The 72,089-nt window shown below is 32.0% G+C and overlaps 4 protein-coding genes, 2 long non-coding RNA genes, 1 other non-coding gene and 1 pseudogene across 8 annotated transcripts; 4 read left to right on the forward strand and 4 right to left on the reverse strand.

Annotated features, from left to right (window-relative positions):
• Positions 1–11,269: 11,269 nt before the first annotated feature.
• LOC108475033 ((R,S)-reticuline 7-O-methyltransferase-like) lies at positions 11,270–15,418 on the reverse strand (annotated as a pseudogene).
• A 17,387-nt stretch (positions 15,419–32,805) lies between these two features.
• LOC108475034 (NDR1/HIN1-like protein 6) lies at positions 32,806–33,709 on the forward strand. The gene has a single exon (XM_053026169.1). It carries the CDS (start codon positions 32,969–32,971, stop codon positions 33,689–33,691), a length of 723 nt encoding a protein of 240 aa, XP_052882129.1. The 5' UTR covers positions 32,806–32,968; the 3' UTR covers positions 33,692–33,709.
• A 1,481-nt stretch (positions 33,710–35,190) lies between these two features.
• On the reverse strand, positions 35,191–35,917 carry LOC128290108 (uncharacterized). The gene is made up of 2 exons (XR_008279751.1): positions 35,798–35,917; positions 35,191–35,486 (listed from the first exon to the last, which is right to left on the reverse strand). It is a non-coding gene; the product is annotated as an uncharacterized LOC128290108 (long non-coding RNA).
• Positions 35,918–50,953: 15,036 nt separating this feature from the next.
• LOC108475035 (ethylene-responsive transcription factor ERF054-like) lies at positions 50,954–52,684 on the forward strand. The gene has a single exon (XM_017777048.2). The coding sequence runs from the start codon at positions 51,130–51,132 to the stop codon at positions 52,345–52,347; it is 1,218 nt and encodes a 405-aa protein (XP_017632537.1). The 5' UTR covers positions 50,954–51,129; the 3' UTR covers positions 52,348–52,684.
• A 1,729-nt stretch (positions 52,685–54,413) lies between these two features.
• Positions 54,414–55,197, reverse strand: LOC128290245 (uncharacterized). The gene is made up of 2 exons (XR_008279919.1): positions 55,154–55,197; positions 54,414–55,000 (listed from the first exon to the last, which is right to left on the reverse strand). It is a non-coding gene; the product is annotated as an uncharacterized LOC128290245 (long non-coding RNA).
• A 293-nt stretch (positions 55,198–55,490) lies between these two features.
• LOC108476017 (protein STABILIZED1) lies at positions 55,491–59,183 on the reverse strand. Its single transcript, XM_017778061.2, has one exon. It carries the CDS (start codon positions 59,018–59,020, stop codon positions 55,919–55,921), a length of 3,102 nt encoding a protein of 1,033 aa, XP_017633550.1. The 5' UTR covers positions 59,021–59,183; the 3' UTR covers positions 55,491–55,918.
• Positions 59,184–68,447: 9,264 nt separating this feature from the next.
• Positions 68,448–68,520, forward strand: TRNAF-GAA (transfer RNA phenylalanine (anticodon GAA)). The gene has a single exon. It is a non-coding gene; the product is annotated as a tRNA-Phe (tRNA).
• A 558-nt stretch (positions 68,521–69,078) lies between these two features.
• LOC108474861 (probable polyol transporter 4) lies at positions 69,079–71,759 on the forward strand. 2 transcript variants are annotated; one of them, XM_053025485.1, is made up of 3 exons: positions 69,079–69,228; positions 69,549–69,823; positions 70,288–71,759. In XM_053025485.1, the coding sequence occupies exons 2-3, from the start codon at positions 69,607–69,609 to the stop codon at positions 71,649–71,651; spliced, it is 1,581 nt and encodes a 526-aa protein (XP_052881445.1). In that variant the 5' UTR covers positions 69,079–69,228; positions 69,549–69,606; the 3' UTR covers positions 71,652–71,759. The 2 variants fall into 2 exon arrangements, with proteins under 2 accessions (XP_052881445.1, XP_017632379.1); XM_017776890.2 differs by lacking the exon at positions 69,079–69,228 and having other exon boundaries at positions 69,277–69,823.
• The last annotated feature ends 330 nt before the right edge of the window (positions 71,760–72,089 follow it).

The following is a 72,089-nucleotide window of genomic DNA, read 5'->3' on the forward strand; positions in this document are numbered from 1 at the left end:
AGATGAACACAAAGCTTCTCTGGATTTCTTCTACCGGTTTAGCAATTATTGGGTCTTAGCTAGCTTCTTTAGTTTCCCATTATGGTGTTAGATGAACACAAAGCTTCTCTGGATTTCTTCTACCTTCCATTTTGATGGCTGCTTTTTCATTTTTTTTTCTATTGATTACGGTTGAATGTAATGGCTGCTTTTGAAAAAGAATCAATATTTAATTAATCAAGCTTTTAATTAATGACTGCTTTTTCACTTTTTATTCTATAGAGGGAAGGTTTTCTACTTAAGATTAAATGTTGAGATTTGTTAAAATTTTAGTTGGAAAATTACACGTCAATTTCTTTAACATAGTAAATGTTATGGAATGAAGTAAACAATTTGTATTACTCTTCTTCCACTGTATATACATTAAACTTCCTAGAGTTGTACATATATAGATGCATGAAAAAGAATAAAGGTAAAATTGTGAAAAACCATAGGCTTACTACTAGATAAAATATCTGATTTATTTGTAATTGCTATGAAGTTTTGGAGTCCTCCATCTAAATCACTCAACTCCTTACTTTTTATCAAGCAATGCATTTGGATTTTGGAAAATAAAAACATCAATAACTAATCAGTGCAAGTGATGATCATGCTTGTTATGAAACATAAGGCCTCAGACATATATTCCCATTTTTTAAATAAAAAAGTATGCGTGAATAAATTAATGCAATTTAATTTAGGACATGAATTGTTACCCTTACAGTGGCCCAATTAAAATGATAATCACAAACATTCGGATGTATTTTCCAAAAGTAAATAACTAATATGTGCTACCAACTAATAACAAAATGCTTACCTTATCTCTTTTGTATTTTTTTTTTTTTGACTAATTTCAAGCATTAAGTTCCTTCCAAAAAAGATATTTTATAATTACTAATTGGAAAATTAAACAATTACATTTTATATGCAAAGATGATAGTGGGTAAGAATTAATTTTTCCTCTCACCTATTTTGTATTCCAGCAATGTTTGCTTTCTTTCATTAATCCATTCTTTTAAGATTTTGTTCCTGATAAATTTCAGTTTTGTCCATCATTATGATTTTTTTCAAGCATTTTCATTGGAATAACGAGTAATGGACTAATAATACTTTCATAAAAGGAGTTCTGCATATTACTCTGGAAGCTTCTAAATAGTAAAAGAACCTGAAACAGGACTATTGTTTAGAACTCACTAAACCTAAGGGTTGGAAATATCTGAGAAATAATAGTCTAAATTGTGACTATTTCTTTGGGTTTTCTGTCAAAGACATCAGCTGAACAAGAAGGCAGGATTGCGTCAATGATAGAATCTTGATGAACAATGAGCAATGACAACCCAAACATTAAGAAGGGATCATTCTCATGACATTCTGCATTCATGCAAATATCATTCATACATATCTAGTTAGGAGCATTTGATTCATTCTTATCATGACATCCTAATCATTCGGCATAGGCATAGGCCCATAAAATTGATTTTACAGGTCATGTCCCCTAGAGGACGATGTAGCAAGATCGATGAATCCACAAATCTCATCTCTCTGAACTAGCAGTGGAGCAAATTGAAGTTGTCGATCTTATCTCCTTGAAGTTGCAGTGGAGTAGATCGAAGATGGCGAATATTTTTTTCCTGAAGTTGCAGTGGAGCAGATTGAAGCCACCAACCTTATCTCCTTGAAGTTGTAGCGGAGCAGATTGAAGACAACGAATCTTATTTCCCTGATGTTGCAGTGGAACAGATTAAAGCTACAAATTATGGCGAATCTTATCTTCCTGAAGTTGCAGTGGAGCAGATTGAAGCCACCAGCCTTATCTCCTTGAAGTTGCAGCGGAGTAGCCTGAAGACAGTGAATCTTATTTCCCTGATGTTGCAGTGGAATAGGTTAAAGCTACAAGTTATGGCGAATCTTATCTTCCTGAAGTTGCAGTGAAGCAGATTGAAGCAACCAGCCTTATCTCCCTGAAGTTGCAGCGGAGCAGACTGAAGATAGCGAATCTCATTTCCCTGAAGTTGCAGTGGAGCAAATTAAAGCTAAAAGTTACGAGTCTTATCTCCCTGAAGTTGTAGTAGGAGCAGACTAAAGATAGCGAATCTTATTTCTCTAAAGTTACAGTGAAGTAGAAGAAGCCACCAGCCTTATCTCTCTGAAGTTGCAGCGGAGTAGACTGAAGATAGTGAATCTCATTTCCCTGAAGTTGCAGTGGAGTAGATTGAAGCTAAAAGTTGCGAGTCTTATCTCCCTAAAGTTGCAGTAGGAGCAGACTAAAGATAGCGAATCTTATTTCCCTGAAGTTACAGTGGAGCAGATTGAAGTTACAAGTTACGGATCTTATATCTCTAAAGTAGCAGTAAAGCAGGTCAAACCATAAACCTTATCTCCTTGAAGTTGCAGCGAAGTAGATTGAAACCAAAAATCTCATTTCTCTAAAGTCGCGGTAGAGTGGATCGAAGCAACAAGATGCAATGGACTGGGATAAGGCTATCTGAAGAAGAGGAGCATTAAAGAAGTCAAGACTCGATGAGACCAAGCAAAATTGGTCTTTCTTAAAAGTTTTTACTCTATTCTTGTTACACGACAACGAGCAAAGAGGGGCAGCTGTGAAACCCAAATTTTGCCCAGGGCCTAGGAATCAAAAACAACAAAAACAGAAACAAACAAAATCCAAATAAACTAATGGCCTAGTCCAAAATTACATATCAGGCCCAAAATCTCGAATGGCCCAAATCTCAAAACCTAAACCCAATAGGCCCAAACCCAACTGACCCAATAGTCAAACTAGGGTTTCAGAAAAGTTGAACCTTTGCTAGCCTTCAGCCCCACAGCCGTCACTTCATCAGCGCAAAAAAGGCCCTCTACCCACCTGCTCCAACGCTACCTGCAAGATGAAAGAGAACACGTAACAACAGCGCAAAAAGAGGAAGCAGACAATAATGAACAGTAACATGTATTCGGCTATAAAAGTCACTTAATATTGATGTAATACAGGGATTTTTTTACGGAATAAAAAAAATAGATATTTTCAAACACATACAAACAAAGATTGAATATCAAAAAGATAGGATAACCAAAAAAAAAAATCAAATCAGAAAAAAAGAGTGATTTCATCTTTTTTATTTTTTATTTTTTTAATCTGTTTCTTTTCTTCTATTTATATATATATTAAAAGAGGGAGGAAGGTACCTACTCTTTGATTCGCCTGAAAAATGGGATTTTTGGAGCTCCGACCACCATATATGGTGGTCGCCAGCGACGGACTGGCAGCGGCCGATGACCAGGAATCAGGAAAGGGGGAAGAGTTTTTGAAGGTTTTCAATTTTTTTTTGTTTAGTGAGGAGGGGAAAATGAATTTTTTTTGTAAAATTTTGATTTTTATAGCACCCCCATACGGCGTCATTTTGGGGCAAGCATCAGACGCCCAAAACGGCGCTGTTTAGTCTTTCGACTTGAGATCCTACCCGCTCCAGGCCTAGGATCCACGTGTTTTTAATGGAAGGGCTAATTGCACTTTTAGCCCTTCGGCTTTTTTATTGTTTTGTAATCAAGTTTTTCTTATTTTAATTTTTACCCCATGATTTATTTCGATTTCAATATGGTCGTCCCTAATGCTGTGCGTTTTGGAAAAGAAGGGAAAATTTTCCTTTTGGTCCCTCCTTATTATTCACACATGCAAATTGGTCTTTTTCTTTTTTATCTATTTCTTATTTGCCCAATTTATGTTTTAAGTTCAATTTAGTCCTTTTCGTTATTTTTACTATTTTATTTTAAAATTAATTAGTTTAATATTATTATTATATCATTAAATTGATTGGTTTAGTATTAAATGTGTTTTGTTTATTTACTTCTTTTAAATAAATTTTACTTATTTTCATCATTATTCCTATTATTGCCATTTTGTTATTTATCTATTTATATATATATATATATATATATATATATATATATATATTTTATATACTTTCAAATTTTATATTATTATTATTATTTAATTATAATAATAATTATTATCATTATTTTTAAACTGTTTTACATAATATTCATTTATTTTTTTAGTATTTGGTTCTTTTATTTATTTTTTAGTATTTGGTTTTAACTTTATTTTCTTTAGCTTGTTTGTTGTATTTTTTTATTTTCATCTTTGTTATTGTCATTTATCTTTACGATTTATTATTATTCTATTATGCATATTAGCATCGTGATTTATTTTATATTTTTACAACAAATTTGTGTTACAATAATTGTGTTACAATAATTTTCACTCAATACATAAAATTGTGTTTTAAAATAAGTGATATTTAGTATTTTGAGATTCGAGAAACCGTGCCCTAACTTACGGGGTTTTGATTTTTCTCGTTCAACCTAAATAGCGGAATATCCTTTTAAAATCAAAATACACGAGTTTTAAATAAAAAAACTTATTCTCAAGAATTTGAGATGTTGTGTCCTAACTTATTGGATGTGACATTTTGTTACCTCGAGATAAGAGTTTTTTTTTTAAATAAAGGCAATATTCTGTATTTGGAAATTCGATAGATCGTGCCCTAACTTGCTGGGTTTCGATTTTTCTCTTTTAATCTAAATAATCGAATATCCTTCAAACATTAAAATACATGAGATTTAAACAAAAATCATGTGATGAGCAATTTTATTTCCGAGCATGCAGGACATCATGTCCTAACTTACAGAACATGATCTCTTCATTAACTCGAAATAAAAAAGCTCCTCATATACATTTGGACTTAACTAAATGATTTCGAATAAATTTGTCATCATGCAAAAAAGAGATCGTACTTTAAATTTCCTTCAAAATTTTAAATTTTGACACTAAAAACATCAAGTAATCAACTAGGTATCAATTTTGGCGTTACGAGGATGCTAATCTTTCCTCGTGCGTAACCGGCTCTCGAACCCACTTTTTGAATTTTTATAGACCGAAAAAATATTTTTTTAATAAATCAAACCGTTTATTAAGAATAATTATTTTACAAGGTGATCCAATCACATCTCATAAAAAAAAAGATTGGTGGCGACTCTCCTTTTTTTGTTTTCACTTTCAAAATAAAAGTCGACCTTTTCAAAAAAATGGTTTCGACAATATGAAATTATAGATAAAAATAAATTCAATTAAACAATGAAAAAAAAAAGAAAATCTCAAATGTATGTTTGTTTAATTGAAAACAACTTTTATGAAATATTTTTAAGAAATCTATCAAACAACAGAAAATATTTTACACAGATTCATCCAAACACTAGAAAATATTAGCTTTTCCAGAAAAGTAAATCATTTTCCAGAAATCATTTTCCGGAAGTCATTTTCAGTGAAATAAACAGAGCCTTAATAGTTGTTGCAATTCGCTTTGTTTGCACCATTCTCACTCATCATGTAAGTTAATTCACTCGTAATTTTGCTATTTATACTCTTTTATTTTTCATTTATTTTTTTATTTTCGCAATTATAGAGTTTCTTTTTATTCTTCTTGTAGCATCTCAAAAGTTTTGGGCGTGCTTTGCTCACCACAACACTAGTTGCTGGAATGGACTCTACCATCTAATTTACAATTTCTAAGAGATATGTATATTTAATTTGCTAAATCTAAATTGCAGATAACATCATTAAATTATTATCATTTGCTTCCTAGGGTTCAGCAATTATTGGGTCTTAGCTAGCTTCTTTAATTTCCCATTATGGTGTTAGATGAACACAAAGCTTCTCTGGATTTCTTCTACCTTCCATTTTGATGGCTGCTTTTTCATTTTTTTTTCTATTGATTACTGTTAAATGTAATGGCTGCTTTTGAAAATGAATCAATATTTAATTAATTAAACTTTTAATTAATGGCTGCTTTGAAAAAAGAATCAATATTTAATTAATCAAGCTTTTAATTAATGGCTGCTTTTTCATTTTTTATTCTAGAAGGAAGTTTTTCTACTTAAGATTAAATGTTGAGATTTGTTAAAATTTTAGTTGAAAAATTACACGTCAATTTCTTTAACATAGTAAATGTTATGGAATGAAGTAAACAATTTGTATTACTCTTCTTCCACTATATATACATTAAACTTCCTAGAGTTGCACATATATAGATGCATGAAGAAGAATAAAGGTAAAATTGTGAAAAATCATAAGCTTACTACTAGATAAAATATCTGATTTATTTGTAATTGCTATGAAGTTTTGGAGTCCTCCATCTAAATCACTCAACTCCTTACTTTTTATCTAACAATGCATTCGGATTTTGGAAAATAAAAACATCAGTAAGTGATGATCATGCTTGTTATGAAACATAAGGCCTCATATATATATATATATATATATATATATATTAAATAAAAAAATATGCGTGAATAAATTAATGCAATTTAATTTAGGACATGAATTGTGGCCAAATTAAAATGATAATCAAAACCATTCGATGTATTTTCCAAAAGTAAATAACTAATCTGTGCTACCAACTAATAACAAAATGCTTACCAATATCTCTTTTAGATTTTCTTTGACTAATTTCAAGCATTAAGTTTCTTCCGAAAAAGATATTTTATAATTACTAATTGGAAAATTAAACAATTACATTTTATATTCAAAGATGATAGTGGGTAAGAATTAATTTTTCAAAGAAAAAAACAGTTGTTTGATGTTGAAGTTAATTATGATGTCAGCGTGAGATCAGCCATTGCTATTTGAGACTCGTACCTCTTTTCTTAAGTCCTATCTACTTTAAGTTATGAGTTTTATTTTATACAATAAAATTCTCCAACTTCTTCATTCTCCGCTTTTGTTCTTACCCAAAATAAATGAAATTTTGTTTTCTTAATTCAATTATTAATAGATGAAAAATTAACAAATATTAATTTTATTAACATATAATTATTAATTTGTTAATTTTATCTTTTAAGTTTAGTAAACATAAAGGTGATAAAAACACAAATTTAAAAACTAGAAGAGTATAATTAAAGGCTTAAATTTTAAAGTAGTTTAAATATGATAATCATAACTTACATAAACATTTAAAGAATAATAAATAAAAAAACTTTGGATCATAACTTACATAATACATAAATATATATATCATATCATAACTTACATAAATATATAAAAATCACAGAAATTTTGGGCAATACTATTGTTTTTCCCTACTCTTAATTATACTTATAAATAAACAACTTATCTGAATTAGTTTATACTCATTAGATACTTGATACTTGATATGTATAATCTATTTTAGTACAATGATATGATTTAAATCAATTTAGAACACTTAAAGTAACTATAATTTATTGTCAACTTTAGACTTCAAGAACTACGCAATGGATAAGAATTGGATGAATTTGTTAAGGGTAAGCAACGACTATCAAAATGGAGTACAAACTTTTCTAAATTTTGCATTTCAAAATGCAAGCCAAGAGAATATGATTCTTTGCCCATGTAAGAAATGTGGCAACATCAATTGGCATATTTGTGAAGTTGTCTACGAACATCTAATTGTTGATGGCTTTATTCGGGGGTATAAAATATGGATTTTACATGGAGAGGGTACACCTCATAGAACCTCTTCAACGATTAACTCGACTTATCCTCATAATGCTTACCATCAGTCTGTTAAAGAAGATGACATGGAAGGTATGTTACAGGATGCATTTAATATGCGCAATCATGGTTTGCAATCGTTTCCACCTGAAATTATTGCATCCGATGATTGTGATATTGGTGGAAATGCTTTTACCAAAACGGGAAGAAGTCTACCTAATGAAGAGCCAAATGGAGAAGCAGCGAAGTTCTACAAGTTACTTAATGAAATGAATGAAGTTCTACAAGTTCTACAAGGCAATACCAATCATTCAAATCAAGCTAAAACCAGGTTTAATACATGTTATAACATCCCATATGTCTAAGTATTCAATTTCCCCTAATTGATCCAATTCACATACCTGCATATCTTACCAATTATACTAACTCAAATCAATTAATTATGAACCTATATAATATTCATCATAAAACCAATTCAAAGACTCATCAAACACATTATAACCATATATAAACACATCAAAATATGTCCATCACAAGTCATTCCAATGGCTAGTTACAACCAAACTTTTACATTGCCATTATTGGTCATGTTTAGCCTATACAAGCTATTATAACTAAAATTAGTTTATCATATATACCGAAAAGTCTAAGGGATTGTGTTATATGGCTCCGACCAGCTTCCAACCTTTACGAGCTTTCGAGTACCATAAAACAGAGGAAATAAGACATAGTAAGCATATAATGCTTAGTAAGTTCGTATAACATAGAAATTAACTTACTATTCATTTACATTTAAGGTAAGCATGCAAAATTCATCCAAAAAAATTTGGCTATTAGTCTAATCACATATAACTTCATCAAACATGTTAGTCATGTACTTCATGTAAATATCAAGAAACAAGGATGAGCTCATCATGTAACAATTTCCATGTATCTTTAGATAAACACAGATAATGATTCATTCAGAACTTATCTTAAATTATATTAGGACTTTGCCCGTTGAACCATATGAAATATCGATGGACATACGGGTAGTACACACGAGTACATAAACGGGAAGCTCTCTCTCAAGCCATATAACGGGAAGCTCATGTGAGCCATGTAACGGGAAGCTTATCTGAGCTGTATAACGGGAAGCTCATAAGAAACATAATCAAAGAGCTCATGCGAGCCAATAACATGTAGCTCCGAAGAGCTATTAATCGAGAAGCTTCGATATGGTTCTACCTAGGATAGGCTCTTAAGGCTCATTATATGCGGTTCAAGGCGGTTTAGTTCTAAAGTAAGGGTACTTGAACCAACAGATTCCTCGATCTTTACCCATTATAGGTTCATACAGACCGAGTTCGGTTTAGGGGAATAAATTTTCCTATGGCTATACGAAGATGAAAATCTTACGAAGACATAGGTACGGATGTATCCCAAAAGTGATCCACTATCCTATACGAAGGTGAATACCTCACGAAGGAATAGTTTCACACTCCCACTTAAGAAGGACAAAATCGAACGATTATGCAATGTAATATGCGAAAATATACCAAGAGACTCGAACCCATAGAGCAAACGTATCATCGTGAAACAAAATGATGAAGACCACATAAATAAAGGATGAAATGCAATGAAATGATTGTAAATTTAAATCAAATTATTAATTTTAGACAAAAAGACTAAAAGTAATCAACTCGTGGCTTGACTCCCTTATTTTTTCCCCAGTGGAGTCACCAAGCTGTCGAAGCCTTTTTTTTTTTAAATTGACTTTTTATTTTAAAATAAAAATGGGAGTCACCACCAATCTCTTTTAGGAGGTGTTATCGGGTCACCTCATAATTTGATCGTTTTAATAAGAGGTTTGATTTATTAAAACAATATTTTTAGGTCTACAAAAATCCAAAAAACAAGTTCGGGAGTCGGTTACGCATGAGGAAGGATTAGCACCCTCGTTATGCCCAAAATTGGTACCTAATTGATTACTTGATGTCTTTAGTGTCAAAAATTAAAAATTTAAAGAGATTTTAAAATACGATCCTTTATTAAGATATTACTTAACTAAATTAATTTTCATGAGAAGGGGCTTATTTCAAGTTAATCGAGAAGAAAGGATCACAATGCCTTAGATTATCGAGAACAAAAATGAATGTCATTTAATCATCACTTAAATCCCGTTTTAATTTTATTTTAAAGTAAATATTCTACTATCTTAGTTTTATAAAGAAGCTATATTCTGTAAGTTAAGAACACGACTTTTCTAATTCCAAAATATGAACATTACTTTGATTTAAAAAATTTCCTTTTTTGTGCCTCGTGCAAAGACTAATGCAATATTTAAAATAATGTATATTTAGCTTATTCGGGCATAGTATAAAAACGAGTAAGTACATTTAAACACAACTCGTGGCATTGTTATAACAAAATAAAATAAAAAGGGAAACGTATAAAAATGAAACGATGGTGTACAAAAAAATAAAAATACCATACTAATAAATGACGATGATATAATTATAATAATAAAACACCAATTAACAATGGCAATAATCATATTATAATTACTAATTAAATAATAATGAAAAATAAATAATAACAATAATAATAATGAGAATAATAATAATAATAACAAAATGTGCAAAATAAAAATATAAAGGACACTATAAACTTTAAATACAAAAAGAATAAATGAATCAATGAATAAATAAATACATAAATAAATAAATAAAACTTTCATGAAAAATTGAAATTAAATAAACCAAGGATTGAATCAGAATGAAAATGAAGTTAAAAGTATAAATTATGATAAAATAAGCAAATAAAGACTAAAATGAAAAGCACGAAAACACACAGGGACTAAATGCAAAATTATCCCAACCCCTAGGACACGCGTCCTTTCTCCAGGAGATCAGCAAACTGAGGACTTAACTGAAAACGGGATAAAATTGAATGATGAAATTTCTAAAAAGAAAGAATATCGAAATAAGGATTAAATTAAAACAACTCAAAAGGCGGAAGGACTAAAGTTGTAAATATCCCCTTTAAGCAAAAACACTTGAATCCTGCTAGGTCAAGTCGAGTCGAATCGGTTCGGGTCCAAAACGACTCCATTTTGGCGTCTGAGGCATAAGCCCCAAACGACGTCGTTTTGGGGCTTATATAAGAAAAAAAAAATTCATTTCAAACCTCAGTTTAAAAATTTCTGAAAACTTCTTTTCTTTTCTCTCCAAGTCTCCTCATCTTTGGCCCTGGCGCTGACGAGGCTCCGCCAAAAAAGGACTCCTTTTATAATCGATGTTTAGGCTTTTTTATAGCCAAATTACACTATTATTTTTATCTATTTTCTACTATTCTTGCCTCTATTGCGTGTTTGGTTTCTGTCCTTGCAGGTGGTGGTTGATGGTGGCAGACCTCGAGCGATGAGACCGCTGACGAGGTGGAGGCAGCGACGCGCAAGCTAAATTAGGATTTCTGTTTCTGAAAATATATTTAGGCTATTGAGTGGATTAGGATTTTTTTTTATTTGGGCCATATTGTAAATGGACTGTTATTTTTTATTGAACTTTAATATTTTATTTTATTTATTATTATTTTATTTTGGCCCGGATTAAATTCACCCATTACAACAGAGAATAAGAAAAGAGAAAATAACACAATCACATACATTTATTGACGCCTAAATGAAGAAAGAAAGATTCATAAAATAAGAAATTAAATCCCCACCACTGGCATTATGCTAAAAAGCTATTGAGCATCAGGATACGCCTCGATGATGGAAACCAATGCAGGAGTGTTAATGAGTTTGTGGTGAGAAAAGCCTCCACCTTCCAAGATTTTTTTCCATTCTGCCTCTGTTCTCTCCTTACCATTGGCATTTGCAATCATTACGAGGTCCACCACAAATCCAATATCATCAAACACTCGACTTCCATCTTCTTTCAAAATTATTTCAACAAGTATCACTTTTCCATTCTCTCTTGGTATTGCTTTCTAACAATTCCTTAATATTTTTATGCATTCCTTGTCAGTCCAATCATGCAATATCCACTGCAAATAAAAAACATACAAAAAAATTAATATTACTTAAAATATATTGTTAACCATTCTAAATAGTGCTGAAACTTAATTACAATTTCATGGCATGACATGATATTAATCTTCTATTACTATTAAGTTGTTCCTGGTAAACAATAAAAACATATGAGTTGCAACCTAAAAGTAATTATCTTAACATTTTCTCCGTTATTTAATTTTTTTAATTAAAAATCACCAAGAAAAAAAAACCCTTATGGATATAGCATTATATTTTTCCCATCTTTATGGAACTTACACCTTCTGGCCTCCTGTCTTGACTGGTTACTTTTTTATTAAAGAAAATTATTTTCTTTATTTAAATCTTTCAAGTAATCGAAATTTATCCCTATAAATTTATAATCTCTCACTGTAAACTCATTAGATATACTTTCTTTATAACGTTTTAATGTAACTACACGAGTATCATTAAAGCTCCTAATTTTATTATTTTAATAGTATATATATTTTATAATTTTTAAAAATTAAATTAAAATTTTATCATTTTAGAGGGTTAAAGTATAATTTTATCTTTACTAATTTAAAATTTTAAAATTTAAAGGGCCTAAATAAAAAAAATTTATTTTAGGTGGATCAGGGTCACTACCAGCCCCCTAGCTACAACCCTAATGATAGGGTACGATGGAATTTTACTCCTGGATAAATTATTTTTTGTATATTAGATCAAAGAGTAAATTAGTCCTCTTTGTTAAACTTTTTATCTATTTGTACTGTTAAAAACTGACGTAGTTGACAAAATAACTAGATAGTGCCACGTTGTGTGCCATGTGTACGTGATTCTGTCATACAGTGACCAATTTTTAGCAATAAAAATGGATAAAATGTTTAACAAAATAACCAATTTGCTCTTTAATTTAATATACAATGACTAATTTACCTATTTTGTAAGTAGAGAGGAAAAAATATAATCTGACTCCTATTATAAGGATCTTTATGGTACTTTTTCCTAATTAAGATAGTCAATACAAATAGGTTTTTTCAGTCTGAAAAATTAATTGGTTTAAACATCAGTTTGAACCAAACATATCTATATCTATATTATAGTCAACATTCTCTCTAACAACCCTGTTTTTCCGTCAAGATTTTGTTTGTTATAGAGAGGTAGTTGTTATATACTTATAACATGTTATTATAAAAAGATAATTCTTGTAAACCTACAATAGAATTCATATAATGAATTTCTATCAAATAAAGAAAGTGAGAATTATATTAAAAAGGAAAGTGAGGATCAAATCAACAAAATTAAAAGATGTATAGCTAATGCATGCATTATTATTTTTACGCACCTTTTATTTTAGATTCTTCCACATGGTTAATTATGAAGTTTATCAATCAACAAGTTCAATTAATTAATATGAGCTATCAATTTAAATTAATTAATTTATCATGAGTTATTAAATTCACCTAATTTATTTATAAATTTATGATATTCCAAATTAATAATAAAATATTTAATTAATTAGGGAACTTAATAGTTTATTGGATTGATATATTTAATTCCACTCATTAAATATTATTTTCATTTAATAAAATATAACTAATAAATTTTTCATCTAAAATTTAAATGTTTTATTAAAATAATAATTTAATTAAGATTTTTTTAAATGAATTATAATCAATAAGCTTATTTACATGAAATAATTATAATTTTACTTAAAATTCTAGAAAATATGTTGTTATAAAAAACTAATTTAATAGAAAATGCTCTTCTAACTGTGATTGTTGCTGTTATACAGATTCAAATAAGATATAAAATCGATTTTGATAAAAACTAGAACATTATAGTAAATTGTTGTTACAGCGGTCAACTTCATGCCACTTATAACTTCTTCTTTTTTTTTTTTTGCAATTTATATACTATTTTAGACATTATTTTATTTTAAAATTTTGTATTTTAGAGTGCCGGAGTGTCATGTAATTTAAAATTCATATTTAATCAGGCTTTTTTATTAATTTTTATTTTAAAAATGTATTTAAATTAAAACATCGGTGTATGGTAACTCGCTACTAGTTTTGGTATTTATTTTTGAGTTGCTTAGGAAAAATATTAAAATGTTATTTTATTATTTTATTATAAATTATATATTTTGTAATATTCCTGTAAAATAATTATATTTTATTAATTATTTATTTATTTTAATTTTAATTTTAAACTATTTATTTAAAGTTGTTGATTTGCATGTTTATTTGTAAATCCATACTTAATCCACTATATTTCTCTATTTTTAAAATTATATTTTTAACAAATTATGGTCTAAGTTTAATTTCAATTATTATAAAAATCTTTTACTATTTTATGGTCTAAGTTTAATTTTATTCGTGTTGAGCGTAATATTCAAGTAAAGCCTTTTTAAAGGTACAAAGATAAAAAAAATTTATATAGTCTATAATACAAAAATTTCTATGGTATTTTTACTAGAATTGGACTACTTTGATTTTTATACCTTGAATAGTGTATTTTCACTCTCACAATTACAAGCGATAAAAATAATAATCGTGTTTTCACAGTTACAATATTTGTTAAAATTTTCTTGATGTTATACTCTATGAAAAATGAATTTAAATTCATGATTTAAGGAAGAACCTTCATAATGACTGCATCAGCATTTGGAATGGCGTCATGAAACATGTCACCACCAATATTGGAGACCCCATTGTATGTTCGTGCCGTTGAGACGACATGCGGCAAATTAGAGTTAACACCTTTGATGTGTGGATACGCTTTGACGATATCTGATATTAAGCCTCTAATCCCACCTCCGACATCAACCAATGATCCAATGGAGCTCAACCCTTGTTTGTAACTTGACAGGATTACACTAGTGATGAATTTGGATGTACAAGCCAGGCCATCATTAAAAGCTTGTTGAAATCAGAATTCCTTGATGCTAAATCCCATATCTCACACCCATGAGCTTTCTTGAATGCAATGCCACCTTCTTTCACGCATTGGCTGAAGTAGTGCCAAGGAGTCATCTGCAATGGATGGTTACTCAATAATACTATGGGCGCCATAGTTTGCTCCGAATCATGTAGAAGCCATCTCGATGAGTGAGTTAGGTCGTACAAGAGATCTCCACTGTCTGAAGGATGGTGGACAGTGATAACTTTAATTTAATTGTCAATAATATTTTAGCTTAATGACACACTACAGTAAATTAGGAATTTAGCGGCATTTTTAGTGGCGTTTGGACCAAAAACGCCGTAAAGGTTATTAGTGGCGCTAGCAGAAAAACGCCACAATAAATAAAGCAATAGCGGCTTTTATGAGAAAAATGTTGTAAAAGGTGAGCAATAGTAGTGTTTTGGGTCCAAACGCAGCAATAAGTTGAGCAATAGTGGCATTTTTTGTCCAAATTCAACGAATATGTATTATTTTTTGCAAAAGACATCGTTTTGTTAAGCTCGAAATGCCTTGATATTTTTCCCAAAATCAATTCCCCCATCCCCAAAATCCCTAAGTAATTTCCCCAGAACCCTTCCCCTTTTCCCCCAATTCATTTCCCCCAAATCAATTCCCCATCCCCAAAATTCCTAATTTTCACCTGACATCCCTATCTTTTTTTCCCCATTTTTCCCCCAAATCAATTCTCCCCTTCCCAAATATCCCCAAGATTTCCCAATTCCCATTACTCTTTTCCAACTTTTTCCCCCAAATCAGTTCCCCCTCCTCAAAATCCCTGACTCTTTTCCCCAACGTCTGTTGCATCGTCGTTAGCAACCCTCTGCTACACCTCCGTTAGCAACCCTCTGCTGCATCTCCATCGGCAGTCCTCTGCTGCTTTGCCTTGTGAGTTTCATTTTTTTCATTTTGTTTGATTGTTATTTTTTTTATTGTTAAGTGAGTAAAACTATATTTTGTTTGATTAGTACTCATCTTATCTATTTAAAAAACTTGTGCAAGAGTAAAATTAATATGGATGATTTTCTCTTGGTGAGTCGATGAGTACTATTGTTGATTTCGGTTGTTATTTTTTCTTTGTAAAAAAGGGAACTAAAATGCATTAATAAAATCAAAGTAGTGTTTGAAACATAATTCTCCTCTGTGTATTATCAACCAACAAGGGATTTAAAAAACTAGGAGAGATACTGCAAATACATTAAAAAGTTCTGAAAATAACCTATGTCCAAAAGAGACAAATATTGAAAATTGCTTCCTAATAATGAAAATGTAGTAGTACATTTGTTTCCTTCCCAAAAGAATGAAGCTAAAATGTATTAATTGTAACAACCCACTTTTAGTGAAATCAGAACAGTGGTTTCGAGACCACAAATTTGAGTCCATAAGAAAAATTATTTCAAATTTATTTTATGGTCTATCGTATGATAGAAATATCGTATAAAAATTTTGTTAAGAAAATTTTACCAATTACATGTATAATTTGATAAAGGACCAAATTGCATAAAATGCAAAACTTGAGTTCTAGTAGCTATAAGAATCAAATAGCTATGGAATTCAAAATTTGAGGTATTTATCTGAAAAATAGACCATTAAGAGGAGTTAGTAGATAAGCATGATAACTCATCCATGGAAAATTAATTAAAGAAAAGGACTAAATTGAAAAGTGAAATAATAAAAGATGATAAATGATTAAATAAAAAAATATCATCTAATTTCATCATCTTTCCCAAATTAAAAACATGGAAATCCTAACCATGGGATCCAAATCTCAAGCCAACTTATTTGGCTAAATTAGGTTTATTTTCTAGTCCCTTTTTTAGTGATTTTCATATATCCGAGATCGTAATATCTTAATCTAGCTATCTCAGGGATTAATTTGCAAAGCTATCAAAGTAATAATATTTTTCCATGGATGAGTATGCATGAATTATGAAATTTTTGGTAGAAAATGAAAGGTTGTTGATAGATAAACAACTTTTGTAAAGTGAATTTTGATGAAATTGTGATTTAGGGACTAAATTGTAAAAATGTAAAATTCACGAAAAAATTCTAAATTTTATGAAATACATGGGCTGCTATTGTGATATGTAAAAATCTTCTAGGCTTGGAATAAGGATTAAATTGCATGAATTTCATTTTCCTAGCCTAAGAATGAAATCAGAATTAATTAAAAGTATAAGGGTATATGGTAATTTTTCCTAAGATGTGAATTGGGTTGAATTGAGTATGAATTATATTAAATTGAGTTAAATTTAATCGTATAGATCCAGATAGATCAAATATGGAATTGGATCAAGGAAAGAAAAAAGTATCGGATAAGTAGATTACAATTTACGAACAGTTGTCAAGGTAAGTTCGTGTAACTAAATTGTATGTTTATATGTTTAAATTGAATGATATGTATGTGAAATGTATAATTTTCATGTATAAGTATTTATAACATATCCATATATATATCCGACAAGTATTAAGTCCCGTTTAAATAAAAGAAATTCGATGGATACAGGGTTCCCGTATTGGTTGTGGCCCTGCATGTGTTGCGAATACACCACAGGTCGAAAGAGCATCCCGTTATTATCCCTCTCGAGCTTCTCGTTAATAGCTCTTCGAAGCATCCCGATTGGTTGTGATTCTACATGTGTTGTAGAGACACACCACAGCTCTTATGAACGTCCCGATATAAGGCTCTTCATGAGCTTCCCGATTAAAGGCTCTTTGTGAGCTTCCTGATATTAGCTCTCCAGAGCTTCCCGATATAGCTTGCTTAAACTTCCTGATATATGGCTATCCGAAGTTTCCCGTTAATAGCTCTTCGGAGCTACCTGTTATTGGCTCGCATGAGCTTCACGACTATGGCTTTTATGAGCTTCCTATTATACAGCCCGGATAAGCTTCCTGTTATATGGCTCATATGAGCTTCCCATTATATAGCTCGAGAGAGGGCTTCCCGATTATGTGCTTAAATGAGCACTCCCGAATATGAATTGAAAAATTACAGATTCATACAATTCGTGTGTGTTACCGTGTATCCATTTATATTTCAATTGGTTCAACGAACAAAGTTTAAGGTGAATTGTGAATGAGATATTACCTATATACACCTGAAATCATGTGGAAATTTGATATTTGATGAGCTCATCCCTGATTCTTAATTTTCACATGAAATACATGACTAACAAGTTGATGAAGTTATGTGTTTCGGCTATTAGCCAAATTGCTTGGATGCATTTTATATGCTTACCTTAAATGTAAATGAATGGTAAGTTTATTAATGGTAAGTTTATTTCCTGTTATACGAACTTACTAAGCATTAAATGCTTACTCTATTTTATTTCTTTTGTTTTATAGTACTCGAAAGCTCGTAAATGTTGGAACTTGGTCGGAGCCACATCACACTATTCCTCGGACTTCTTGGCATATATAGCAAGTTAATTTTGGTTATAATGGCATGTATAGGTTAAATTGGCCAATGATGACATGTAAATGTTTGGTTGGACTAGACATTGGTATGGCTTGTGTTTAGTATATTTTGTTATGCATATTCATGGTCTTAGCATGTTTAATATGTGCGCTTGAAATGGTTAAATGATGGAAATCATATGGATGATTGGATTGAGCTAGCATAATTGGTAAAACATGCAAATAGGTGAATTGGATCAATTAGGTAAGTTTGAAATCATGAACACATGTAATGATATGTCATGTATAAAACTTGATTTTGGCTAGAGTTGAATGTTTTGTGTTGGCCCGGAAATGTGTTAAAATGTCATTGTAGGTGAAAGACAAATTGGGTGAGAAATGTGGCCTTATAAATGGCCTATTTTCATCTACACGGCAGAGACACGGGCATGTGTCTTAGCTGAATATGACACACGACTTATCCCATGGGCGTGTGAATTAGCCGTGTGTCCCCAGCATCTTAAAAATTCAAAAACAGAATGCTTAAGATTTTTCACATGGCCTGGCACACGGGCTTGTGACTTTGCCGTGTGACCCAAGTTAAAGAGCTACACGGGTACAAACACGGGCTGGGACACGACCGTGTGCCCCATTTCGAATGCCCACATGGTCTGGGACACGAGCGTGTCACATGTACACGGCCTAACCACACGAGTGTGTGTTCTCTTTACCTTGGAAAAGTTTTGAGATTTTGCGAAAAATTCTCTAAGCACCCGGTTTAGTCCTGACTTGTTTCTAATGTATGTTTTGGGCCTCGAGGGCTCATATAAGGGGCTTTATGAATACTTTCTGACATGAATGTTAAATAATATGAAATGTCTGTATTTGTTCTGTATATTTTGGTAATGCTCCGTAACCCTGTTCCGGCGACGGATATGGGTTAGAGGTGTTACATTAATAAAATTAAAGTACTATTTGAAACATAGTTGATTTTCTTGATTGTGTGATTGCACACTTTGAATTAAGTATACTGAGGGGTGAGTCACTGCATTAAGTCATTTCTAGTATTGTTTCTTTTTTCTTAAGTAGAGGCTCGAAAGCTTACTGTAGTACAAATCAACTGATTCCCCCCTCTGTGTAGGAATATAGTAGAATATGGTTATTTTTTATTAAACAACCCATATTTTTACCTTCTATCTTCACTACATGTTCTCTAGAGTACTGCAATGCTCACTTTTATATCAACTATCAATGTTTGTATGTGGTCTTGTAGGGCAGGTTCTAATAAATGCTCAACAAAAAAAAGCAAGGAAACGATCATGGATTTGGGGTTGATTTTATTTGTACTTGTAAATTTTTAAAATCCTTAATGTGTGCATTTGGAATGTATGAGGGTATATATAATGTCTTGTTTTGGTAAAATAGTGAAAAAAAATTGAGATTCATCAATTAGTTCATGTAGGACCTTTGGTCGCCCTGCAAATCAAACTTTGGATGTTCATTTTTAATTTATTATATATATGCCTGTTGATTGTTGGAAATGCCGAAAAAGTTGAAAGTAAAAATAACGCAAAGCTTGAAATTCTCTCAAGTATATGCGAATTGTTGTGTTCAGTAAATTGGGCTTATGAACTGAAGATGTTAATTACCTTATCTTTATTGTTTGCGGGTGTAATTTTGTCCATAACAATGTTATAGAAAAAGTTTTGTTATTGACTCAGAAAAGGGAAAAATACTTAGTAGTTGCTGTAGTTCACTTTGTTCGCACCATTCTCACTCGTCATGTAAGTTAATTCACCCGTAATTTTGCTATTTATACTCTTTTATTTTTCATTTATTTTATTACTTTCACAATTATGGAGTTTCTTCTTATTCTTCTTATAGCATCTCAAAAGTTTTGGGCATATTTTGCTCACCACAACACTAGTTGCTGGAATCGACTCTACCATCCAATTTATAATTTCTAAGAGGTATGTATATTTAATTTGCTAAATTTAAATTGCACATAATATCATTAAATTATTATCACTTGCTTCCTAGGGTTCAGCAATTATTGGGTTTTAGCTAGCTTCTTCAATTTCCCATTATGGTGTTAGATGAACACAAAGCGTCTCTGGGTTTCTTCGACCTTTTGCAATCATATATTCCTTCCATTTTGATGGTTTCTTTTTCATTTTTTTCTCTATAGAGGGAAGTTTTTCGACTTAAGATTAAATGTTGAGATTTGTTATAATTTTACTTGGAAAATTACACATCAATTTTTTTAACATAGTGAATGGTTATTAATATTGTTTGCATTCGCAATGTTGAATGCGGAGCCGATTTTTTTTATTTTCATGTTATAGAATGAAGTAAACAATTTGTATTACTCTTCTTCTTCCAATGTATATACATTAAACTTCCTAGAGTTGTAAACAATTTGTATTACTCTTCTTCCACCGTATATACATTAAACTTTCTAGAATTGTACATATATAGATGCATGAAAAAGAATAAAGGTAAAATTGTGAAAAACCATAGGCTTACTACTAGATAAAATATCTGATTTATTTGTAATTGCTATAAAGTTTTGGAGTCCTCCATCTAAATCACTGAGCTCCTTACTTTTTATCAAGTAATGCATTTGGATTTTGGAAAATAAAAAAAAATAAAAAAATAGAAACATCAGTAACTAATCAGTGCAAGTGACGATCATGGTTGTTATGAAACATAAGGCCTCGATATATATTCCCATTTTTTAAAGAAAAAAGCATGTGTGAATAAATTAATGCAATTAATGTAACAACCCAATTTAGACCCTATTCGAAACAGTGGTTTCGGGACCACAAATATGAGTCAAAAAAATATTTTAATATTATTTTCTGTGTTTATAATGTGCGAATTTATATGTGTAAAATTTTCATGTTTTAATTTTGTCGTTTGAGTTCCCGATTTAATAAAAGGGCTTAATCGCGTAAAATTAAAAATTTATGGTTTAATTTGTATGGACTGAATTGTTGTTGTCTTTATTGCATGAGGTACTTAAGTTGCAATATTACCATAGTTAAAGGTGATGGACGGTTGTGACCATATTTTATAATGGTTTCATATTAATTAATAAAGGTTAAAAATGTAAAATGTTAAATAATATGTATTATAATAAAACATAAAATTAAAAGCCATGCATTATCTTTATACTTTTGACTGAAATTTGAGAAAGAAAGAAAATAAATAAGCTTTAGGGTATTCGGCCTTTGTTGAAGCTTGATTAAGGTATGTAACTAGCTCGGTTTTTTATAATTTTTACGTTTTTGAGATCGTTGGAGTGTAATGTACAAAACCGATGCTTGAATTTCTGATTTTGATGAATATTTTGAGTTATGCCATTGATGAATAATTGAGCTTTGTGATGTTATATGATGAATTATGAAAGATGTGTTTTGGATTAATATGTTTTGTATTGGAATTTTTTATGATTTTGAGTAATTAGGGCTAAATTGCAAAAATAATAAATTGAGGGACTAAAATATGAAATAAATGAAATGTATCAACCTGTATGAGCATAAGGAAGATTCGGCCTAAGCATGGTGTGTGCAAATTTTGCATGTTTTGTGTTTTGTGCTATTTGGACTAAATTGTATAATGTGTATAATGTCAGGGGTAAAATGGTAATTTTCCCATTTATGTGTTTTTGGACTAAATTGAATGAATTTTTTTTTGAATGAGTTTAATTTGAATATGTTTAGATCAAGAACCAAAGAAATCAGATTTGGATCGGGGGAAAACCAAAGTTGTCGATTAGTCGTCCCGTTCCGATTATCGTTGTCCGAGGTAAGTTTATAAGCAAATAGATGTTATTTATTTGATTAAATATGAACTATATATGCTGAAATGAATAATGTAATAGTATATATGTGGAAGTCGAATATGTATAAGCTTGAAATCTATGTGTATGAGTTCGATTCGATTGAGTTACGACGTCTGAAAGCCCCATAAGAACCTTAGGAATAGCTAGGATACATATGTCATGACATAGGATTTTCGATATGTATTCATGTAAGACCACGTCTAGGACATTAGCATTGATATGCAATTACGTGTAAGACCATGTCTGGGACATCGACATCGTATTTAATTCGTGTAAGACCCTGTCTGTGACAGTGGCATCGAGATATGATTACATGTAAAACGACATCTGGGACGTTAGCATTGTACGATATGTGTGATTATCCGAGTATCCTATTCAATTCCAAATGGTTCAATGGGCAATGATAAGCTGTGATCAAATGTGTAAATCAAGCTAAGTGATCAGGTATGTGCTAGTTGATTACCTATTTGAAAATAAGGTAAGTTGGTTATTTGATATGTAATGCAAAATATATATGATGCTAATGTAAATATATGTGTAATTGTGAAGTATATTCGGTCACATGTTATGTATAAGTGTGTGATATTAAAGTTTGATTCATGAGTAATGCATACGAGTGTATAAATATTCGGTTATATATTGATAATATGACTTTGAAAGTGTATGATACTTTGATAATCGATATATGTATATTCGGCCAAGATAAAGTTCATCTATGAAAGTATATGTTGTATATGAAACCGTAAGCTTGAAATTAAATGGGATTATGTTATTATAAGTTGGTTTGGTTAAATTGAGTTGATTATGTCATTGAGTTATTTATTTGCTTATGACTTACTAAGCTATGAAAGCTTATTGTGTATGTATGTTTGCCTCTGTTTTATAAATTTTGGAGTCAAGTTACGAGCTCAGGGATCGTTAGCGAAGTTTATCACACTATCGACTGTTTCGGTATTTTTATAAAGTTGAACTTAAACCTATGGCATGTATAGACTAGCTTATGTTTATGTTTGCTTTTGGGTTATGTAAATATGAGCCATGCGAAAATGGCTTATTCATTATGTTAAGTTTGGTTTTGATATTTCAGCCATTAAATATTTATATGTGAATCATGGTTGATATATTTGCTAATGGTGATGAAGTTATGTCAAAGTATATGTGTATGGTATATTTGGTATGATGTGAAATTGTGGTTGGATATTCTTGTTAAGTGATATGCGTGATATATAAGTGGGATGTATTAGGTAAATGACTATGATTTGAAGTATTGGTAACCGGTTATGTGATGAAGTAAATATGGATAATGATTATAAGTTTTTGATCATTGGTTGTAAATGATGTGTATTTATATTCGGCTAATGATAGATAAATTAAATATGTATGCATATGACATGTTTGGTTATGGTTTGATATTTAAAGTGACAAGTTGACATTTGTATTTGGTTATGCAATGATAAATTTTAATTTAAGATTGAATGGCGGAATTGTTATAACTTTAATGGTTAATTTTGATAGCCGAATAGGTGAGCAAATGAATTGGTTGTGTATTTGTAATTTTGTCATGATGCTAGCATATAAATTTAGGTATGTTTTGATTTGGTGATTATGCTTAGAAGTGTTTCATAGATTGTTTGAATATATGATCGTTTGACATGTTATTTAGCTCGCAAATTAGGTGATATTATCATGTTTAAATTCGGCTTTAATATTTTATAGCATTAGACAAGTTTTTATTAGGTTATATGTATAAATACATATTTGTGATGTGTTTGATGTGAAATGCAAATTATGATTGACATATTGGTTTGGTTATATGAAATGTTACATACATGTAAAGTAATAGAGTAAAATGAAAATAGACATTGAATAAAGCATATGTATTTAGCATGTTTTAATATTCGGTTATTGCATTGGAAATTGACCATATGAATAGTAATTCATGCCATAAAATAACAAAATGGTTATATACGAATTTAATAAAATTATTTTATGCTTTTGTGTATTAATGATTCATTGTTAAACTGAAGTTACAAATGTATAACTTTGAATATGATCTGAGTGATTGTGTGAATGTATGAAAGTTGTATATTTTTTAGTAATGCCTCATAACCCCATTCTAGCGATGAAGACGAGTTAGCGTGTTACACGAAACATTACCAAAATTTACAGAACGTAAAACAGACATTTCATATAATTTATCAATCATATCAAAATCTATTCATAAACAATCATATTTTCCCTCTTATGAGCCCTCTAGGCCTAAAATATGCATTAGAAATAAGTCAGAACTAAACCAGGTACTCAGAGAACTTTTCACAAAATCTCAAAATTTTTCCTAAGTGCGAGGGACACACGGCCATGTGTCTCACACGATCAAGAGACATGCCCGTGTCTTAGGCCATGTGGGCATTCGAAGTAGGGTACACCGCCTTGTCCCATCCCGTGTCCGTGCCCGTGTAACTCACTGACTTGGGTCACACGGCCAAGCCACACGCTCGTGTGCTAGGCTATATGGATTGTTTTGAGCATTCTGTTTCTAAATTTTTAATATGTAGGGGACACACAGCCAGACCACACGCCAATTTGTTAGGCCGTATGTGACACACAGCTTAAACACATGCCTGTGTCTCTGCCCGTTTGGACAAAAATAAGCTATTTCCAACGCCACTTTTCTCACCAAAATTGTCTTTCACCTGCATCAACACTTTAACACATTCACAAGGCAATACCAATCACTCAAATCAAGCTAAAACCAAGTTTAATACATGTTATAACATCCCATATGTCTAAGTATTCAATTTCCCCTAATTGATCTAATTCACATACCTACATATCTTACCAATTATACTAACTCAAATCAATTAATTATGAACCTATATAATCTTCATCATAAAACCAATTCAAAGACTCATCAAACACATTATAACCATATATAAACACATCAAAATATGTCCATGACAAGTCATTCCAATGGCTAGTTACAACCAAACTTTTACATTGCCATCATTGGTCATGTTTAGCTTATACATGCCATAATAACTAAAATTAGTTTATCATATATACTGAAAAGTCTGAAGGATAGTGTGAATAATGGCTCCGACTAGCTTCTAACCTTCACGAGCTTCCGAGTACTATAAAATAGAGGAAAAAAATATAATAAGCATATAATGCTTAGTAAGTTCGTATAACATGGAAATTAACTTACTATTCATTTACATTTAAGTTAAGCATGCAAAATTCATCCAAAAAAATTTGGCAATTAGTCTAATCACATATAACTTCATCAAACATGTTAGTCATGTACTTCATGTAAATATTAAGAAACAAGGATGAGCTCATCATGTAACAATTTCCATGTATTTTTAGGTAAACACAGATAATGATTCATTCAGAACTTGTCTTAACTTATATTAGGACTTTTCCCATTAAACAATATGAAATGTCGATGGACATATGGGTAGTACATACGAGCACATAAACAGGAAGCTTTCTCTCAAGCTATATAACGGGAAGCTCATGTGAGCCATGTAACGGGAAGCTTATCTGGGCCGTATAACAGGAAGCTCATAAGAACCATAATCAAGAAGCTCATGAGAGCCAATAACATGTAGCTCCGAAGAGCCATTAATCGGGAAGCTTCAGATAGCCATATATCGGGAAGTTCCGAGGAGCCATATATCAGAACGTTCATAAGAGCTGTGGTGTGTCCACAACATATGCAGGATCACAACCAATCGAGATACTCCAAAGAGTTATTAACAGGAAGCTCACAAGAACCATATAACGGGAAGCTCAAGAGGGCCAAATATCAGGATGCTCGTGAGAGCTAATAACAGGACGCTCTTTCGAGCTGTGGTGTGTCTACAACATATGCAAGACCACAACCAATTTGAGAACCCTATATTCATTGAAATTTCATTAATTCAAACGGTACTTAACATTTATCAGGCATTGTCGGATATATGATCATTTCATATGTATGACAATTATACAATTCACATACACAACAACTCAAACTTACCTCAATAAGTGTTCGTGTTTTTGTAATCTACTAATCTGGCACTTTTTCTTTTCCTCAATCCAATTCCGTATTTGGTCTATCCGGATCTAATTGGGCAAAATAAGCTTGCTAGAGCTCAAACTCTCATGCCTAGGTTTTCCATGTTTTAATTTGGGAAAGATGATGACAAATGATGATATATTAGATTTTTATTATTTATCATCTTTAATTATTTCATCTTTCCAATTTCATTATTTTCTTTATTTTATTTTCCATTGATGAATTATCATACTTATCTACTAACTCTTTTTAATGGTCTTTTACCATATAAGGACATCCAATATTGAATTCTATAGTTATTTGATACTTATAGCTACTAGAACTTAACTTTTTCAATTTATGCAATTTGGTCCTTTTTATCAGATTAAACATGAAATCAATAAAATTTCTTAATGAAATTTTCATACGATATTCCTACCATACTATAAACCATAAAATAATATTAAAATAAATTTTCTTTCGGACTCGAATTTGTGGTCCCGAAACCACTGTTCCAATTTCACTGAAAACGAGTTGTTACAATGTGAATGAGGATAAAGGTGAGACATTCAAAAAAGAAGCTAATAAAGATTTTGCGATACTTTCCACTAATACCAAGGCTTCAAAGGCTTTTCATGTCATCAAAGACAGCTGAGTCTATGAGGTAGCATCATGATCAATGAACCAATGATGGATTATTAAGGCGTCCTATGGATTTCTTAGCTTGGAAATTATTTGACAGTAAATTTCCAAGCTTTACAAGTGATCCTCGGAATGTGAGGCTTGGCCTAGTATCTGATGGATTTAATCCTTTTAAAATTATGAGTACTTTGTACAGTACTTAGATTGTAGTGCTTGTTCCTTACAATTTGCCTCCGTGGATTTGCGTGAAACAATCTTCTTTTATCTTATCTATGATTATCCCTGGAGAGAAAGGTCTCAGAAATGATATTGACATTTATATGCAGCTACTTATTGAAGAGTTGAAATAGTTATGGGCGGGTGTTGAAACATATGATGTCTTGAGAAAGAAGAACTTTTATTTATGTGTAGCTTTGTTGTGGACTATTAATAGTTTTTCGGCTTATGCTAATTTATCTGGTTGGAGTACCAAAGGACTTTATGCTTGTCCTTATTGTGCGGTGCAAACATGTTCTAAGTGGTTATATAATAGGAAAAAAATTCTCTTATATGGGGCATCGTCAGTTGTTAGATGAAAATCATAGATTTAGATTTCAAAAGACTCTATTTGATGGTACTGAAGAGTTCAGAGAAGTTCTTGAGCAGACCATTGGATCTGAAATCTTGTTGATGTTAAAATATATCAATTTTAATTATGGGTAGATGAATCAATCACCTAATACGCAAACAAATAGAAGACCGAGGGAGGTATATGTTGACGATGTTGACCGAAAGATTGATGATGAATCTGATAAAGAGGATGATCCTAATGAGGTAGACTTGTGGAAAAAAAGAAATATTTTTTTTTTGAGTTGCCTTATTGGGAGCATCATATTTTGCGACACAATCTTGATATCATGCATATTGAAAATAAGTGAGAACATTGTTGGGACAATTTTGAATGTCGATAGAAAATCGAAAGACAATATTTAGAGTCGACTTGATCTAGTTGACATGGGAATTTGGCGTGATCTTCATCCCAATTACTTCTGAATAGAAAATCTCGGTTGTCGACTTCTATTTTTGCAATGTCAAAGAAAAAAAAAGAAGTGTTCTGTACGATGTTGAAGGATATAAAGGTCCCAGATGCGTATGCATCAAATATATCTCGATGTGTGAGTCCTAAAGATCAAAGACTATATTCCCTAAAATCACATGATTATCACATCTTGATGCAAAATTTACTACCAGTTGCTTTACGGTGTTGTATGTCAAAAAGGTGACATCTCTTATAATTGAACTATCCAATATAATGAAAGTTATTTGTGGCAAAGTTTGGATTGTTGAAGAACTTAAGAAAGTGCAAGATTGAGTCGTCTTGACTTTATGCAATTTGGAAAAGATATTTCCACCTTCCTTCTTCACTATTATAGTGCATTTGCTAATCCATCTCCCTCATGAAGGAAAACTTGGTAGACAATTTTCTATAGGTGGATGTATCCTATAGAGAAATGCTAATTTATTTGTAAAGTTTTCATTCATTCATGAATATACCTTTAGTTACAACTTTTGATAATGTTGTATATCGTATTTAGGTTCCTATCCAAATTGAAGTCTTATTGTTGTAATAAGCGTTATCCAGAAGGATTAATTGCTAAAGCTTACTTGGCAAAGGAGTGTATGACTTTCTGCTCTACATACTTAGAAGATATTGAAACAAAATTGAATAGACCAAGTAGAAATGCTGGGCTCACTAATCATGACTTAGCTGAAACTTATCTATTTCGAAGTTATGGAGAACCAATTGGTAAAGTTGAAATTGCACACTGAGATGATAGATCTTGGGTACAAGCACATCGATATGTCCTTTTTCACCACGATTCAGTTGAACCATTACACAAGTAAGGTTTAGAATTTGATAAATATTCATCTTTTTAATTTGTTTATATTCTAACCAAGTAATCCACTTTTTAACATAGTGAGTACAAACAAGTCTTGAGATTTTATTCACGTTCCTGAAGATTACAACATCGAGAGATTCATAAGTTATTCACAGAATCTTTTCATGAATGGTTAAGGCAAACGATATGCAACTGAAGCTTTCATTGACAAATTATAATGTTTTCGTATAACATTTATAATTAATCAATTTACTTTCGATTCAATAGGTTTAGAGTGGAAAGGACGTCAATGACGAAGTTAAATGCCTTTTCCAAGGTCCGAATAGAGTAGTAAAAAGATACAGTGCCTTCCTCATCAATGGATTCAGGTTTCATAGAAAATCTCGCGAAAGATTGAGGAGGACTCAAAATTGTGGAATAGTTGTTAATTCTTCAATTACAAGTTATGCTAGTGATAGGGATAGTAATCTTGTTGAAGGAAATGTGGAGTATTACAGACTTTTTACTGACATTATTGAGTTGGATTACTATGGCAAACAGAAGGTTGTCTTTATTTCAATGTGATTGGGTTGATGTTAATACTGCCCACAAAATTAAAAAAGATCAATTTGGTTTTACAATAGTGAACTTCTCTCGACTAATTCACATTGGACAACAATTGATAGACAAGCCGTGTGTATTTTCTTCTCAAGTCAAACAAGTTTTTTACTCGAAAGATCCAACTGATGAGGGTTGGTACGTTGTACTCCGTAACACCCCTAGAGACTTGTTTGACATGAGCAATGAAAGTAGAGATGACATCGATGAAAGATCAGAAACTTTGCCTTATCCAAAACAAAACCTAAACGAAACTATCCCTAGTACTAGTACATAATTTCAAGGGGTTCGCAAGGATGTGGATGAAGATATTTACGAATCATAAAATGTAGTAAGATTTTACGATTTTTTAATTATATGTAATATTATAATTTAAATCTTGATCTTGTTAAATATTTCAACTATTTTATATGTATTACTATTGTTGTAATTAGTTACTACTATTTCAACTATTTCATGTATATTGCAGATAAAATACGTAGAAGAAGATTATGAGATCTAAGTATTGTTCAAAATCCTCCAAATTCGAAAGAAAAAAATAGTGAATAACAGACTGCTATTGGATCTTAGAATGTTCCGAATACAGCTGACGAACCTGCAGAAATTGAAAGTAATGTTAATTTTAATTTACATGCATGTTGACTTTTATTATTGATTTTTGTTTCAAATTCTTATATTATAATATACCACTTTTTTAGCTAAAAGTGGTGGGACACGCAAAACTCGAGGACGTACACTATTAAAAGATTTATACGGGTTAAATTCTGTCAAGCGTGTCAAAGTAGCTAGAAACAGTCATGGTCAGCCTATTGGATCAAAAGCTCAACTTTTAGCAGGATACTTGGGCATTATAGCACGAAATGCCAATCTGTTGCCCATCAACTACGATTCATGGCATCATATGCCTGATAGTAACAAAAATCAAGCTCTCGATAATGTTAAGGTAATAACGTAAATGTCATTTATAATACTTTGGTTTAAGTTTCATTTATATTAACTTTCTAAAGTTGTGTTATTTGCAGGAGATAGGAAAATGTAGTTAGATTTTGGAATTCAAAGAAATAAGAGGTATTACGTACTTCCAAACTCTTATAATTATTTCAGTTTATAGTATTTACTATATACGTAATAATAATTTCATAATGTAGGATCGTGAACGAGTTAGAACACAAGTAGGCAAAAACAAAAATTCAAGCACACAGCTGGGTTGAAAAGTTTTGCTTGTGTAACTGATGACGAGGTATTTTGAATTTATTAATTATGTTAAATATTAATTACTTTCTACTAAATAATACTTTTCCTACTATATTGTAGGAACTGTCGTCTAGTCAAAAAGTTAGATGCTTTCAGCTTTTTGACATTACACATAGAAAGAAAGATGAATCTCCTATGACTACTGAAGCTGCAGAAATTATGGTATATTTACTTAATAAAATTTGAATTATTTTAAATATTTATCTTGTTTAATTATAATGGTTTAATTCGTCGTTTATAATGCAAATAATGTTAAGTTATGTTGCATTTGTTTTGATTATATATTTCGTTTCTTACTCTTTGATTGATTTATTAGGAGAAACTAAAGGATAAAAGGGCGGAGTATGAAGATATCGCTTCGAGTGATAGTTTTGTTAATCCTGACGACATTGATAACTGAATTATGACTAAAGTTTTGGGTCCTGAAAGGTATGGTCAGGTTCGATTTCAAGGATCTTTTGTTAACCCAACCCAATATTTTGGATCCAGCTCACGGCAATACATGCCTTCAGGGAATCAGGCTCAAGCTGAAGTTCAGAGGTTAAGAGACCAGATGGCTCAGATGCAAGCGAGCACGTTGAGCAAATTGCTCAACTTAGAGCAGAGGCAGCATCAAGAGAAACAGAGGCTCAAAGAAAATATGAAGAACTCCAGCTACAACTGAAAGTGGAGGTAGCAGCGAAGGAAGCAGGGGCAAGTAGAAAATATGACGAACTTCAGCTACATCTTCAGAATATGATGAAGATGTTTCAGCAATCGTAGAATCCGCCATCTTAGACGTTTGTTTTCTTATTGTAAGAATATTTTAACATTATAACTTTTGAATATAATAAATTTTTTTATTTAATTGATTAATTTAGATCATATACATATTTCTTTCGTTGGATTTGAAGTATCTTTTAAATTTACAGTTTTTGGTTAGATTTGATTTTGCAGGAAATTATGTTGACAATTCGGGTTCTATATGAATGAAAATGGGTTGTTAAAAATCTGCTAAAGTTAGTTGCGTTTTTTACACAAACGCCCCAAAGAACATGACTTTTAACGGCACTTTTACTAAAAATACCGCTAAAGAACATGACTTTTTAGCGGCGTTATCTATAGCATCGTTTTTCGCGGCGCTTATCAAAACGCCACTATAGACCTAAAAAAAAGCCGCTAAAATCCTGTTTTGCTGTAGTAACAAGAATATTATGTTTTAGGTATGAGAGCTTGGGTTCAATTCTAAGTAATCTCATTCCTTTTTGTAATTATAAAAATATTTTTAATTTTAATTTTAGGAAAAAGATTTAAATATTTTATTGGTTTTTTAATTTTAGAAATAAAGATCTATATAATTATAGAAATAATATGTATCTAATACTTTTAATTTTATAAATAAACTTTTAATTTTTTAAAATATTTAAAATTTCAATTTTAAATGATTTTTAGAATTAAATTTTTTTTTAAAATTTTTAATTTTAGAGTTAAATTTTTAAATAATTTATTTTGAAACAAAATAAAGTTTTAAATAATGTAAAAGTATAAATTTTACTTTTGAAAAAAAATTAGTTCACTAATTTTTGTTTGTGATGTAGTGCATCTGTTCCCTTCCTTTTCATCGTCGGCTTGCTTCTTTCCCGGTATGAAATGGGTCCTGAGATCACCCCTTCCCTTTTACTTGCGTCACTTTGATCTATTTCACAGTAAAAAATTTAGATGACAAAAAAGAAAAAAGAAGAAAAAGGTGATTCAGATATTGGAAATCAGAATCGTGTATGTATATACGTACGTGTTTGTTATATTATTGCAGCAACACATGCAGAAGCTTTCATGGCTTTAGTTATATATTATTGTTAGTCGAGCTTGTTATCTGGGTTGGAAAGTGAAAAAAGGGGTATGGATGAGGAAAATGTTGAAGTGGAGGAACATATGTAAAAAAAGTGGTGAAAAGAGAAGAGTATTGAAGCAAATCACAGGCAAAAGTATGGAAGATGGATTGGCATAAGAAAAAGGTCACATGAAAGAGGGTGCGGGAGGGGGGAAGGAGATAGTTGCTCACGAAGGGTCACAGGAGTCTTCAAGCTTGTGGTGGCACTAACATAGGCAGGCAGTAATAGTATAATATAATATAATAGATGGACAAGGGTGATAAAAGTTGGCGCACAACAATAATACTGAAATGAAACAGGCTTCTTTTTATGTGAATCCCTGACTTAATTTCCGAATTTGCTCGGCAAAAGTAGAACAATAAATGAATGTTGTGAAGATTTTGGTAAGTATTTTTATTAGTTACACACTAGTTTTATGCTTAATAAATTATATAGCAGCTAATAAATTGGGTACTGAGGATCTAATATGACTGCCATTAAATGTTTGCTGCTCCTACGCACCATATATTAAGAAAGCGGGCTAAAACTGATGGATAGAAGACCCAGTCATTTCAATGTTGTTTTAAGGCCCAGTCAATGCAAGTTCATTTGAGGCTTAAAAGGGACAACATTGGGGAATAGTTTAGTTTGTTTTGACATGCAAGAAAATCGGTTAAAATTGGGTTGGTGTCAGAAATAGAGACATAAAGTCAACATATAGAAATATTTGATTTGATCCATCCATATGCAGCAAAAGTCCTAAATAAAGGGAAGAAAGGCAACCATATTCTCCTTTATCTTCTTCTCCCCATATTTCATCGTCGACACTAGAAGAGGAAGATTGGGACCTGTCTCATATTCTTCTTCTCATTTGTACTTCAAAGGCAGAACAAAGACAAATTGGTAGGTTGGCTTATCGTTGAGATAGTCAACCGCACAGCATGGGCACCCCATATCAACCATATTATGCCCATGTTCCTGATCAAGCGCATTACTATGGGCAACCCCAGCCTTATTACTACCCTCCTCCTCACCCTGGCCAAAAACCTGTCCCCCGCTACCATAAAGAGCAGCGTGGTTCAGGAACCAAATGGTGCCTACGTTGTGTATGTTGTTGTTGTTGCTGTTTTTTATTATTTATTCTGTGTTTAGTTGGGGCAATGGCCTTCTTTATTTTATATTATAATCCCCAAAAGCCTAACTACGATGTTAAGGAATTTGCGGTGAAGAGTTTCAATCTCAATGACAATACCCTGGAAACGGACTTTAAGGTTTCGGTGGAGGCAGACAACCCCAATGATAAAATTAGCATCCTATATGAAAAGGGAAGCATGTTTGATGTTTCATATCAAGGGACAAGGATTTGTTCAGGGTCAGGGCCAGAATTTCAGCAACCCACCAAGAATGTTACCATGCTCAACATATCGTTGGAAGGGAAGAATGATTTGAACTCGAATGTGAAGGACTCTTTCATTGAGGACCAGAAGAACGGGAAAATTCCTTTAGACATACACATATATGTGCCCATAAAATTTGTGCTTGAGAATTCCAAGTCGAAGATCATTGATGTTATGATGAAGTGCTATATAGAAGTTGACAGTTTGAAGCAAGACAAAAAATCTAAGATTTTGAACAAGATATGTTATTTTAAGGTTAACTTTTAAACCAAATATACATGTCCTCTCTTGTTTTCAGGCTTACTTTGATTGAATGAGAGGGGGGTTAGCTGAAGATGAACGCCAATCTCATTCATTAAACATTTTTTTGATTTCTTTATTTCCGGCTGCAACAAACGTATATGCGTACTGCATGCATTGGCAGATTTAATTTGTATTACTTTTTGGAAATGACTGTACTGATAATTAGAACAAGATTGGCTTGAAAAGTGAGAATGTTTAAATAAAAATATAAATCTAAAGAATAAGTTTGAAAAAAATAAGGCCCGTTCAAGGATGAATTTATTGGGTTGGGTTAGTCCCAACTTGAATCAACTTAAACTTTCTATTTTGTTGACATGTTGTTGTTTTGTTGACATCTCGTTTTTTTTTTTTGTCATTTCGCTATTATATTACTACTATTTTATTGATATTGTTTAAATATTTATAACTCTTATTTTTTTATTAATTTTGTTACTATTTTAAATACATTTACTATTTTCAATTTGTTGAAAATATTTATTTTAATATTTTAGTGTATTTAATATATTATATTTTTAAATATGTTTTTATATAAAAATAATAATCTAAAAAAATTGATACAGCTGGGTCGAGTCAAGCTCGAATTTAACATTTTTAATCTGGGTTAAGCTTGAGCAAAATTTTAGGCCCGTTTTTCAAGTCAGGCTTGAACCTAGAAAATAGACTTAAAATTTTACATCGACCTAACCCGACCCATGATTAGGTCTACTGAGAATTCTTTAATTAATTTATTCTCTATTTATTTATATATGTGTTTTTTTAACTACATTTTTTTCATAGGCACGTTTGAGCTTAAATTAAAATTTTCATGAACATTGTATTTATAACATTAAAAAACAAAAGAAAGTAAAAGAATTTCTATGAGAGCTATAGATCAAATTAAACCCCATTTAGTGTACATCTTTTATTTGAAAACTTTCACATCTCGTAAATCTAGTAGCATACACCAAAGGAACATTGTATGGTTTCTTTGTATTAATAAGCTTAGGGCAACCATCCCAAGTACGTGGTTAAAAGTTTTATGTTGAGATCTCAAAATTAGGGTTTAATTCTTGATGTTAACATCACTCACAAAGACCAAAATTCAATTTAACTGTAAAATTTACTCTCTCAAGTCTCCAACCTATAAAAGGATGTGGGCTATCTCTATTTCCCCACACATTTGCTTACATAACTTGGTCATTTTATATTGAAAAACTTCAATATCACATCTTTCTTACTTAGGTAATTTAAGATTACCCTATAATATTATATTTTAACAATTTTATTTTTGATTTTTATTCATTTTACTTAGACCAAAATAAATAATAATAATAACATTTTAACAATATTATTATATTTATTATTATTAGTTGAGAAAATTAATACTTTATCTATCACATTACATTTTATCGATTACAATCCACCGAAAATATTACTTTTATAACAATTTTATCATTTTACTCAAATTTACTTGTAACAGCCAATTTTAGCCCAAATCAACAAAACAAAAAAATAAAACCCAAATAAATAATAAAAGTCCAATTTGCAATCTATTTTTACAAATATCAGGGCCCAATTCACTAATCAAACAATAGCCCAAAACTCAAATCTATCCTACCCAATTTACATGGCCCAAACTAAACCCTAGCCCACTCAAAACATTACAACACAAAAAAACCCTAGCCCCCATCTGCCTTCAGCCACAGCATGTCAGCAGACCGCCTTGCGCACCGTTCCTCCTTACATGCCTTCTCCATGCGTCTGACACCACTGACACCATCTACAAGGCCAAATCAACACGCAAACGAACCAAATAATGAAGAAATGGAAAAAATTGGCAGAAAACGAAACGAAAAAAGACAATGAGTGAATCTTGTATAAGACTATAAAGGCCAAAATCGATACTTTTGTAATTTTTTACACACACAATTAATCAAAAGGCAGAACAAAAAATTTGAAAAGGTTGATCTTGATTTTCTCTTATTTGTTTTCTATTCGATTTTTTTTTAGTTTCTTTCTATTTTTTACTACAAATCTATTTTAAGTAAAGTGGGTATAAAATAAATAAAAGAAGAAAGAAGAGGGTCTCACCGGAATCGCCCGTGGTTTCGTCGCCAGAGGTCTCTCCTCCGTCGTCGGGATCGGATCGAATAAAAAGGGGAGAGACCCTTTTCCTTCGCACTTTTTGGGCTGAGAAGGCTTGGCCTTCAGGGTGCTTTAGATAGGGGCTAGAAAGCTCGGCTCGCACCGCCCAACCACCGCCCGTGGTGGCGCTGTGACAATGGCGGCGATGATGGGTTTCAAAACCCTAGCCGCAAGGGAGAAAGGGAAGGGGAGAGAGAGCAAAGGCTCTCTATTTTTTTAAATATGGGGCTGAAATGAAAAGGAAACAAAAAAAAAATTTGGCTTAAATAGCCCAGGAAAACGTCAATGTTTTGCAAACCCCCCCCCCCCACGCCTCGAAACTGCGTCGTTTAAGGGGGAAACCGCACGACCTGACCTGTACCCAGGGGGGATCCGCGTGTTTCCAAGTATTGGGTTATTTGCACGAATAGCCCCCCCATTTTCGTAGCGCATATAGATTAGCCCTATGCTGATTTTCTTTTCTTTTTTTTTAATTTGGCCCCGCATTTTGGTTTTAATACATTTTGGTCCTCTGACCAGTTTCGAGGCAGGGATACGTGAAACGATGCATTTTGAGATTTGGGATTATTTCCCATTTGGCCCTCGCAGCTTTATGCAAAGTTTCATTTAGGCCCTAATCTTCCCTTTTTAAATTCGCCCCCTAATTCGTCTTTGATTTCGATTCAATCCCCGATTCTATTACTTTAAACTGCTTTTATTTATTTATTTATTTATTTATTTATTTTGTTTATTCCAAGTTTTTTTACGTATCAATTATTTTAAATATATACATATATTATTTCCTTTATTTTCTCTTTTATAAACTGTTTGTTTCTTTTATATTTCTTTATTTTGCATGTTTATTTTAAGCCTTTCACATGATGTTTTAAATTATTTTTAATTGATCTTTTGAATACTTTATATTATTTTATCTTATGTTAAAACTTATAAATTGTTACATTCTTTACTTAAAAGTACAATTTTCTATTTTAAAATCGTTTCATGTATTATTTATTTAAAACTATTTCATTATTTTAAATTGTTTTGCACACCTTTCAAAATTCTATTTATTTATTTTAAATATTCTATTTATTATTCATTATAAGTTTTTATATTACCCATTTTATACTTTTATGTACATATATGTATATTATTTGTTCTAAAATTTATATATATATATATATATATATATATATATCATCTTTTCTTAAATTGTTTTATACATTATTGATTTTAAAATTCATTTTTACTTTATTTATTTTTAAACTTGTTTATTATCTTTTAAATAGTTTTTACGTTTTATTCATTTTGATTTGTTTTATACTATCTATTTTTTTAGATTGTTATATATGTTTTTATTGTTCCTTGATTGCTAATATTAGCATGTAAATAATGTATGTTGAGTCATTATTGTCATTATATGTGCCATAATTTGTTCACTTGTATTTTCATATTATTGTTGTACGTTTGTGTGATGTTATTCATGTATTATTGTCCACACTCATTACTATATTGTATCTCATATTATTGCCTCACGAATTAAACCCCAACACATTTATCCAACTTAGATCATTTTATTTTATTTCAAACAAAATAAACGCACGTCGTTTAAATAACAAATTCGCTATTATTCAAAAGCAAAAATTTCAAAATAAGGCAATGTTTCGCATTTTGGAATGTCGAGGGATTGTGCCTTAACTTACGGGGTTTCGGTTTTCTCGTTGATTCTAAATAGCCAAATATCCTTTCGAATTTTAAAATACACAAAATTTCAATAAAAAAAATTAAAGGCGAACTTGCGCTCGGGAGTTCATGGTATTGTGTCCTAACTTACGGGATGTGATACTCCACTATCTCGAGACGAGGAAATCTTTAACAATCGTTTTGGTCTAATTCAAGTATTTTTAAAATCAACATTAATAAAAAAGGATCGTATCTTAAATCCATTCTCGATTTTCAACTTTCGACATTTAGACACTAACTAATCAATTCGGTACCAATTTTGGGCGTGACGAGGGTGTTAATCATTCTTCGCATATAACTGACTTCTGAACCCGTTCTCCCAAGTTTTGTAGACCAAAAACACCGTTTTAGTAAACTAAAATTTTTTATTAAAACAAAGGTGATCCGATCACACCTAATAAAGATTGGTGGCGACTCCCGTTTTAATCTTCGCTTTCAAACACAGTCGATTCGCATTTTCAAAAATGGTTTCGACAGTACTCTTAAACTAAAATAAATAACATGTTTTAATAAAATAATTTTTCCTTTTCATGTCACTTTAATTAAAATAGAAGTCCTAACAGTTTGTTGTTTTTCTCACTTTCAATTTATTTATTTGTGAAAGAAATTAATTTATTAGAAAAATTGATTCATTTATCAGTAAAATAAGCTTCAATTCTATGTAGTAAAGAATAAAATAAATCTACTAATAAATGTGATCTTAGATAATTTTATATCTTAATCAATTAATAAAATCTTACATTTTAATTAAATGAATCAAACACATTAATTTAATATATTTGATAATATGCTAAATAATCTTATAATTTTGCAAATAAGAGCCTATTATGTATGGATAGCTGAAGCCAAAATTTTTCATAAATGGACCAATTTGACTGTGGAGGAAAACCAAAACCTAGCAACATGGTATAAGCTCCAACATCCGTATGGTCAAAGTATAGATGGAGTAGTCTAACACATTGGTTAATTCCGAGAAAACCTATGTTGCTTGCGGCTGCCATGTGTTGGGCAAATATCTCTTTGCTTAAGATAATTAATTGGGGTATTTGATTTAGGGGAAGTGGTCTCATCCTTTAATCATATTACCTTCTAATATAATTTTATATGTTTAATATTTAATTCATTTTTGAAGTATTATATTTTAATTGTAATAATTAGTGTAAAATAATATTTATTATTAAAATTATTAAATATAATTCAAATATTATGATAGAAAATTTTAAATAATAAATAAAACATTTTAACATATTTAATATATAATATAGTTTTGATTTATGTAATTAATATAAAATAATATTTTTCAAAATAATAACTAATTAACATAATTTCTTTTAATATTAATTAAATGATAATTAATATACTTAGAATTTTATTAAGTAATAATTATATTTTACATCAATAAAGTCAAAATTTTAAATTATGATTATCACAACTTTTTTTCAAATATTTTATGATTGCATATCTATTTAAGTAATAACTCTATTTTAAAATTAGCACAATTTTTAACTAATAATTGTAATTTAATAAATGTGTAATTATTACAACTTCTATTAAATTGTAATTTCTCTCTAAATGTATAATTATCACTACTTCTATTTTATTTCAACTTTTCAACTAATAATTCTAAATTAAATATTATAATTATTTTAAAAATATGAATTTAGCAATATGCTGAAAAATAAAGAGTATTTTAAAAAAAATTAAACTCGTGCTTTTATATATATTATACATAGATTATAGATTATAGATAGTCTAGAGTACAATCCATATATATTTATGGGATTGAAACATATTTTGTAGTCAAGACGGTTTATTTTTCAAAATGCATGCGATGAGAAAATTAATCACTAATGCTAGTAATGGATACCTAATTTAAAAGAAAAAAAAGTATCAACTCTCACCACTTGTTACTATACTAAGATATTTGCGTCTAACATTATTTTAGACAAACATACTCGCGTTACCTTTTAAGCCAAAGATGATTCAAACTCCATAATCTATTTGATTAAAATTCAATCAGATTGAAATAATAACACTAAATTTATTGATATGGGTTTATCTTGAAAAATATTTTCAATTTAAACCGGTGGGCAATGCAAGCTAAAATGCGTAAAAACCATTAGTCCAATGTCTGAAAAACAAGAAGGAAATCAAGCAAAAGAGAAATAGATGTTGCTTCCTTGTCAAAGCATATATGATGGCATATATATTGTGAAACAGAAGACATGAAAAGAGCCCTATAATACGGAACATACTTGTGCATGTTCCCGTCTCTGTTGAAGATTGCTGCTGCCGAAAGCGCCTTATAATTGTATGAAACGATCATGAATATTTTTGTCCTCAATATTTTGTGTCTAAAGAAGAAAAGATATGTTATGTTGGTGGCTGATCGTTTATTTGGGGTCAATGGGACAAAAGGATGTCCCCAGCTTTGTCGCTTTGTCCCCCATATGGACGTTGAACTTGAATGCCTCTAGATATTTTTCTTTTCCAATCCGATCATTATACTACTTTTTATATTAATTTTAAGCATATTTATTATATTCATGTATAAAATTCATTTATTATAATTAATAATTAGATTGTATCATATACTAGAAGACCGAGACTTTCCACATTTTGCGATATTGAAGCAAACAAGAAACTCAATATTGATAACACCTGTCGACTTAGGATCACCACGTTTAAAGGAAACTTCATCGTCATCTCGGCAATTCGGGCTGTTGATATTCCTCCTTCTATAGATTTGCGGCTGAGTTAAGCTTGAATAAATAGATTTCTGCTTTATGTTTATTTGTTGGTAAATGGCTGGTGTTGTTAAGAATTTCAAGTTTAGTTTATTGAAAATTATGTGTTTATTTTATTTGTTTAACTTAAAATGAATTTGTTTGTACTTGTTAGGTTAGAGAGAAAATTGTAAAGATGAAAATATAATTTTTCTTTTCATAGGTATACTTGATAGGAAATATGAAAAATTGAAAGAAGAAGTAAATTTGTCTCCATCCATTGCTTTATTGAATTGGAAAATAAAAGGAAATAAAATAAAACATTCTAAAAATGTATAGTTTTGAACTAACATATTTTCCACCCTCTCATTATTTCAATTTTAAATTATTAATTTTTATACATTAGGATGAAAACTAATTAACCCTTTAGCGATGGTAAAACTCAAACCGCCTATTGAATTTCAAATCAACCTACTTCAAGTGGAGCAAGTGGAGTGAATTTTTTCTTTTATGGTTATGATAATTGCTTGTCCTGTCCCAACATACTCTACTATATGAAATTACAATTTTATCATTGTATATATGAGCTATTAAAATGGTAAAAATGTAATAACGTAATATAGAAAAAAACTCAAATATTTTATGTTTAAATATTCTTTTTTTGAAGAACTACGTCTAAATATTCACTTAACTTTAAAAAAATTGAAAATATTAAAGATAAATAGAAAAAATTAAATTGAAACGGAGCAGGGTGGGGTGGGATGGGGCGAAGAATGATGCATTCAACATCCATGAAGGCAAGAGTGACTTTCAAGATCATATATCCATAGTGAAACGATGCGGGTGGTGAAATAGAGCATGTCAACTGTGGAACAATGGTGAATTTAGCCATATTTGTCCCCTGCCCACTCCATTGTCATCCCTACATCCCTCCTATTTTCTTTGCTCTCACTTTCTTCCCTCTCAATTACACTCAATTTATTTTCTTCCCACTTTTTTACTCTTTCTATTTTTTTGCTTAACCAAACACACACTAAATGAACATGTTTGTGAATATTAAACAAACAAGTTCACAAACATGTTTATGAATGTAACTGAACATGTCCGTGAATAATAAATAAACAATTAGTAACATATAAAATAATCAAAATTTAATATTAATAATTATATCATAAATAAATAAAATAAGCATACAAAGAATAATATTATTACTAATTATATAATAATTGAGCAAGAAATATGTTTCAATTGATTGATTAAATGAGCTCTAAACAAACACAAACTTATTAATATAAATGAATTCAACAAGCTTTATTTTTTTTTGTAGAAAAGGACAGCATTAAGCGATTACATTAGATAAAATCATAATCAAGAGGAAATAAACATGTTGTGATTTCCTCCCAACAAGTTTGTAGCGACGTAAAAAAAAATTTGCTTTAGCTTGGCTTGGTCGCTAATTATGGTAATTTATTAAACATTTGAAAACCAACTTTCGATTTTATTAACAAAGGGAGTCGCCACCGATTCTTTTTATAGGTGTGATCGGACACCTAATAAATCATCTTTTTTGAAAATAAAATTTATTTGAACAAAAATGAAGGCCAAATTTGGGTCTACGTAAAAATCCAGACAAAAATAGGGTTCAGGAGTCGGTTGCGCACGAGGAAGGTATTAGCACCCTCGCGACGCCCAAAATTGGTATCTTGTTAAACACGCGTTGTCTTTAATTTCAAAGAACGAATTCAATTTAATATTTAATCATGATCCAATTGAAAAATGAGAAATTTTAAAACACGAAAATTTTGAAAACACGAAAATTTTGAAACACGAATTTTTTTTTAGAAAACACGAAAAATTTTGGAAACACGAAAAGTTTACAACACTAGAATTTTGACAAATTACCTATCCTCATCTGCATTTTAAAAATAAAATTTGATCACTTACCAATAATCACAAAAATAAATATCCTATTTCAAAACACAAGAATTTTTAAGTTTTTCGATTTTTTTAAAAGGACGTCCCATTTTTAACACGAGCCAATGATATTCACCCAACATAGCGATGAAATCGATGGCTTAATGTTGAATCGGTACATCGCCTTATTTTTGAAATTAATTAAAACATGAAAAAAAATTTCTAAAGTGAGAATTTAAAAATAGATAAACAGCATTAAACAATGATATCATTAATGAAAATATTAACATGCAATATTAGAAACTAGAATAACAATAATAATAATAATATTTCCAAAAAGAAAATAAAAACAAATCATGTACTAATAATAAGAAGAAAATGATATACTTGGTAATGATAATATAAAATAATATGTACGTAAAAGATACTTCATATATATGCATATAATAATAATAATAATAATAATATCTACAATAAAAGAAGATATTAGGAAATGTACAAAAAATATATATATATAAAATATTCACAATAATGATGTAAACAAACAACATATAAAATATTTGAAATAACATATAAATGAAACATAAAAAAGGTTAATAAATGAATTAAATAGATTTAGGACATGGTTAAAAACAAATGAAAATTTGGGGTATAAAATATAAATATTGGATAGTTAATTAGGGATCAAAATGAAAACTAAACAAGATCTAAGGGCCAAATTTAAAAAAAACAAAGGAAGATAAAAAATGGGAGTTAATTGAATGAGGTTGCGAGGGAGGAGGACTAAACACATAAATTTCCCTTTTAGGGAAAGTGCACAGACCCCACCCACCAAACAAAAAAATTCCGTTTCAACACCATCACAAAGATTTTTTTTTTGTGTTTCATTTTCAACCCCCAATCTAAAAAAAACAAAAAAAGCTTTCATGCTCTCTTCCCCTCCCTTAAAATCCTCTCAAGCCTTTTCTTCTCCGGTGGAATCCCGGTCACTGGGCCACCGCCATTGGTCGCATCGCCACCGTCGCCGGCCACCGTGCATGGTGGCCGAAAGTTCAAAAGGTAACTTTTTTTTGTTTTTTTTTCTTAATAATATATATATATATATGTATATAGAAAGAAGAGAAAAAACAAAGAAAAAAAAATTCGAAAAAAAGAGGAAAAAAATGCAAACCTTTTTATTGATTTTTTTCTTTGTATTCGAAGTTCGGAGGGATTTTTGTGTTTTCTCTTTTTCAATCTTTGTAAAATCCCCCCCCCCCTTTACATTGCTTTTTGAATCGGGTTTTATAACCCATTTTACAAACTTTTTCTATTATTCTTGTCATGCTTTTTGCCTTGGTCTTTGCAGGTTCAGAGGCATGGTGGTGGCAGATGGTGTGGGGGTGGTCAGGGGATAGTGCTGAGTTGTCAGAAGCATGGGCAATATTGGGCTTGTACAAAGTTCATGACCGAAACCAATGGGGATCTAAATAAACATATCAAAGAACTACCTGTATCAGCACATTTAATCATGTGATCAACAACACCATTAAGAGTTCTCGGGATATGTCAAATACGAATCTCCTATTTCCGATGCAAAGCTTGATATAACAGCCACAGTTCCACTAAACTACTACTAACTCCTCCACCAGACAAAAGTAACATGTAGAGATCAAAATTTTGTTCATAATTATTTATTTTACTTAATAAACAGACCAAAATTGAATTATTTATAAATTATTCATCCAACGCTTAACCATGGAAAAGGGAAATGTATATATTTGATGAAAATATAAAAATATTCCTCCATATACTTGAGAAATTAAATTAAGAATTTGAGTACGTAATATTTATATTAATATATCTTAAGCTTAAGAAATAACAATCAAATCATTATGAAGCATGAACTCAAACACATACAAACATGAACATAACACAAATATATGTATATGCCAACATTTGTATTAATAAAATAATTAACCATTAACATATTCATCCAAAAACAAAAAGAAAAGAATGAAAGCTTGCTACCATTGTCTACAAATAGCAATAATTATTGGTATAACAAGTCACCATGACAATTGCATGTTTTGCCTAGACGTATGTATTTTTGTTTGACGAATTTTGTGTAATATTTTAAGAGATTTTGTAAATGTTATAAAGGAAGACTTACTTACAAGTAAAAGAATTTCGAATATGCTAGTCTCATCATATTTCCTTAAATATAAAATATGCCATCATATGTTATTGTTATTGTAATCACACTAGTTGGGCTACAATATTTAAATATTCAACACTAGTTTTACTATATTTCACATGGAATTAAAACACAATAATCTATACATTGTGGGAATATTTGTAAGTACAATTGTTTCAGTATTTAAAATGTCTGTATAAGAGTAATATGAAATGAAAGTGAGTGAAATTAAGCTTAAATAATTGCTTGTATTGAAAAAAATACAATAAATTATTTTCTAGGTAAAATCTCTTAGTTGTAAGATTGGATCTAAGTCGCATAACTTATTGGCTGTGCTCATTGTTTTTTTTTTTTCAATTTTAAGTTATTTCCTTAAATCACAACTAAACAAAACAACTTAATAAACATCTGAACACTTACAATTGGTACCAAAGCTTAACACTAGATGGATTGGGTGAGGATTGGAATATTTTAATATTTGTAAATCTTGATCTTAGTATTTATAAATTGTAATATTGATATTAATATTTTAAAATTTAGACTAAAAATTATTAATATGATAATATTAAATTTTATTCAAGTTAATTTTATATAAAAAGTAAATATAAGGAGATTTTTTAGAAAATGAATTATATTTTTTAAAAAAGTCAATTTAAAAAACACTTCTCTTTTGTTGATTAAGTAAGTAATGTTGTCTAAATCGAACCAGTCGGTCAGACTGAGAATTAGTCGAGGTATTAATCTAGAGAGGGGCTTTGAACCTATTGAGTTGGGAACTAGTATGAACTGATTGAACTAGGCAAAAAATTCAATTGAATCAGGCAATTAAACCGGATTTTTTTTAATATTTTTTAATTGAACCGGTTAGACCAACAAACCAATGGCCTGACTGGTTCAACCATTGATCCAATTTAAAAAAAACATTACTAGTAAGTCATTTTCTATTAGCTAAACTATTTTTTATGAAACAAACACAAAAAATAGAAAACATTGTTCAGAAATTATTTTTAATGAAACAAATTTGTCTAAGTATTTAAAAATAAAGCTTAGAAAAATTATATTTTTAAAAACTGTTGATTTTTGTGAAATTTTAAATTTTTTATTATTTTTAAAATTTTAAATTTTTAAATGTTTCATAAATTTTAGATGATATCCTGACATAATATTTAAAATTAAAAAAGGATAACATTAACAATTAAATACATATGATACTATATCAATGAACACCGTTAACAATTAATTAATTGATCATATTAGTTTTTCATCCAAATATAATCAATTTGATAAAAATTAAAAGGTTATAGGTGCTAAATTTTGAAAAATATACAAACATTAAATACAATTTTGTTTTAAGAATTACAAAATTTTAATTAAACCAAAAAATACAAATTAAAATATTAGGCTGAGAATTAAAAATCTTTTACCCAAATCAAATCCATAGCAGGTTTCACAAGTCAATTCCGTAAAGCACCACGATTGAAGTAGATAGCCCATGGAGGGTAATTATCATGTGATAAAGAAAAAGTTCCTAATAAAACCGACATGGAGAACTCGAGTAAAATGATACCATAAGAGTAAGTGTTTGGTGTAATTATAAAATAAATTATATTTTTAAGAAAAATGTTAAATTTAAATTTTGTAAATAATATTATTAAAAGAAACAATTAAAAATTATCTTGATTTATGTAAAAAGAATTGTGATGATTAGGAGTAATATTCCTGTAGAAGCTGGTTAATTAACACATTAAAGAGAGTTGAATAGCATAGATCTATTGGAGGATGTTGAGATAGACTCGTATATTTTAATAATGCATTTTTACATTGGTGCTGCGCACTTCCTATTTTGCTTATTTCTTAATCAAAGATGAAGAGTTATTTTTGGTTGGCTAATTGTGCGAAAATGTCTATCCAAATACCTTCAAGGTTAGCACATCAATTTTTTAATGTTCTAAAATTTTATATATAAATAACAAGGAGAAGAAGTATTAAGTTTTGATTAAAATTAGTAAAATTAAACGTTTAAATCTCGCAATGGGTGGAATTTATTTGTTTTATATAAAAAAATATTCTCATGATAATATAATTTACTTTATATAAATAATCATTTTTCAATTGAGTTGATGTCAAATAAATTTATAAGTAACAACATTAATTTAATTAAAATTTAAAAATAGGAGCAGTATAAATAAACAATTATTTTGTTAAATTTCAATTTAAAATATAATAAAATTTGGTTTTAAATACTTTAATAATAAAAGTATATAGTTAAATAAGAAGTGAAGATCAGCTAAGTTACCATGTAGATCATAAAGATGTCAACGAATCCCAACTCATCTATGCAAAACCTCTAAACATACCTACTTAATTTATTTACTTTTTCTTTCCTTACTAAATATAATGCGTTTTTGCTCATAAAATTACAAAGCTTTTTCCATCTTTTAATGTAATTATTAGTTTCTCGTTGATGTAATAGCAATTGAATATGTTGAAATTTGGATAATCATTTTCTTCCATCCTTAATCGAATATATATAATAATCGTATAATTAATGTTGAATTGTCAATTATGTTATTAGTTTAGCAGTAAACTTGTGTGGGTTTTAAATTAATTGATATTTTGTAAACTATGATCGAATTTTATTATATATAATTATTGACTTGTATCAAAAATAAAAATTAATTATTTTAATGAATTAAAGACGAAAGACAACATAAACCCAATGCTATGAACTGGTTATACTAAATCATCTCATAGTGGAAACAAATACTATTTGTTAATTAATTTGAATAAAAGAAGGTGGAGATGGGCATCACCTGATTAAAGGAGAGCTTGAATTAATGAGTGTAAGTGCTTTGTGGAATAACCTTGGCCTCAAAGTAAAGATTAGCATAAAGATATTTTTGTTAGACACAAAGTTTACAAAATTATACAACTTGGTTTTAGGAAGGGGGAAAATGATGATGTGGGAGAAGATGATTGGGTGGGTGCCGATTTGCACCGACTTCTCACATATACCCTTTTTTTTCTTGACATTTAAACGACAAAATGGATCCACCCTCACCATTATCATTTCCTTTTTTGGTTGCTCAGTCCCTCCTTCCCACCGAAAGTGAAACCCTATAGCTAACGTGTATGGTACACAACAGTTCACTGTGTTTGCACATTTTATACATGAAGGCCACCTATATTTGAATTCTAGTATGATTTTCCATAACATTAGATTGATTGTTTATTTATGTATTAAAATATGTTGTAAGTTTTTAAATATAAGTTTACTACTTTTTAGATTTAAAATTTTAGGTTCAAATAATACTACTATTAAATTCATTGCAGTGACATTTTGAAATTAAATATATATATTAGTAGTCATGTAACAATAAAATAATGTTAAAATGGTAATACTGATTTTTCTTAAAACACTCATTCAAACTCATCATTATAATTTTTTTGATAAATTGGCATTAACATTTTGATTGAAGTAGTTAACAATATTAAATATTTAGACTAACTAATGAAATTATAAAAGTAGAGAAATCAAATTATGTAAAAAATTAAGGTATATAGATAAATTCTCAAGTTTCAGCTAGTATAAGTACCAAAATTGAAATTTAACTATTAACTTATGATGTAAAAAGAAGCAACGCTAACCCAAAAAAAGAAGAAGGCATATGTTAGTCTTTAAAACTCTTAGGTCATTCAAATTATATATAATGATGTAATATTTTAAACAAAAACTAACGACATTAATTATTTAGACTAATTAATAACATTATAAAATATAAATATTAAATTATGTTAAAATTAAAATATTAAAATTAAATTTTTAACCATATTTGAAAAAGAAATTAAATGTGAGTATACTGGTCTAACCCCATAATATGATAAACACTTCTTAACCCCCTATATATAGGCCTTTGATTTCTACAAGAAAGGACCAAAGGGCGACGTTTATATTCAATCAAAACGGGCACTTTAAATGTCACCCATTTGCACACTCGACAATTACAAGACCGAAATTTCTTGTCGAGGTTCATCTAATAGATATTGGCATTTCCAGGACATGTAAACTTCAGCTAAATTCTCAACAGAACTTATTTTCTTGTGACTTGTGACTAATATCTAATGAGAAAAGATAGGATTTTGAGTAGATTTAAATGTGTATTTTTCTCTGAGAGGTTATGGTAACAACAAAATATTATATTTATAAGCGAGGTTATAATTATTATCAAAGAGTGATAAATTTTACACTAATTCACCAAGTCATCAACATTATATCCCCCATATTAAATTGATTACATAAATGAAAATCCTTTTTTTTTATATATATTTGGAGCCCACTCTTTTTCTCTCTCTTTTAGAATTGATTTTCCGAGTCTTCCCTAAATACGTAAAATAGAAGAAATTGAAATAAAGCATACCCTAAATTTGGGGGGAGAAATTAATTGCTTCTCCATAGATTATAGTCACGAGGGGGTGCTATGGATAGTCTTTTCTTTTTTACTTTCTGGTTCAGCCTTTATTACATGTGGGACTGTGGCCTATTTTATAGCTTTGAAGTAGAAGTCAATATAAATAACATAGTTTTTCTTAATTTTCATAAATTGGTCTTTTCTCAGACAATTTAATATTTATCAATTTTAAAGTAAGTATTTAAGGATAATAATTACAGTATTAATATTTTTCATCAATTATATATAATTTTAATTATTATAATAATAAATTTAGCTTTTAATGTATATATATTTTGTGTAAATATTTCATGTTAAATTTTTGTTAAATTTGTATAAATTTTGAGAACTAAATTTATTATTATACAATAAAAATTATGTACAATTGATGAAAAACTAAATTACTCTAAATTTTTAGATGAATAAATTTATTTAAATCAAAATTAAGAAAGTCGAGAAAAGTTAAATTTTAAAAATATATTAATGCACTCTTGCAAAAATGTTAGTGTAGTTATTATGGATTGTCAAAAAAAAAAAAAAAAAAGTCGGTTTTGATGTGTCAATCCAAGTGGGAAAAATTCTACCGTACCCCAACTAGTAAAGCTCGTTATAGGAGAGGCCACCTATTATCTCTTTTATTTTCCTCAAGTCAATGACTAATGAAATTAATTCAACATTTTTATTAACGACAGAGTTCTAAGTACTTACAAAGATTATCATATGTTGGAAAATTTCGTAACGCCGCATGTAAAGCGATTAATTTGAGTATTAAACTGGTTTTGATTTTAAGTATTGGGAATAGAAAAAATTATTTTTGGAAAAATTATTTTAGTTACAATTTGATTTAATTAAAATTTAATATAACTTTAAAGGGATGAGAAAAGTGTTGGATTTATATCTATCGAAATGTCAATAACAGATTATTGATATAGACGAGTTGGTGGCAAGGATTGTCGATTGATCTTGTTTAGGAAAAGGCCAAGCTAATGTTGTTTAAAGGTTTTGATTGTCCACTCTCAAGATGACATGTGTTGAGTTGATATTGGTTGGGTCAAAGGCAAGTGATTTGTCACTATAGTCTTAAGTAGAGTAGTGTTACGATTTGCAATAGATCATCTCGGATGAAACGCAATAGTTAAAACTCTATATAAAATTTAATGGGTGAACTTAATTATCAAATAAATTGCTAGCTGAAAATATCTTCACGATAAATCTTGAGTAAAGATTAATGCATGATTATTTGAAGATTTTAATGAGATGTAACAATGACCAAATCCATAAATCTAGTCAAGTCTAGCCAAATACACAATACAGCTCATCCCAATAGGACCTTCTTGGAGGGAAAATGAGATTAAGTATGTTAATTGAAAACTTAAATGCCATGAAGAGCAAAGTATTGAAGACTGTTTTTATAGAAAAAGGAAAATTAAAATGCTTGTTCCCCCGAGTAAGTAGCGTGTTTGGAGTCGGGAAAGGGTGATTCCATGTCAACTAGTGGCACCTACTGCTGGACCAGAAATGGGGCAAGGGGTTGCCATCGCCGTCGTGGTTGGCTAGGGAATGACCAACATTGTGGGTTCGCAGTGTCGCAGGCCACAAGGAATGAATCCCTTTGATAGTATCTGAGAGGGAAGGATTGCTTGGGCTTGCACTCCACATTACCAGCCACAATGTCTTCTCTTCATTTTTTTCTCCCAATTTGTTTTGTATTCTCGTAGATCTAATTTCTAAAATAAGTGTCACCAGTTTGATATTTCAAGATTTTTCTACTTTTATTTGGTTAAATTTTACTATTATTTGTAAATTATAAATTTAGTTTATGTTATCAAATTTGATCAATCTTCTATTTTATATTTTTAAAATTTTAAAATTTAAAATTTGACACAAATATCGCTAAATTCAATGCTTAATTAATTTAACAACTGTGATTATTGAAAATTTCAAATTAAAAAATATAAATATAAAATGAAGAAATAAAAACTACATGAAACAAAAAAGACAAATAAAATATAAGTAATAGTACAATTTAATTATTTTCTTTTGAAATACGAAATAAATAAATAAAATAGTATGCTACAAATACAAATCCCAAACAAATATTTAAGGCTCCAAGCCAACTTCGATCCTGCTTTTATTTTATTTTATTCTTACTGAAGATTGTCTTCCTCCACCTTCATTTGAGTCGAGTATTTCCAACGTATTTGTTTTATTTTATTTATAGAATTTATCAAAAGTTTTATTTACATATATAAATAGAGAGAGCAAGGCAGCTGCCACTGATTATCAGCACCAATGACACAAGCAAATAACAGAGGCAAATCCCAGAAGGGTGTGGTTGATGAAACAGAGAAGATGACAACATTCCAGGATGGAGAGACTGAGAAAGGCAAGTATGTTGATTCTGGGTCGGAGAGGCGTCAATGGAAGCCAGTTTTTGATGAAGCTTCCATCTCTCAAAGACCTCTCAAGAAGATTTGTAGCCCTGAACGTCATCACCCTCTTCCATCCTCTGCTTCTTTGGCTCATCACTCTTCTTCTTCTTCTTCTTCTTCTTCTTCTTCTTCTTTGCCATCTTCCAGACTGGTTTTTCCTTTTGCTTTTGATGCATCTCAGCCGCCGATTTTCTTTCCCCGACAATATGGAAATACTCAGCAACAGCAGCAGCAACATGGTTTAATCTATCGGCCATTGTATGCTGCAGAAACATCCCTATCACCTCAACAACAGCAGCAACAACAACAACTTCTTCAGTACTGGAGTGATGCACTGAATTTGAGTCCGAGAGGGAGGATGATGACGACGACGACAAGACTGGGGCAGGATGGAGGACAAATGTTTCGGCCGCCACTGCAGCATGTCCACACTACCAAGCTTTATCGTGGCGTGAGGCAGAGGCATTGGGGCAAATGGGTAGCTGAAATTCGTCTTCCTCGTAACAGGACTCGCCTTTGGCTTGGCACATTTGATACAGCTGAAGATGCAGCTTTAGCCTATGATCGCGAAGCATTCAAGTTGAGAGGTGAGAATGCAAGGCTCAATTTCCCCGAGCTTTTCCTCAACAAAGATAAAGATACGTCCTCCCCGACCCCAACTTCAACAGTTTCCCCTCCGCAAACTCCCCATGAAAGTTCAAAGCAAGAACAGGGACCAAAACTGGTAATAAACCCAACAGCAGCAGCACAGCCTCAGGGAGACAATCCAGACAGTGATGAGATGCATATAACAGCTGCAGAGGGTAGTTCTGGAGCAGGGGAAGGCGTCTCTGGTTCTCAGGAATTGGTGTGGGGTGATATGGCAGAGGCTTGGTTCAATACAATTCCAGCAGGTTGGGGTCCTGCTAGTCCTGTGTGGGATGATTTAGATACCACAAACAATCTTCTTTTTCCCTCCAATCTTCCTTTCACTAATCAAATCCAGCAAGAATTGAATGATTCTGATCACCAAAAACAACATGATGTCTCTGCTTCAGCTTCTTCTCCAATGAAACCCTTCTTTTGGAAGGATCAATAGAATGTGGACCCTGACATATTTTTCAAAAATCCAACTAGTGGTTCCTTGAATGGCTTTATTTCTTAATTCTTAACATTTAGGCTTTGAAACATCCATTCCCAGAGATTTGTTATTCACTTCCATCACACCTGCAAAAAGGTTACGTATTTTTCATGCCTTTTAGTAGCTTGTTGTTGTTGCACTAAGCTTTCTGGTCCTAGTAGTATCCAGTATACCAACCTAGATAGTGTGATTAGCAACCCTTTTTAGCTGATTATGTTTGATGTAATGTTGCAGATGTAGTTATAGTCCAATTTGATTGCAGGAAAGAGTGGCCATCTCTTTCTCTATTCATCTATATTTTGGAGTTGGTTAAATTCATAATCAATTAAAATAAAGATAAACAAAAAAGAAGAGCCTATTATAACAAATGCAATTATGCGTTCAGCAAATTTGCAGCATTAGCATTGGTCATAAATCATGGTACCTTTAACCAATCCCAAGGAAGATTTGGATTGCTTGCCCTACTTCATACATTTTCCAACATGATGTTTTAGTTAGTATATCATGCTTCCGTGAGAAAAAAGGGCATGTAATGTTTATTACACCCTACTTTCATGTTAACTATAATACATCAATGTGTTTGCATAAACTTTAATTTGGAATACTCAAAAGATTAATAACTTTCTATGTGCTTAACCGACACTACCATCCCACATTCATTATTATAGAATCAAGGCATTTGATGCTGAAAGGTGGGACCAATCACCGGCCCATGAGACCATTTTCTTATTTGCGAAGCCCTAATGGTGAACCACGCACATAACAATCTGATTTAATTAACACTCATGCTGTTAATAACATGTCACATAAGTTGTTTAAACCATATCCTACTCCTTTTACATTCATTTTACCATATGAATAGTTAAGATTAGATATAAAAGTTGACATATTAAATAGAATTCAGTAAATTTATTGTAAAAGCTGCATACTGATCAATTTGAGTAAATTTTGCTCAAATTTATTTTATTTATTACATAATAATTTTAGTAAAATTCAATTCTTTGTATCAAATAAATTTAGTACTAGTTTAGTTTGTTTCTTTTCTTGGTGTTGCAATGGAATAGAATTCTTGATGATGGAAGTAAATATGTTCATGGGTCGAATCGAATTGAGTTCGGGTTAGAATTAAGTATGATATTAATATACTTTATACTTCTCTAAACACGATCCAGGCTGAAATATGAACTTAAAATTTCACCTAGACTCGGCCATATTTATAAATAGGTAACCCAAATCTATTTTAATCCTGCCCATATTAATTTTTTAAAAATACATTTAATTTTTTATTTAATATTTAATAATTTATATTTTATTTATTAAAATTTTGTATATAACCATCTTAATATTGTTTAATATTATATTATAGTAGTATATAATACTACTATAGATTTAATTTTATGTATTATAAATTTTATAATATATATAAAAATAACATAATATAAAAAGATTATAAATTTAAAAACAAGCTAACCCAAACTCGGGTTTTAAATGTTCAAACTAAAATCCGACTCATATTTTAAACAATTTTTTTTTGCCTAAGTTAATTTTTTAATCCTAATATTTTTGGGCGAATCCTCTCAAATTTTCAACAAGCCTTTGGATTTGAACAAGTAATTTGACTCGTGAATAAGTTTAGACAGAAGGAATGGACAAATAAAAAGAATATTGATGGGTACGAGTGCAATAGCATGACTCGTGAGTTCTTATGTAAAATAACAATTATAGTTTTGTTTTTGATCACTTCTCCAATATCTTGGGGAGGATAAGTAGGCATCACTTGGAGAAATATAAAAGGAAATAAATGCTCATCAAAACTTGAAACCTTTCTTTAAGATTGTGTTATGTCTCAGTATGATACAATTTTATATTTGTTCTTTGTTTGATTTGTGCATTAATTCTTTTAATGTGACATCATCTTTAGTAAGTAGCCAGAGTCTGATTGTTGCCGAAATACTGTTTCTGCAAGATTTCAGATGGCAATGCTCAAATCAAACCAATTTAGACGAATGAAAATACAAGACAAGTCTAAAACTTCAACTTTTTATTGGATAATATAAACTGATATTTGATTCATTTCATCCTATGACAGCCCAAAGCCAACGCTTGTGTTGTCTAAAGGAGACGAGTCTTTTTGGTGTTTCGTTTTCATCCCGTTTTCAAAACTGAACCTACCTTCTCCTCTGGCAGCAGTCACCAACATGCAAATCTTTCTGTCTTCATTTATGGTTTTCATGTTGACAATGAAGTGATGAAATTATTGCCGACATACATGACAGCTCCAAGCACAATATTAATTCTTATCCGGACATTTCCAAAATGACTTTCATCATAAAATAATTGAAGCTCTATGCCAAATGCCAATATCCAAACACAGTAGGGATACCTGCTATTGAGGCAAATAGGTTCACCAGAAGAAAATGACCTTAAGGAAAGGTGTACAAAAATACTGTACAAGTGATAAAGAAATGGGAAATGATATAAAGACCGTAAATTTTCTACTTCTCTTCCACCCAATGCAATTCCAGTAGAGAAAAACACCTAATATGGAAATGTGTGCCCCCAGCTTTAAAGGACTAGAGAGCTCGCCAATGGCAAGGATAGATGGAGTATACTGCATGGTGCCAAGGCATGTGCAGACAAGAAAGTTTGTAATAAGCTCACCATGAAAGAGTTTCACAGGCGCTACCATTAGGAAACATGCCAAATAATATAACTTGAAAAAACATACATGTTCACATGTAAAATGTGGAGTGGCTAATTTTACATTGTATATGAACCAAACAAACCACCTGTGTTGCAGCTTGCGAGTGACTAAGTCTGATAAATTCAGGTGTTCACCGAAGTCGGAACAAGAACTCAGATTCATTCCAAAACCAGCTGTCTAAAGAGGCAAGTGATGCAGCCAAGGCACAAGATAAAGAGAATAGAACTATAGATATATTTTACCATTGTTTTAATAATGCACTACAAAAAATCATCAACCAAAACATTCTCAGAGATTGATGCTTTTTTCAATTAACTCTAGTTTCAACACGGAAATCTCAGAATAAAACTCCATCATCAATGGTAAAAGTACTGCACTACACAATGAAGGCATGGCATATGCATCTGAAAGTTGATTATTGATTCTTCATATTATATATACACTAAACTAAGCAATAGTAGTACATACTAATGATAATTTCGAGCAGTCATGAGATTAGAACTATGTTGAGATATAAAGAGCATTCGAATTCTTTTGGATCTTTTCAAGCTTTAATACGACAATACGGATAGTACTCTTCTACTCTAGCTAAACAGGACTGATATCCACTGTAAACCAAACTCCAAAGCTTGTCTTATTGTTATTTCTCTGGAAACAATGATAAGCAAAACGAGGCAACAAAACAAGTAGACGCTATCTGCTTAAAACATCATAGTTGAAGATAAAGTCTCACCGTAATTGTCCAAAAACCAAAGAAAACATGCTTCAGAATTGATTCAGCTGGCACTACCCCCAAGTACACGAGTAACTATTAGTTAAAAGTAATTAGTGTTTACTGTTATTTTCCGCAGCACTCTCTTCCTTGCCCAACACAACCACTACTTTCTTTAAAATGGCTTCAGTAGCCTGGTGAGAGTTCTCTACAGCCTTTGAAATAGCTTGCCATTTCTCACCATGCTTCGGTTCTGCAGCAACACATCTTTTCATCACATCTTTCTGGTTCTCCTCACTACCATGCTGAAGTTCAAATTTGTAATACAATGCCCAGAAATCCCCAATATCTGGAGCAAGAGTCACAGCCCTATTTAGCCAAGTCCTGGCTTTATCCACCTTCCTATCATGCCAAAATAGCTTAGCCACCGCGGCAATGACATGGGGATCATGATCACACTTCTTGAGGGCATCCATGCTCTTGGTTTTACGTTGAGGCCTTGGAACCATCTCAATAGATGCTGCCCACAATATACCACTATTTGGACACTCTTGTAATGCCTTGGCCATTAAGATATCGGCTTCCTTCTTGTAGCCATGTCTTGCCTCAGCTCGTATGGCAGCAAGCCAGAGTTCAGGTTGTTGTGGATTCTTCTTCCTTGCCAAGGTGAGTACAGCTCGAGCCTTAGCAATCCCATTCATTTTCTCTTCAAGAATAGCAAGAGAAACCCATAGAGGTATACAACTGGGGCAGTGCTTTAAACCTGATTCATAAACTCCCTTTGCCTTTTCTAAGTTACCAAGCCTTTCCTCGAGCTGCCCAAGCATCAACCACAGTTTAAAAAATGATGGGAATTGCTTCAATCCTTCATCAAGCAACCTCCTCTCTTCCTCGGTGTTCCCCAATTCTCTCTCAACAATCGCTGATTTCATCCATACTCTCTCTGTGCCTCCTCTTTCTCGAGCCTTGGCAAGGAGTATTCTTGCTCTCTCAGGCTCATGGTTTTCAAATTCAAGCTTAAACGCAGCAAGCCATATCTCCTCAGAATTAGGTATGGCAGCATATGCTTCTTGAAGGATAGCACGTGCAGCAGGCACATCCCCAGCAAGCCATTTCTCTTTGGCACCCATAAGCCAAAGAACCTCAGCCTGTGGCCGGTACGTGACTGCTTTACGAAGAAGAGCATCAAGAGATTCCCTAGTCCCATGACTCTTCTCCAGCTGAGCTGCTTTCAGCCAAATGCTCTTCTTTGTCAAAAAGACAGTAAGAGCGTGAGCATAGATAGCTCTAGCAGTCTCAATTGAACCCCGCTTCTTGCATTCTTCAGCATCAGCCACCCAAGTTCTCTTCCTATCCTCTTCCTCCACTCCAATCCCAATTGTATTTCGAATGATTGCCTGGCATGTCACAACAGAGCCAGCCCTTTCTGCCGCCTCAGCCTCCTTCATCCAAGCCTCCCTATCAATCACAAATCCTTCTCTTTGTAATGCCCTAATACACCTCTCAATAATCTTTCCCACCATAGCATTATTTCCATTAGCCTCCTCCAACTTCGCAGCTGTAATCCATATAGCAGGCTCTTTAGGCAACTTCTCCCTTGCCCTATTAAGCACTTTCTTAGCTTTATCATAATCCTTCAACCTAGCAAGTGCTAACCACAACTCCACATGTAAAGGACAGCACTCCACGGCCCTTTCAAGCAAAGTCGCTGCATCCTTCTCATTTGCAAGCTCCACAACAGCCTTCCATAACCTCACAGAATCCGGTATGTTCTCCAAACCCCTCCTCAAAACCCTGCTTTTATTCACATCATCATGCTCTAATTTAGCAGCCTGTAACCACAACTTCACTGAATTGGGAATTGATTTCACTCCCTTAGCAATCACAGCCTTGGCCTCATCCGGGCTCGCAAGCCTACAAGCCTCCAACCATACATCTTCATTCTTGGGACACTCCTCACACCCTTTCTGAATCAACTGCCTAGCTGTCTGGATCTTCCCAGCCACTTCCTCCAACCTTGCAGCCGCAATCCAACCGGGAGGATGTTTGGGATTGGTCTGCGTAACACTTTTCAACAACAACCTGGCCTTCTTAATATCCGAAATCTCAGCATCACTAGTAATCTTCATACTTTTCAAATCAGTCAAATACCCTTTTGGATCCACAACAGTTAAACCCGAAACAGAATCCGATAACCTATCTAACTTCAAAGACAAGACAGTACCTCTCCCTTCACCAACAGCAGTTAAATCCGTTACAGGGGTTTGCGCCCACGGAGTTTCCGTCCCACCCGCAGCCCTACTCTTTGGGTCCAAAGCCGTAACATGCTCTTGCTCCTGCCTTGCCTTCTCCAAAAGAGTATCTGGGACTGGCACGAAACTCTCGAACCTCCTTTTCTTATTCCTCAACGAATAATCCCCAATTTCTGGAATACTCTCCCACTCCTCGGCTGACAAAGTATGCAACTTTCTCTTTAAATCCGCGAACTGCTCAGTAATTTTCGGGTTAGACGCTCGGTATTTCTCAATCTCTTCCTTCAGCCTTGCCTCTCTTCTATCTTTCCTCCTTGAATCCATCCTCTTATCGATGGCCTCCCAAACAGCGTCAGCTTCTTTATCATCTTCATCATACTCCGCGGAGGCGAAAAGACCCACGTCGTTTCCTTCAAATTCATCAAATTTCTGATTTTCATCGTAACCCTTATCCTCACCTTCATCGTCTTCTTCGTCTTCACCAGGCTTTCCGCGGCCACGGCCAAGCCCAGAGGGCGCTGCAGCACCACCAATAGTAGTAGCGGACCGGTCAGGTAAGTCAGGAGCAGCACGGGCGGGACCGATATCAGACCGAGTGGTAAAGCCCGTGGCACCACGCCCCAAACCAGCAACATAGTTAGGGGGAGGCTTGGAGTTGAGAAAATCTAAGCGTGGCTTGGGCACAGCGGCACCGCTGGGGCCAGGTTGGGTGCCACCGCGGAGGGGAACATGAAGGAATAAGGTAGAGTAAGGGGTGATTTGGAGTTGGTAAAGAAGGACGGAATCGGGATCGGGGGAATGGAGAAGGGAAGAGGTGGGGTTGGGGGAGAGGAGAAGGTGTTGGTAAGAAATAGGGATTTGGGTGCGGAGTTGAATGGATTGTTGGAGGGAAAGGAGAGTGGTGGTTTTAGGGTTTAGATTTAGGGAAAAAGTTTTGGAATTAGGCGTTGCGATGAACACCATCTTCTTCTTCGATTTCGATTTCGGTTGGGCTCTCGCTTACGTTCGTATTGAACCAAAAATACATAAAAGAAAAAGTATTGACGCATATATTGAGATGTCATATTTTGAGTACTAGAGAGAGATTTGAAGGTTAAGGCCGTGTTCAGCACGAAACACAAAGGCGGTTGGATTTGGGCTTTAGCCATCATATTTTGAATGACTGTGTAGGCCAGTTTACTATGGTTCTACGGATTTCAGACTGTCAATTTCTAATGATCCGATTTGTATGAAAACATATAATATATTTTCATTTTCATTTTATCTACATTAAATAATACTAGAAATTTTAAATTATCTTTAAAATTAATATAAAATAAATAATAAAAGAATGGTTTTCATCTAATTAATAGCTACTTATTAAAATGTATATAACAAATATTCTTATTAAAGTTTCATATAAAAACAAAACTTATTTTAGTTCAAATGGTAAATGAAAAAGTTTTATATACATGGTATCCTTGATTTAAATCTCATTTATGGATAATTTTTTATTGATTTATAAATATATAAAAACAAAAATACCCACATAATCATATAACTTATCAAATAAAATAATTTTTTGGTAATTCCTTAACTAAGTTAGAACCTAGTTGATGGGTGATACTGACTCAATAAAAAATTTAATAAATAATATAGATTCATATCAACAGGGGAAAAAAACTAAAACATTCTTTAGAATATGCCTTTAGGCTTTTGCAAAGCACATTATTCATAAATTTAAGTAGAGCATAGAAAATTCCCCCGTATAAAGTGTCTACTCATTATTAAAATAAAGGGTAAAACTAATAGAAGTCAAGCAAAAAATTTCAAACCAAATAATTAAATAAAAAAAATTCCTTAAAAGAACTTTCTAGAGTACTTCCTTAGGGATCGGCCCTAAGCACCGCCAATGATGATTGATCTCCTCGAAGTTTCCCACCCTTCGAGGCTTCTTGGCCGCCATTGCACTGCAATCGCATTTATTTCTCTCTTGTTTTTCCCACTTTCCTAATTTCATCTCTTAGTTCATCTATTTTTCCCATTGTATTTTCTCTTCCTTTGTCGTTTCATCTTTCTCTCTTTTTTCTTTCTTTCCCCCTCATTTCTTTACCTCATCATCATTACCTTATATCTGGATCATTCCAAGTTCTCATAATCTTTTCTCATCCCCTTTGCTCTAATAGTTGATTCATTTTCTTCCCTCAATCTCTTTGATTCTTATGATTCATAATCATTTTAAATGCTAGGAAACTAGCTTGCATGGTTTTTTTTCCATCAAATTCACTTCTCTCTCCTATCCCTCACTCATTTTACCCCTTTAAGTCTCCCCTTAGTGTTACTTGTTCTCCATCCAAACCTCTTCCTCCCTTATTTCCCTTACCCAAATTGAGCCTTAGTTCTATCAAAGATTGTAGCTGGTCAAGCAATTTAGCTTCAAAAACCTCCTCTAAAGATGTCAACAACATGTAACACACAATCCAAGTCGAACCCTATCACACTAATGTTGCAATTATAAGGAGACATGTTATCCTTCTCGATAGTCAAAAAATTAGAAATCAATAGGGCACACTAAAGCCATCGCCTTATTGGTTATATTAATGATTATAAGACCTTTTTCCCCGAACCTCTTCTAGAGGATCATAAATAGATTTTGGAATCTCAAGGGGGTTGAAGTTAGCTCAAGACATTGTGAGTTCTTTAATTTTTACTTCGATCTTATTTCAGATCTCCATATTATTTTGCGTAAAGGCCTTTGGTCTATTAAGGGGGCACTTTTTTGCTCACCTGATGATCGCATAATATTTTCCCTAGCTTGGACCTTTTTCACTCGTTGCATGTTTAGATCCAAATATGGGGCTTTCCCTTTGATTATTTGCAAACATTTTTTGCTACTTGTCTATGTCACATTGCAATCAGTATCCTACAAATTGATGATAGTAATGGAAACCCATGCAATATTTGCTTTCTCAAAATTTAAGTGGATGTCAATCCTTGGAAGCCTCTCATTGTTGGATGTATCATTCAATGAGACAATAGTGTTAGACAATGGATTAAGTTTCACAATAACACATTTGTAAAGTCTGAATTAGGTGTGGTGCCATTGGACATAAGAGAAATGATTGCCCGCATAAAGATAAAAAAGTTAAAGAAATGCTCAACGAGCAAATGGAAGAAAATTTTAAAAATTTGGGTTATAAAATTGAATTGGATGCCAACCACATTCATTTTAGAAATACTATCTCAGCCTTGAGAGCTAGGGGTACCAACAAGTCAACTTATGTTGATCTTAACCCACTCTTATTTTAAGAGATGTAATATAGTTCACGTTGATGATAATGATGATGATGATGATGGTAATGAGCACTTAAGAGATAACACTGGTAGAGATGTTGTTACTAATGATGTGTTAAATATTGCAGGTCCTGTTTCAGCCGCCCCCAAGATGACAACTCTAAATCAAATCCCTTCATGGTTGTCGATGTAAATTATCAATCCCTTCTTATTGTTGTTCTTAACCAACCTCATCGTAATCAGGCTCAACCAGTTGATCTCCTACAAAACCGACATAAATTGATTTGTCTAAATTGTGTAATCATATCCGACCCTTGAACCTTAGGTAATAAAACAAGTAAGGTTCTATTAATTCTAGCATCTAAAGGACACCCCTCCATCACCTGCCTTACTAGTGAATAAATCGAAGACCCAACAGTACCCCACTATACTTGATAGAACTTGGCATGAACTCGTCTACCCCTGGTGCTTTAATTGGAGCCATTCTGAACACTGCACTCTAAACCTCTTTCATCGAAACTGGAAGCTGAAGATTTTCCCTCTCAAACAGTAGCAATTCAAGAAATTTTCTCGTACATAGAAGGCTTCCACTGACTTAAGAATCTGAATAATAAAGTGTCTTAAAAAAACCCACCATATGTTGTTCCAACACGTCAGAATCAAAACACCACTCCTCACCCTCAATTTTGAAACCCTCAATCTTGTTTTTTCTACTTCTAGCAAGCGTGCGACTGTGAAAATACCTCGTGTTTCTATCTTCCTTCAATATCCAATTTGATAGAGACTTTTGAAACCATAAAAGTTTATCATGCTTTAGCACCTCCTCAATTTCTTACCTCAACTCCAACTCTCAATTACTAAGTCTAGGAGAATCCCTCACTTCTAAAATTCTTTGTACCCTTGTAAGTTCAACAATTAAATTTTGTTTACGAGAAAACATATTACCATACACCATTTTACTCCATTCGTGGACTTTCACTTGAAACTATTCAGTATTATCCACTATGGACTCACCAGAATTCCAATTGCTGTCAACCAACGCCTTAAACTCACCATGTAGCATCCAACTATCAAGATAATGAAACGACCTCTAACTTTTCTTAATCACAGGTTTCAGAGAAACTAGAATCGGCTGATGGTCGAACTTTAAATGATGAATGTTGCACCACACATTTCGATGCAAATGAATCCCAAACAAAATTAGCAATTGCTCAATCCAACCTTTGAGATAGACCTTCTCTAATCCATGTAAATTGGGAACCACTACAACCCAAATTGCGAAGGCCATTATTAAACAAAAATTCCTGAAAATAAACACATCTATTACTAGTTATAACTGCACTACTAGTACGTTCTAAGACATCCAAAATTGAATTGGAATCCCCTGTAAGAAGCAAAGGTTCATCAATCGAGCTTGCTAGAGAACCTAAGTAGTCCCAAAGTAAACACATCCTCACCACTTTGAGACTAGTATACACTGTCGAAAAAAAAAAACCTAGACAAGTTGTTACCACTTTGGATCCGCATATGAAGGACTTGTGAATGTAAATTCAAAATATCAACAGTCATCATACCATTCTAGAGAACCCAAATACCCCCTGCAAAGCCATTAGCTTCAATTCTGCACGAATTCTGATAACCAAGTTTGCCAAAAATTCCATCAACACGCAACGCACTGATTTGAGTTTTGAACAAGTATAAAATATTAGGCCTAAACTCATTTCTATATTCCGCAATAATTTTTTGGAAACAGGGATGACCTGTTCCCTGATAGTTCCAAAACATCAGACTTAAATCTATAAACAAATAGGAAAAGAGAAACAATGACAATAAGCAGATAAAAAAAAATCCATAACAACATCAACAACTTACCCCCTTATTCTGGTTAGACTTCGCATCCATAACCTCAACCACTGTTTGTGACAAAGTTGCTGGAATATACTGGTTTTGCGACCATTCGATACCATTCACGATCCCTTCTATAGCCGTCGACAAATTCATAGTCACTTGGCCAATTTTTTCAACTCCATCATCACGTGGTTTATTTTTTTGGTAAACCCGTTTTGACGTAATGCAATTTCCTTGTTCAAAACTCCTATCCCTGGTTCCCTCAACGGTGACCCCATTATTCTCTTTTCCTAAACATTTTCCAATTTACTGAAGTTCTTTCTCCAGTACTTGCAACGCCTTATACCTTGAAACGTCAAGAATTAGCTGAACATTTACTACTTGAAATTGAAAGTTATCCATTTTTTCAATAATAGCCAACTGATCCATTAAAGACCTATCATCAAACCCGCTAACCCTTTTCTTTACATACCAGACTTGCGCCATTATTGTTAGATTTTAAAATCTATCAGCCCACTTTATGTTCATTACCCACGAAAGTTCATTTCCCATTAGCCCTAGCAATATTTTGTTTACTGCTACTCTTATCTCCAGCCAACTTCACATCTTTTTTGCCCGTGATTCTCGCTGCAATCCCCTCCCCGTTAACAAATCCATCAGATATTCGTTTAATCCTGGCAAGACGAGCGGGATCTATGTTAGCGTTATTAATTTCCAGCACCGAAAATCTCGACCCATCGACGTGGGTAACACCACCATCGATTTTTGTTTCCAATTAACTTTTCCATTTCCCTTTCTACCGATAATCCACTAACATCCATGGGCCAAATGGCTTCTCATCAACATGATTTTGTAAGTTTGGTTTCTCACCCTTAGACTCGTTCTGACCAGTAGCCGCCTCAACCCTACTACTTGACTCCCCAAATAGAAGCTCGAACTATGCCTATACAAACCACAAGTAAAACAAACGGTTGGTAAGGACTTATATTCTACCCATTGCCATCTACCATTAATTTTAACCTTAGAGACCAAAGGTTTGTTTAGATCTACACACATAGCCATCCAAACAAATCTTCCTCTCGTTGTTGTGTTGGTGTGTGCATCAATTTTAACCATGAGACTAATAACTTGGCCAATGGCACGAAGCAAAAATTCTAAGTAGCACCCCTCCGATAGCTCAAATAATCTAATCCATACCACTTGTTTGTCCAAATTGTTATTAGCTATAAAGAAGTCCGATGACCACAACCTCACCATTAGATAATGCCCAAAAATCACCCACAAACCACCCATCAACACTTTTTCAAAGTCATCCTTATCCTGAAATCTAACCAAGTAAAAATTATTCTTCAGATTTATGAGTTGAAATCTATTCCCAAGGCTCCACAATGCCCATACCTTATTCAGTAATGCGTTAAAACCTACTTTCTTCCCTAGGACTTTAACAATAACAGTGAGAGCCATTTTTCGCTCAATAAACAGGTGTACTTGATTAGAAAATGTGATCGATGGGACACCGTCAATCTGTAACACCCCTTACCCGTATTCTACACCGGAACAGGGTACGACGTATTACCAGACTTAAACACAATTAAACACACTTAAAACCAGATCATAAAACTTCATTCCAAATTAACTATTATTCAAACATATGCTTAAAGTCCCTTATATGGGTTTACGATGCCAAAATATATGTTGGAGATAGATCGGGACCAAACTAAGAACTTTCAGAGCTTTTAGAAAACTTAAAAAAAAATTATCATGAAACAAGGCCATACGCCCGTGTGGATAGGGACACGCCCGTGTGGGTAGGTCGTGTGGTCACACACACCCATGTCCTAATCCCGTGGAGCTCTCTAACTTGCATTCAAGAAGAAACTTGAGTCACACGGCCTGAGCACACATCCATGTTGCTAGGCCATGTGATAACTAAATTTCATATTTTAAGTGCAAACTTCACACGGCCGTATCACACAACCATGTTAAAGCTCGTGTGTGTCACACGGCCAAGCCACACACCCGTGTGCTAGGCCGTGTGCCTGAACTTGGACATTCTGTTTCTTATTTTTAAGTTGCAGGGGACACACGGCCTTACCACATACCCATATGGTAGACACACGGCCTAAACACACAGCCGTGTGTCTACTCGTGTAGATAAAAATAGGTCATTTAAGGCCGCCTTTTCTCACCCTCTCAATATTTTCCTACACAAAATCATATTTATACACTAATAAAGTCCAACAAATCAACTAATTCAATCCAAAACATGTATATTTCATTATCAAACACAACCATCGCATTCAATTTACTTTACATACTTAATCATTCATACTATTACATTATCAAATCAACCCCTATACATGCCATATAAATCAAAAAGTTGTTTAACAAAATCTACCGAAATAAATCTGGATAGTGTTGTCCTCGATGTAAATCCGATCCTCCATATGTATATAAGTCAATCTACAATACAAATAACATGCACAAGTAAGCTTATTGAAAGCTTATTGAAGCTTAGTAAGCTCATAGGAACAGAAAAATAAATCTTACCAAAAATTGCACACAATCATATAAAATTTAATTTCATTAAACCTTTCTGTAAATCACAAAATCATTAATAAACTCATTTGATTGATTTCAATGTCATTATTCACCAATTTTAGATCTCTTGGGTCTATTTCTCATTTACTTTCATAGTCAAATTAGGGAAAAATAATGGAATTGAGTACTTCATTATCACATTGCCATGGTAACACCATGGACTTGCACATAGTCACATATCACACACCGAAGTCATAGCCCAGTCATGGTCTTACACGGATCACATATCATACTGATGCCATATCCTAAATATGATCTTATACGGAAGCACATTATCACATCACATTGATGCCATAGCCCAGCTATGGTTTTATACGGGAACACATATCGCATTGCACCGGTGCTAAAACCCAGCTATGGTCTTATACGAGCGCACATATATCATGGTCACAGAACAAAAACACTCAAATCCATTGTTCCAACTAATTTGTACTTTTACTTAAATATTATTTCATAATTATTACAATTTAATAGTATTCATCTAAAATAATATACCTTAGCAAATCATATGATTTCCATAACAAAACATTAAATTTTTCCATATGAACTAACCTGGGCTGAGTTGCAAAAGTCGTAAAATTTCAAGGACTATTCTTGCAATTTCTCCTTTCCACGATTCACTTTGTTTTCTTGATCTATAATTATAAAATCATTCCTTCATTAGCATCTATTTCAATTCTATTCTACTTCACAATTTATGCCCTTTAATTTTTGAAATTACACTTTTCCCCAAACTTTTCAATTTTTACAATTTAGTCATTGCTTAATTTATTCATCAATTGAACTAATTCTTCTCAAATATCATTTTATTTAAACACTGTAACTACTTACAAGCCTTTGACACTCAAATTTTCAACACAAAACTCTAATTACAACAACTTTCACAATTAGGTCCTAAAAATCAATTCTTATAAAATCTCTTCATAAATTCATCATATAATAAACTTAGAGTCCCAATTCCATACTAAATCATCATAAACTTTCAGCTCGTACTCATGGAAACATTCTAAATCATTCATAAAAGCAAAAACTAACGAGTTAAATAGTAGGACCTATTTGTAAAAATCTCAAAAACACAAAAATTACAAGAAATAATCAAGAATTAAACTTACATGCTGTAAAATATAAAACCAGCTTCTTAAAAGCTCTCTAATGGTGTTTTTAGCTGATGAAGATGAAGAAAAATGATGAATTCTCTAGAATTACCAACTACATCATATTTTACAATTAAATTTTACCCTACTTCCACTTTTGCCCTTTGTTCACACTTGATTTTTTTACATTTCCTGCACACTCATGCCTTCCAACCCACCTAATTTGGGTCTATTTACCTTTTAACTCCTTCCTTAATGATCTCTTAAGCTATTTAATCATATTTTATAGTTTTGCGCTTTATTCAATTTAGTCCTTTTTCTTCAATTAATTACTGAAATGTTAAAATCTCTTAACAAAACTTTAATACTAACTTAGTAACATTCCATAAATATTTCTAAAAATATTTATGGCTCAGTTTATGAATTAGAGGTCTTGATACCTCGTTTTTTATCTAGAAATTTTCTTTTAATTCACAATTTCACTAATTCAAAAATATTTCTAAAATCACACTTAACTTTTACTTACTAATATCTAAACTCACATGTCGGATTTAGTGATCTCACATCACTATTCTGACACCACTGAAATTTTGGCCATTACACAATCATCTCTGTAGCCACATCTCCATCCTACAATTCAAACATCTCCTCCATATTAGCACATGCATTTTGATCCGACGGGGTTCCCAATAATTTTGTCATATACGAAACCTTTGACGCGTTAGTGTCCTGCACGACCGGCCCATTTTCATCCACAGTCAGGTCATTCAGGTCTGGGGTTACATTTGTGCGACGTCTTACCTTCTTCATTATGCTGCCAACACCACTATTGGAGCTCGCAGAACTCTTCCCCACCTCAAAGTCCACCGTAGGCAAAGTCTCAACCGTTGAAGATTCTGAATTTGAGCAAATTTTAGTTTTTATAAAATTAATGATACTTATTTATTATGCTGTTTTCTAATGAATATCTAAATAAGCTTGGACTGTCTATTATAGGTTTTAGAAAAATAAATAAATCAAACTTAAATAAATAAATATAGGGATAAATATTAAATTTATACATGAATTTTAGTTAAATGTGTAATTTGATACATTAACTTTGTTTTGATCCAATTATACACATAAAATTTAATTTTAATTCATATGTATACATGAAACTTGAATTATGGTTTAATTATACACATTTAAAAAAATATATATATACATTTATTTATATATTGAATTAATATAATTATTTGTGTATGCAACATATGAACGTAAAATAGTGCTAGATTGATAATCTTATTATTGACTTGTAGAAATTGAATCAAAACAAAATTTTATGTATAAAATTATACAAAATTAATATTCATATACGACATTATATACATTGAATCAAAATTTATATATAATAAATATAATATTACAAATTATGGAGGAGCACTTATGAGTAAGAGAATAAAAGTAATATAAAAGCGTTGATAAATAAAGTAATATTAAAGCCATCCAATGCTTTTATGGAGTAATGCTAACCACCAACACTGAATGACAGAAACAATATATAAATACATTTTATTGTCTCTATTACATCAATTGCGGGGATAGCTCAGTTGGGAGAGCGTCAGACTGAAGATCTGAAGGTCACGTGTTCGATCCACGTTCACCGCATGTTTTCTTAATTGTTTTTGGGCTCTCTTTTAATGGACTCGTTCTCTGCTTTTTCAGTGGAGCTATGCCCATCAAATAATTCTTCACATAGATATTTTCTTAAAAACATTTCGGTTAAATTATCATATTTGACTTTTCTGGATTAAATTAAAACTAATCCTATGTTGTAAAATTGTATGATACAATTATAGATCTTAGATGGAAGAACAAATATATGAATAAGACATAAGGAAAAGGTAATTGCTTATTTTAAACAAATTACACTCACTTTAATTCCAAATTAATTTGAATTAATTACTCATTTGAGTTATTATTTTGAAGTCAAGTTAATCTAAAATAAAATTTGAACTTAAATGATTTAAAATTCACCATTTTAATCAACACTTGTTTGTATGAATTTAAGTTATAGGAAAGACACGTATACCTCCACATACACGTGAAAGCGGGGAATGGTAAGGAGGGTCCGGGAGAGAAGAAGAGACAGCCTGCGAAATCCATGGCTCTTCCTATACATGGAAAGCGACAAGATGGACTGTCGGTGAGACCAAAACCAACCCAATGTGTGCTTATTAATCCAAACTCTCAAACTGTGCCTGCTATAAGAGAAAGTATTTGTTTGTGTTTCTAAAAATATATCAAACCAACAAGTCGTTAACCTAATTGCTGAAAGCAACCCAAAGGATGGATTAAGAAAAATTACACTCAAAGGTAAGCAGTGCCATTTGCCATTGCATTTCAACTTTTAATAGAAGTTGAGAAAAGCCTAAAAATACTGACACATTATCTTGCATATTTGACACTACCTTGAAAACATAAAAACCTTTTGTTTACACATTGTGATGTTTTAAACTGTTTGTTTTTTTTCATGTTCCTGTGTAAGTAAGGTTTAGAAAATTATCAAGTGGCCTGCTTGCACAATAAATAATATATATACGAGGGAACAACTTGCTTATTACACTTTCTTTATCTTCATTTCTAGCTTTAGATCTAAACTCCCAACTCATGTCTTTATCCTTCTTGTTGACCAGAAAAGGCAACTCTTCAGGGTCTGTTCTCTTCTTTCTTTTTCCTGTTTTTGTGGGAGCTATGGGGTTGGTGGGTGTCCAAGGAGATGGGAATGGAGAAATGGCTTTGTCTTTGGGTAGTAAAAACAAGTACAAAAGAATGGATTCTGAACTATCTGATGATTTCGAAGATGATGCCTCACATCATCACCATCAATTGGGAAGGAAGAAAAGTACCAGGAAATATGTTCTTGCTTGTGCCATCTTTGCATCTCTCAACAATGTGCTTCTTGGCTATGGTAAGTTTTTCTTTTCTCTCTTCATCTCTCATATTTTATATTTACTTTGGTTGTTTCTGGAGTTATGACTGCTATTATTATTATTATTTCTATGTGGGAATGGTTGAATTTTGATACTTCTTAGTATTTTTTTTTCTTTGTTGACCTGAATGAATTTAGCAGGAAAAGAATGGCTAATTCAAATCCTTGGGTTTTAGCATTATAAAGTTCATTGATACTGTAGAACCAAAAAATATAGGCATAAAAAATTAGCAATATTTTCTGATCTTGCCAGTAATAATATTTGATTGTTAAGCATCAAGCCTATAATCAATTGACAAGCCAAACTTTAATGTGAATAACAGAACTTCACTGTAATTAATCTCCTTGGGATGCTTAAAATTCACCATTTTGGCTCAAAATCTTAGTTAGAAATCACCACTTTTCAAACACATTTCAAATAAGAATTTCTTTTCTATGTGCAGATGTAGGTGTTATGAGTGGAGCAATTATATTTATACAGGAAGACCTGAAGATAACTGAGGTGCAAGAAGAAGTTCTTGTTGGGATTTTGAGCATCATTTCACTGTTAGGTAGCTTAGCTGGTGGAAGGACATCAGATGTTATAGGTAGAAAGTGGACAATGGCCTTTGCTGCTATTGTATTTCAAATTGGTGCAGCTATAATGACACTTGCATCGTCATTCGAAGTACTAATGATCGGACGAGTTTTGGCCGGGGTCGGTATAGGGTTTGGGGTCATGATTGCTCCAGTCTATATTGCCGAGATATCGCCTACTGTTGATAGAGGCTCTCTTACATCCTTCCCTGAGATTTTCATAAATCTAGGAATTTTGCTTGGTTATGTTTCAAATTATGCATTTTCTGGTCTTTCAGTACATACAAACTGGAGGGTAATGCTAGCTGTTGGAATTTTGCCTTCAGTCTTCATAGGATTCGCACTTTTCATCATCCCTGAATCACCAAGGTGGTTGGTCATGCAGAACCGAGTCGAAGAAGCAAGATCAGTGCTGTTAAAAACAAATGAAAATGACAAAGAGGTAGAAGAGAGGCTGTCTGAAATAGTACATGCAGCTGGAATTTCTAATGGAGAGAAGAATGAAGAGAAAGCTGTATGGCGTGAACTATTAAGCCCTTCCCCTTCACTTCGTCGGATGCTGATCACTGGCTTCGGAATCCAGTGTTTCCAACAAATCACTGGAATAGATGCAACTGTGTATTACAGCCCTGAAATCTTCCATGATGCTGGAATTGTGAACAAGTCTAAGCTGCTTGCTGCAACAGTTGCCGTGGGTGTCACGAAAACTGCATTTATATTGATAGCTACATTCCTTGTTGATAGAGTTGGGAGGAAGCCCTTGCTCTATGTGAGCACAATTGGAATGACGGTCTGTTTGTTTACCTTAAGCATTAGCCTCGCCATATTGGGGAAAGGGCAGCTTGGGATAGCAATGGCACTATTGTGTGTTTGTGGGAATGTAGCATTTTTTTCAGTGGGAATGGGTCCGGTTTGCTGGATAGTGACATCTGAAATCTTCCCTTTGAGATTGCGGGCTCAAGCGTCTGCACTTGGGGCTGTAGGTAACAGGGTATGCAGCGGCTTCGTTGCCATGTCATTCCTGTCTCTCGCTCGTACAATAACGGTAGGAGGAACCTTTTTCCTGTTTTCACTGTTTTCAGCTCTTTCGGTTGCCTTTGTTTACAAACTTGTTCCGGAGACGAAGGGAAAATCATTGGAACAGATTGAGTTGCTTTTTCAAAATCACAATGAATGGGATGGAAGTGAAATGGAGCTAGGAGATGCTCAGCATCTAGTACACAAAGCCTGAGTAATTAGGGATTCTTAAGTGTATTTCTCAAGGTGGAATCTTAACAATTTATTTTTTTTAATGGTTCAATGACTGAAGTGGAACAGGTAATTAACCACAATATCAAAATTCATATCATTAAACAAATAAACATAATCCCTCAACATCTATATCTTTTTTCAATTTGGTCATTTTTAAAGTTAAATTTAATTATTTATCCTTTCAAAAAAATTAAATAAATCTTTTAATAGAAATATTGACTAAAACATTAATTTTTTAATCATATTGGTGTAGTAACTTGCATGACAGTTCTTATGTACTTTCATACTAACCTAACAATGATTGACTTATATATTATGTCAAAAAATAATTTTAAAAAATATATAAAAAATTAGTATAGAGTACACGTGAGTTATTATTTGAACTATCATGTTAAAAATTTAACATTTTAGTTAATAT

Source organism: Gossypium arboreum, chromosome 3, assembly GCF_025698485.1.
Source record: "Gossypium arboreum isolate Shixiya-1 chromosome 3, ASM2569848v2, whole genome shotgun sequence".
In the NCBI taxonomy this organism is placed as follows: Eukaryota; Viridiplantae; Streptophyta; class Magnoliopsida; order Malvales; family Malvaceae; genus Gossypium; species Gossypium arboreum.

What these genes read in the sequence shown, in the direction of transcription:
- LOC108475034 (XM_053026169.1), top strand. Translation starts at nt 32,969, where the DNA reads ATGGGCACCCCATATCAACCATATTATGCCCATGTTCCTGATCAAGCG.
- LOC108474861 (XM_017776890.2), top strand. Translation starts at nt 69,523, where the DNA reads ATGTCTTTATCCTTCTTGTTGACCAGAAAAGGCAACTCTTCAGGGTCT. An exon ending in CAATGTGCTTCTTGGCTATG is followed by an intron (nt 69,824 to 70,287) that starts GTAAGTTTTTCT and finishes TTCTATGTGCAG; the next exon opens with ATGTAGGTGTTATGAGTGGA.
- LOC108476017 (XM_017778061.2), bottom strand. Translation starts at nt 59,020, where the DNA reads ATGGTGTTCATCGCAACGCCTAATTCCAAAACTTTTTCCCTAAATCTA.
- LOC108475035 (XM_017777048.2), top strand. Translation starts at nt 51,130, where the DNA reads ATGACACAAGCAAATAACAGAGGCAAATCCCAGAAGGGTGTGGTTGAT.